At 37.2% G+C, this 57,621-nt stretch overlaps 1 protein-coding gene and 1 pseudogene across 2 annotated transcripts; one reads left to right on the forward strand and one right to left on the reverse strand.

Annotated features, from left to right (window-relative positions):
* The first annotated feature begins 15,349 nt into the window (after nucleotides 1-15,349).
* On the forward strand, nucleotides 15,350-18,931 carry LOC149815413 (uncharacterized). Its single transcript, XM_089988821.1, has 6 exons — nucleotides 15,350-15,623; nucleotides 16,728-16,967; nucleotides 17,338-17,449; nucleotides 17,534-17,708; nucleotides 17,807-18,047; nucleotides 18,438-18,931. Exons 1-6 carry the CDS (start codon nucleotides 15,440-15,442, stop codon nucleotides 18,728-18,730), a joined length of 1,245 nt encoding a protein of 414 aa, XP_089844947.1. The 5' UTR covers nucleotides 15,350-15,439; the 3' UTR covers nucleotides 18,731-18,931.
* An 803-nt stretch (nucleotides 18,932-19,734) lies between these two features.
* LOC149815414 (protein PALE CRESS, chloroplastic-like) lies at nucleotides 19,735-38,622 on the reverse strand (annotated as a pseudogene). Its single transcript, XR_016428128.1, has 7 exons — nucleotides 38,502-38,622; nucleotides 38,279-38,370; nucleotides 29,786-29,980; nucleotides 27,631-27,717; nucleotides 26,309-26,372; nucleotides 24,411-24,580; nucleotides 19,735-20,170 (listed from the first exon to the last, which is right to left on the reverse strand). The product of XR_016428128.1 is annotated as a protein PALE CRESS, chloroplastic-like (transcript).
* Nucleotides 38,623-57,621: the final 18,999 nt, after the last annotated feature.

Below are 57,621 nucleotides of genomic sequence, written 5' to 3' on the forward strand. Positions count from 1 at the left end.
TTACAAATACGCCACAATCAACGCCATTATTTTGTAAAGGAGCATAATGTGCCGTGTGATAGATCTACTCGCTAACGTCGACTCCCAAAATGCCTTTGACGAAACCGATCTAAGAATAATGCGGACGAAAGTAAATTCATGACCCCAATACATGACACAATACTCCTATAGATGGAATCTTACGAGATGGAAAATGTCAAGCCGTAAACCACTCTCAACATCCAACGAATTGTAACACCACAATTGTTTTTCATGTAAATCCATCACGTATAAGACCCAATGCTTTTCAGATTGCCAAAGTATAGGAATCAATATTTGTAAATAGATCGTAAAAATGTTGTTAGCACTGTTATGTTGTAACCTTGCACTCTAGGTTTGTTTACTTACTTTTTCACTTGACAAAAGGTCTTTGTAATGATTACCGTTAATCCAGTAAGGTAGGCCATCTTTAAATCCACTGGAGTATGGCAAACGACGTATGATAGTCTGTAAACCGAAACATTATTAACAACAATGTTAAAATATGAATCAACTGGACTAAATCAATAACAAAAAAAAACATAAAATAGAACCGATATACCATGAAATAAAGGCTGACGATGCTTGTAGTTTGTAAATCGAAACATTATTAACAACAATGTTAAAATACAAATCAACTGGACTAAATCAATAAAAAAAAACATAAAATAGAACCGATATACCATGAAATAAAGGCTGACGATGCTTATAGTTTTGCTTGTTGCGTTGCTTTTAATATAACTGACGAAATCGGATATAGTCTGTTTGCAGCAAATATGATGTTGTTAACGTACATACACATGACTTATGTATATAGATAACTCCTACTAGTTTCATACGAACAAAATTACTGATCATGTTGCATTGTGCGAATTCATCGTGCATCCGTTTGATGTCCTCCAGGAGTGATTGATTGAGTTTTCCCCCAACTTCTTCGGTGGATGTTGTACTGAAATGAGCAAAATTTGCAATGAACGATATTGAAATTACAATATATAATACACAACACAAATCCCAAAAATGGCATAAAAGAGACGGATTTTGATGAAAATGGAGACCATGTGTAGACAATATACGTCTGATTTGTCATTGTTGGTTGTGTAACTATCTTCATCTGCCTCATCGACCACAATTTGCTATATAGCTGGTTACATGTTCGAGTGACGGACTCGAGGTTTATAAAGGAACCGTTGGTTTGACTGTTGCTCGTTCATGAAGCAGAAGATAATCACACCATCCAGTACTTGTGCGACTATTTATGAGCTAAAAGATCTATTGCTCAACCACCATGATCAATGAATAATATACGATTAATGAAAAATTTATCAATACATCATTTGCTGTCCGTATGAATCACATATGTGTCCTGCAATTTACATTCAATGACGATGAGAAAAATTGCGATTTCTGAACGACAAACGTACCTTATCGCTGCTAATGTCAATCATTTCTTATCGATCTTTACTTTTATCATTTCCGAACGTCGATTACATGCCTGTGTTGACCGAATAAATCACAAATGTGTTTTGCGCTGTTCATTCAGTTTAGGGTATAGGGTTTATGTTATAGGGAATCAGGTTGAGGCTTCATGTTCAATTTTCGTCTCAATTTGTACTATATTATGCTATATGTACATCAATTTCTATATTGAAATCGTTACTTTGTTATAAATTTCTCATAAAATCGATGCACAATATTTGAACTACGAATCGTTCTAAATATGTATTAAGCGTATACAAATGACTGTTATAGATTTCTCATACAAATCGCAGTCGGATGACTGCACAAATCGCTATACAATGAATACGAAATCGATTTACGCACCACCAAGCACGGACCACAAATCGTCACCGACAAATCAAAATCCAACGAATATGAAAGACATCCTCGACAAGATCAGTGGACGTCCTAGGAGTTCTATTGCGGTCCGAATAAGATGGGAAACCCAACAATTTCTCAGTAAACGAGCTCTGCTGTAAACCCTAAACTCTTAATTCGACAATGTGGAAAACGGGTCATGCAAAGATGCATGACAACTTAATTAATAGCCCAAACGAGATTCCTGTGTCCCAGTTTTCTCTTTCGAATTCATCAGAGCCTGTCATGAAACAAAAAATATAAGACACTGCCTTAAGTTTCACAAGAAATGCAAACCTCATCCCAACATTGATTACATACCAAAAGACTTATAAAACTGAAGCTATCGTTGCCGAAAATCTGGTCGGGAGGAATGAAGGTTAGCACGTTGGGTATTACGTCTTTAGGGTATTGTTGCATGTTGGACATTACACGAGTTAGATATTGACAAGCTTCACGTAAAGGGAAGCAATATAATGTCTTACATACCTGCTCATGTGAAGGGCTTTGTTATTTTTTATTACAGGTTGGTTGTTTCTTAGAACTTTTCTTGCCAACCAATTTTAGTGCACCCTTTGTCCTCCGGCGACTGCGATCAGAGGCATGTTTTCTTTTGATACCCTTCGCTTCATGAATATATCCATCATAATCAACAACGTTCACTACTGACTTGTTGAAGATGATGTTTAGGCTACGATGCAACTTCTCAGGAGTGTCAAGTGAAACATGATTTTCACTTACGTTGTTCGATCCCATTATCTTTGACTGGTATTCATTCGCTGCAACGGACTGAAGGTTAATTAACTGCACGTTTTCAAGTAACTCCCTTGACGCTTTTCTCATACATACATTGCCTTCTTCACTTCTCGATGCCAAATCAGCAACATGCATAAATGACCTACACAGTTGTTGGTAAGGGAAGGCTATGTGACACTTCTCGTCAACACCAGATTTACTCACATTGTCCATATCAAGCATTTCAATCTTTGCTTGTCTTCTCCATCTTTGCATTACATAAGACTTCGGTATTACTTGTATCTTCTCTTGATTAAGTGCCTTTAATGCATGACAACATAAAATACCTTTGAATTCATACATTTTGCATGAACATTCAACTCTTCCATTGTCAACATTGTACGTGACATGTGCTTCTTGCCTTTTGTGATGCTTTTCACCCTCTCATAAAATACGGTATTTGTACATATTCTCGGTTTGCACGGGTCCTTTTATATTGCAATTCATGACATGAAATACCTCTTTCTTGATCCATTCAAATACAGTTAGTGTATACAGATCTGCAAGTCTCATCAATATTTTCATGCCAAAAGTTAGAGGTCGTGTATTGAAGCATTTCACGTCTTGTTCAAGCTCATTCTGTCTTATACCGTCTACAAATAATTCATATTGTTTCATGAAGTGAAACATTGTTAAACATGAATACAAGATTTTCTTCAGCGTGACATGCATAGATTCAGCTCTTTGTGTGCTTATCATACCTGCACAAAAATATTGTCTTCCATATGCCAATGCCCACTTCTCTTTTTCTGCATATAAATTTTGTAACCATAAACAATCTTCAAGGTTGTATATCTGAATCATTTCCTCCCAATCAGACATAAAGGTGATCTCGTCTACGCTCTCAAGTGCACACCTAGTAAACTTTTTATCAAACCCAGTCTTCTGATTAAATATGTGTCCTATGTTCTTTGCTGCATTTTGAAAGATTTGCCACAAACATAGGCGATGATGTGCATCTGGCCACACATGAAGCACTGCAACTGCAATTGCATGATCACCATCTGTAAGTACAACTTCAGGTTGCTTCTTGTTCATTGCCTGTGTAAATACTCTGAACAACCACTCAAAGATTTCCTTGGTCTGGTCATACAAAAACGCGTCGCCTAATATACAACTCTGTGAGTGATGGTTCACTTCGACAAACTGTACAAATGGCCACTGTTCAGTATTAATCTTTACTGTAGTATCAAATACAAGCACATCATTGAAGCATTCATAATCTATTATTGACTTTGAATCTGCCTAAAACATATTCACAACATATCCATCTTCATTCAGTTGTATTGCACTAAAGAAACCAGGGTCATTGCTTGATTTCTTCTATAAGTAATCAACCAAAGAACATGTTTCTCCATTCTTCATGTTATTTGTCATCTTCTTTCTCAAGTGGTTTCTTAGATCCAAAGGTGTGAATGACACATTATCGCGACCACCATCTATGTGGGCAAACAAATTGTATGTCTTCCTTGGTGCAATGCCGACGCTATCGGCTATTTCAGCCATTGGAGCATGCGCTATAATTACTTTACGATGTGACCTTAACATAGGAGTCATAAATGATGCAGATAAATCATGATTATGATTACTGATTAAAGTATGAACTAGAAATTTCCCATTCAGATGTCTTCTCAAAACCATTCTCGCTTGACATCCACATCTTGATTCTGGCATGCTCCTTGTTGGATTTCCCATTGATTTCTTCTAACCTTGCTTGGAACAAACATATGTCTTTCTCACCACGACACCCTGTGCATTTTTTGACCAAGAAAACCTTCTCACACTGAAGCCAACTTTTAAGCCATAATCATTGTAAAATTTATATGCAGCTTCCTCATTATTAAACTGCATTCCTTCTACTAGAACATAGTCAAGTGTACTTCGATGTTGCTTCTCAGTACCTACACTATTATTATGTGTACTGTCATGATAATCTACCTCATTATTGAATTGCATTTCTTCTAGTGAAACATTCAAGTCAAGAGTGGGTCTAATGCCTGCACCCTTCTTATCATGTGCATCATTAGTGCAAATGTTCAATTCTTCAGTTGCGTCATTAGTATAGATGTTCAATTCTCCATATCTTTCAATTGATTGAGCTAGATCATCTTCATTAGAACCTGATGATAAGATCAACAATGTTATAAACAATATATCAGTTTGTGTTGTCAACAAAATAGCAAACAAATCAATATTAACTAACAAAACAATATCTCACAAATCGGTAGTATGTTACTAATACAACAGTTTGAGATACAATGCATATAATGAGTGAATGTAAGATACGTGATGGGGTAGAGGCCCTTCCTAGCATTTGTAAACAAGCATTCTTGTCAACAGGTCCCAGGGTCTTACAAATATCGATAAGTTTCCAACCATCGTAAGAACAAGATCTACCTGCAGTAACAAAGCAATGCCTTAATGGCACACAAGATGACATGTGTTCTTCATCGATAGCATGATGAGATGGAAAGCTACTCACGACGCTTTAATGGCACTGGTCGGAATGTTTGTGCGTCATTGCTTTCTTCCATAATGCCTAACAACAACAAAAATGAAGAGAAGACACCGGAATGTTTTGTAACACAAGGCATGCACGAGAATGTGACAATGTGTTGTAAAACATAATGACAGCGTGCAACCAATTAGCCAACACCTTAGATATAATGCGATACAGAGCACTCATCACCGAAATCGGCCTAAAGTTGGATATGTTTGATGCCCCTTGCCTCTTAGGAATCAAAGAGATGACTGTCACATGATATGGTTTAGGTGGCCTCGCATTACGATAGAATTCATCAAACAAGTGGAGCAGGTCAGTTTTTACAGTTGACCAAAATGCTTTAAAGAAGTCGATGTGAAAACCATCAAGGCCTGGTGCCTTCCATCCTGATAGTTCGCTAATAGCATTCGAAATCTCCACTTTAGTGAATCTAACCTGCAAAGAAACATATTGGTTTGCCGCCAACCGCTTATAGCCCCTATCACCGATGACCCACCCGACGCCTAAGTCGGCCGAATACAACCTGGAGAAATAAGAAGTAATAGCTGGTAGGCAATTGTGCGGACCAAACTGGCATCCATCGATCTCAATCGAGAGTATACGACTCTTACTGTATTTATTTGATGCGTTCATATGAAAAAATCGTGTATTATCATCGCCATTAGCCAACCATGCAACTCTAGCCCTCAACTTCCATCTAAGCTCATCTCGTGCTCTTCATTCTGCAACGAGAGCAAATAGTACGACGATATGCTCTTGCAACTGAAGTACCTGACCCTCCGGTACACCAACAAGATCGACCTGACGTTGGGTCAAATCGGAGAGCTCGGCTTCCCACTGGCCGATGAACTTAAACTTGTTCAGGTTATTAAAACTTAGTCATTCCTTAATACATTTCTGAAGACGAAGAAGCTTAGCATGGATGCAGATGGCCACCCAAGATCCCGTAGCAGGTTGAGCCTACGATTGACCTACCAACTGCTGAAAGTCTAGCACCCGAAGCCACAATTCCTTAAAGAAGAACCTACGACACGCCTTAAAGCCTGCGCCCCACGAAACAGTCATTTGTCCATGATCGGACATTGTCCGTGGCAGCAGACAAGCATTGACATCCGGAACTGCGTGAAATAGTTCTGGGGAGAGAAAAACGCGATCAAGTATCCGCAAGCAAGGGCGAGACCTCATATTTAACCACGAGAATTGCTCCCCCACATGAGGTACTGAGTAAAGTTGGTTTCGCCGAACAAACTTCTGAAACTCCCTAATGGAGGGGTTGAGAAGAACCGGTAAACTAGAATCTTGCGTGGACAACAGACAATTGAAATCCCCTCCTGAACACTGAAGAGCTCCAAATGTAACCAGAACTCGATCCAAATCAGCCCAGAACATTGGTCGCGAAGCAAACACGACAGGACCATACACAAAGGTGAGAACAACATCTTGTAGCGACGACAACAAGTTTGCAGAAAGGGAGATTGAATAAAGACCAATATCTACTATCGCCACCTTAAGAGAAGCTTTCCAAAGAACCAGGATTCCCCCAGCAAACCCAACGGACGGCTTAAAAGCCTATGTCGCACCTCTCTATAAGAAAGATACCACTGTTAATGGAATATCCTCCATTTTGGTTTCACAAATTGCAACGACATTCGAACCTTCATACCTATTCCAATTAGCTAAAAATAACCACTTACGGGGGCAATTCATATCTCTAATATTCCAAATACACATCTTCATGATAAATAATCAGACAACACCCTAGTACGCCTTTGCCTGGCTGAGCGTCGAACTGAGCTGGAGCCATCTGCTTGAATTTAGGCTTGCAAACGGGCCAATGATTTAGCTCTACGAAGACTATTTGTGACCCTGACCTTCGATCGTGCTTGAGGAACAATCTGTTATTGGATCGAAGAAAGCTGCCCGATTGAAATCTGCACTCCTAGTGCCTGCACAGCCTCGATGAATGACATACCCCATATGTCAAACAAGTCATCGACCCCCTGCAACTCACCCCCCGAACTTGACGAATCTGGGCAATATTGTGGATGCACTGGTTGCAAGCAGGAGGCCCCCTGAACTGATGCTCCGATACCCTCCATGGGACAACCCCCGTCTTGATCGGGCAAGCAGTCCGCCGAACTCAGAAAGTGAGTTGGGTGCAGCATGCAAGGTGACAACGAGACCATGCAGGTAAAACCCAAAACACACGTTGGGGCGGACCCCATGCACACCAGGATGCCTTTGCACGATAGGAATATCGTCAGAATACGAATTATAGAATCGACTGAACATAAGCTCCCATGATGATTGAAAAACGAAAGGGCCCAGGATCCATCATGGGCGACATATGTAGCACAACTTCTAGAATCAAGATCGTGCTGGCGACCCAATAGTTGAAGAGGCAAACTGGATGAACATATAGAGCCCGAAGAATTCTCAACGCAAGTGGACCCACACTCCATCTCGAAAGCAGTTATACTCATTAATTCATCAGGGCGGATGAGACAGTTTGTCGGCTTGGAAGGACGCTTCTCGATGGACGCTTTAGGATACGAGCGGTATCACTTTGACGAACGACCGACATCATGGGATGAACAGACGGCACTGGATGCCTTCAATGGTACCCAAAGCGATCCTATCTTAATCGCCAAAAATGAAGAGGTACCTGCCTCCATGGTACACACCTGTGTGTGTGAGAGAAAGAGAGAGAGAGAGAGAGAGAGAGAGAGAGAGAGAGAGAGAGAGAGAGAGATTTTGTCTTGATGAAATTTTTCTGGTATTATTGTCGGCATTGGATGCATATTTGTCAATTATGACTGTGACAGGCAGAGGCAGTACTTTCGCAAAACTGGTGGCAAGTGCTTGATTTGGGGAAAACCACCCTCAAAGGTTTTAGTGCATCAGACGACTCATTTTTATCAGTCATAATTTTCTATAGTTGGCGCATAGCTGGATATGTTATCTTATTTTCAGTTTACGTGCATGTGTTGATTTCACTTCTCAACTTGTCGCAGATAGAAGCCTTTTATCATACCATAGAGGGGAGAAAGAAATCCAGTCTCCTTTTGACTTCTGGCTGGTAAACTACCATAAATCTGGTGTTGGTATTATGACAATTGAAATGAAATTTCCACCAAGTGGTCTTTGAATGGCGTTTGTTTTAAATTTCTGTTATTGCTTTTTTTGAATGAGGGATCACCTCTTGACTGCACTCCTTTTGTTGATCTGTTTCTATGTATCTATAATGTAAAGTCATTTGTCTTATATTGTCATGAAAAAGTATGTTACTGCACAAAATTGTAATAATTAGAGAAATGATTGCTAACTAGAAATACTTCTCTCAAATTCCAATTTTATGCTATTTTCTGTTACCTGACTGATCTAGCATTAGAAAGAGTATAAGGATTACTCCAGCTACTATTTCTGGATAGTGCCAGCAGCCACTGTAGTATTAAACTATCTGGAGGAAAAGCATGTGCATCATTAAACTCTAAATTTGTGTTGTATCATTGAAAATGATCGATCCAACTGGAAGGTTGTAATGTTTGTTGAGCCTTGTACAAATTGCAATGCAATTAGCACTTGCTAACAGCAAGTGATGACACATTATTAACTTCAAACTTCCAAACCTTTTGGAGAAATTTTGGACCTTAATGGAATAATAGATTATAGATTAATTAAATAAATATTGCTTGAAGCAATAAGATTGAACCTTCTGAAATTTGATACTGCAGCATCTTGTTATTTACCGAACTGCAGGGATTCTGGCTTCCTATTTCTTGCAGGTGGGGCTTGTCTAGACACTTCCATTATGTGCCAGAGATTTTATCTGCCTTCTTCTGGACTGTGCATGCTCTTTTCAATCACGTATGTCCATTTTTCCCACTTAAGAATTAGATAACCAATTAACATCGTCAAGTGGCCTGGTATGACACTTGAGTGGATCTCTTGACATTGTCCAATCAATTGAATCTTGGCCTGGATTTGAACTGGACTTTGGTCATTTTTTTCTGGACTTATGCTTGGGTATGGTTGGGGCATCTTATAACCGGATCTGGATTCAACCAAGATAATATTTGTAGATTAAAGGCGTGTTCGATACACGGGACATGCCTGGGCGAGGCCCGACAGGTCCCTGCCTGGGCTGGGTCCCGAGTTTGATTATGTCAGGACAACGCAAGCTGCACAGGATGCAGTGGCTCTGTGTAGTGGTTTTTGGCCTGTTCAGGACAAAAGCCATCGTGCGACTTTTGTCCTGAGAGTCAAACACGCCCTAAAAGGAACACAATTGGCTTGTTTTGTTAACACTTGGTCGTTATAGGTCTTTTTCGATTTTGGACCCAGGTATAGTTGCAGAGTCTCTGCCCTACTAAAGGTTGGATCTGACTCTGGATCCATCTCGATTCAAATTGGATCGAAGATGCTCACAGCTTTATTGCTGGTATCATGCACTGAATAGTTGTACCCATACCGACTGGAAAATATCATCAATCACCATGGTTGCAGACCAGGTTGGAATAACAACTCTTAATATTCTTAGAGTTCGTGCATATTGCATGTTAGCTAGCTGATTCCTTATCCTGCTAAGTGTGAAAATCCAATAGGTGTTCAGTTCTAATCGAACACTTCATGTTTTTCTACTTTTAGAGAGAAAGAAAAAAGAATTTATACAAGGCAAGGGTGACAGCCTTAAACCTAAACAAATCGTGTCTGATCCATAAGACACCGGGTCTCAAATATAAGCTAAAAAAAAAAATCTTCGGGGGGGGGGGGGGGGAGGGCTGCCCCCCTAAGAGCCCCCTTACTGCAAGGGCAAAAACTCTGAATCATGCTTCACAACTCATAATTCTTATGCTGCACACCCATTTTCATCACAATAAAATATATACAATGCTCATGTTGGTGAAACACAAGAAAAATAAACAAAAATAAAAGTAAACTACACTGAATGATGGTTAAGCTGAAAAAACCTTCTCTTAAATGTACTTTTAAGAATAAAAGCAGCAAACTTTTACAAGCTTATCCCTTAGATAACAAATTGTGACATTTTCAATTAAAAAAAACCACTTAATGTAAATTCCTCAGAAAAGCCTTTACCATTACTTTCGGAAAACTGATATTAGTAACTGTGAATTATCCAAATAATAAATTAATACAACACCATGAATAAGAACACATCAAAAAATACATAATCACAACGGCATGCAAAATAACTTGTTAAGGTGTCAGCAACCACTGCCACTTAATTAATTTTACACCTAGGCACTCCCAATTAGCTAACTCGTAAAAATTCCCATTCAATCTTTATCGTTTCTTAAAAAAGAAATGAACAATTTGATGTCTCTTATGGTAGATTAGTGAGCGGGACAAGTAGAAAGGGATTAAGATAACTTATAAACATCAATGATCAGTCTGCCAACTAAAAGGAAATAAGCTCATGAACATTAAAAAAGTGTGCATATAGTTTGAACAAATGTTTATTTAGGCACAAAATAATTAAAACATGCAATTAAATGCGCATCAGTAAAACCAAAAAGACAAATGAGCAACCAGAAACTCACCCAATAGAAATCAATTATTATGTTGTTTGATGAACCATAATCAATTGAAGATGGTGCCAAGTGTCCCTTTTTGAGCAAAAGTTTTGCTATTAAACCAGGAAGAAGTTTATGAAAGCAATAATAGAGTTGTGAATCACTAATTTGATTAATCAACTTACTTTTATATATAAGAAAATGCAGAAGAAAAAGTTGCCGACTATCAGCGCAGAGAAGATCTCTCCCAAATGATCATACACAACAACAGAGTTAAATATTCCCAACCTAGAAGACAAAATACATCACATTAGTGCAAAAAAAAAATGAGTTTTTCCCATGTGACTTAGTAGAAGAGGAACATTACAATATGAAATACATGTTATGAAAAAATCAATAATGTATTTAAGGTATCAAAATAAGCAACAGACCACATCTCACATTGAAAATCATGATGGAAACAATTTACCTTCTGTCAGTCAATGTTACTCATTTCCAATAACTTACAACCAATTTATGGAGCTAGACATGAACAAATTAAAGAGGGCCTTTTGCAACCTACGTTATCATTCAAAGAATTACTCCTATGTTAGTCATTTAGTTTTCAACGCCTTTACAATTCAGATCTTCAAAATCAGAACATTCCTTGTCGTAGCTTTCAAATCTCAAGTAACTTGGGAGTTCTCAGCAACCTATGTGGAATGCTTAAAATTTCCTGGAAGACAAAGAACCACAGGGTTCCACTTCCACATCAAGATATGTGCCCTTTCCCAAGATTAAATTCTTAATTAATTATTTACAGGAGGAAACATCCTTGAAGACAAAGTAGAATAATCATATATAATATGTAGTTTACCAAATCAGATAAAAACTAAACCATTCTCGCTCCAACTTCACATTGTGTTGGAGCTTAGACTTGGGAGATTCATCAATTCGATAAAATCCAATTACTTCAAGTCAATAAACTAACACTTGATGCTTCATAATTGAATAGTTACACTATTCTTTGCTGGGTTTATCTGTGTGGAACTTCCACCATGTGGCCATACAAGAAATACCAATGTTGAACTTGCACTCTACCTAGTATACATACCTAAGATGATCAATTAAGAAGTGTTTCCATTGTTGAGATGTTAAGAAAGTGTATAATATGTGCTTTACAGTTTGTGTGCTACCCCTCTTTATGTATATATCATTGTTTATATGGGTATTCTTGTACATTTTCATAAGATGTTATAAAGTCAATGTATTTTATCTTTTAGTGTGAAAGGCGGGATGTCTCCCATATAGAGTTGTAGCATTCTCTTTTTTTTAGTTAATGAAGCTTTTATTCTTCCATTCTCTTAGCTTCTCCTTCTTTGCTTCTTATTTGATTGTGCCATGTATTTTTTATTTTATACATGGTATCAGAGCAATTTTCATATCAGGAAGGAGCATCTGATCTGATCAGAGAGGGGAAGGTGTTTCACCAATGCATTGAGATTCAAGCCTGCTGACATTGCAGAGGAAGGTTTGACACCAATGAATATGAGTTGGGGTTTTGGTAGTGGTAAATTTTATAAGTTCATCGAATAAAAAATCGTGAGATTTGGTTGAGTTTTTGATTTTCTAGGATTTTCCCAATATTTTTTGAATTTGGCATGAAACTGTGACCAGATTTGAAAAACATCGTTAATTTTGATTTCATCGACAGTTTTTGAAGGGTTGAATAGCATGCATTCAGGTTGTTTTTTATATAAAAAATGTTTGGAATCAGTTATGTGCCCATCTGTGATTCATTATGTGAGATTTATTGAAGTTTTGATAAGACTCTAAGGGGTGGTAACCAGTTTTTTGCATTTTTGACCTTATCAAATGTAGTTGGGCAGATAATATGGCATTTTGGGCATGTTTGGAAATAGGAAACGTCTAGAAAAAGTGAACAAAGGTCGAAAAACCATACAGTTTTCTGACATTTTCAAACGAAAAAGGTACACATTTTGATAGAAAAGACTCCTCCAAGGGGGGTGGGTGGGGGTAGAGGAGTCTTTCCTATCAGGTCTTGCATCCCTCCTCTTTCGTTTGACTCTGTCCCTCTTCCATTTTTATTTTCGACCTCTCTCTTCCTTCTCTCAACATCCCTCCGCATCTATTATCCATCAAGCCCTTCATTTTCAACAGTGAGGTTGTCCCCCTCTCTTTCCCTTCCTCTTTCATTTGCAACAGGGAGGCCGCCCCCTCTCGCCCTTCCTCTTTCGTTTGCAATAGGGAGGCCACCCCCTCTCTTGTCCCTTCCTCAAGTACGTTGATGTGTAGATCTTATCTCTCTTTTAGGTGGAATTTTGGTGGATCTCAATTCCTTTTTCATGATCAGTCAAGGTGTTACATATATGTAGACAAAATTGTTAGGCATTTTTGTGCTTGAGTATGAAGAAAATATAGAGGAACTAAAAAAAGGCACAACAATTTTGTATGGTTGTCATACATTGCCAGTGACATATATACCAAGGTGGTCTACGGTGAAGAGATGAGAAACAATACCAAAGGATGTTATGCCATATAAGTGCAATATATGTGGTGAGATTAACCACAATAGGCAAAAGCATGCAAACAATATGTTTGAGTACTTCTTTATGTCAAATGTCTGTATTTATGTGTGCTTGTGTTTGTGTGTTTTTGTTAATAATTGTTGAATGAATTGCTTCTACAAAAAAAAAAGAGTTTTTTAATAAACTACTCATTTATCTTTATTGAGAGTTGATAAATTTACTGCTTATATGTGTTTTATGTATATCTTAGTTTTTTTGCGATAGAAGACGTCGAGTGGACAAGGAATGTATAAGGCACATAGAGGGAAACATGACAACCAAAATGTTATAGGCAAACAACCATTTATAGGCATGAAACCAATTTTGGTAAGATGTATAATAAAATAAGTTGTGTGTTTATACATTTATTTATAGTACATATAATGTGTTTATATTCAATTACAAGTTGCCATGAAAATAAGTGGATAAGAACCATTTATCGCAACAACCAGAATAATTGGAGCATGAGTAGGCATTTAGCATAGAGACAATGATCAACAATGTAAGTGTTAAGTTTGCACATTTGTTTGTTTTTATACAATGATTTAAATATAACTTGAATGTATCACAAATGTTATTTATATAGCTTCTAGAAAGGTTCAAACCAAAATTGAACACATCCTCAAGCAAGAGCGGTTACGAGAAAAGGTATTACCGAAGATCATTTACCTTAACTCGTAGTTCTCAGTGAGTCTCAAAAGTGATAGACCTATTTTTCTCCCGTGTCACAAAAACTAACTGCTTAATGTTATTATTTATAATAAATGATTAGTAAACTCGATAACAGGTAATTCTTCTTTATTCCTCTATGTGTTTTAGGATACCCCACATAATCTGACATTGCGTCAAATTAGATTTAGGGCTAGAGTTATGTTCATTAGGGTTCCTCTTTCGATCATAATGAATCAGTGATGGTGGTTAGGGGATGTTGCTCTTGTGAAGATCAGAAAGGGACCTCCTTTTCTTCTCCATCACCTTCCTACCACAATACAGAACTCCTACACTCACCCAATGTTAAAACTTTGTCTGGAATATACGTTTTAACTACTTCAGAACTCCTATGTGTCAGGTGCAATCAGAACGTTGAAGTTGTAGAGTTAGGTCAGGCTGCTTAGTTCACCTGAATTTTGCCCAACTGGAGAATCTGTGGGCTGAAACCCAATGCTTATATCTTGTGAGACTGAACCCAGTTTTTGATGCAACGAGAGCCCATGCCATTATGCTTGTGGATGGTTGCTTTTCCCAAGTCCAGCTTGACAGTCGTTGCAATCAGGTCATGTGGTCATATTTTCTGGTTTATGATGGTTAGTATTTTTTCATCTAGAGAATGTTTGGGTTGCTCTGGTTCTAACTGCTTTCATGATGTTGTGAATAATGTTGTTTCTGGAAACCATATCAAGAAGATGAACTGTTGTTACTTGTTGATCTGTATAACGACGTCGTTGGCTAACAAAGAACAAGAATATTTTAAATGATGAGATGATGTATGATAATCATCCCTCAAGTTTTTGGGGTCCTGCGCTCCCACCAAACAATTTGTTGGCTTATGTTCATATCACCAGTTGCATTTCTTGAATGTTCCCTCGTAGGCAAATCTTGACAAGGTCATGGTGATATCATCTTTGCTCAAAATAAGATAGAATCATTTTTTTTTATATCCTACTTGTTTCCAACGTTACCCCAAGTAGGGTTGCCAATGGGTTGGGTTTGATCTAGACCCGTCTTGTACCAGAGAAAGTCTGATAATAATCCAGATCCGACTAATAGAGTCTAATTAATATTGTTGTGATATCATTTTATGAAAAGTGACAATATATCTATCCTAGTGTAGCATAGGAATGATGAGTTTGGTTATCAACAACTGACTCTCATTAGGGTTATATGCCTCAACCCATATCAAATTGCCCAATTGACCCTATCCAGTACCCTGAACCGGTTTTTCGAGATATATTTCACACAATTTTCATGGTCACAGTGTCACCTCTCTCTCTCTCTTTTCATCAACCTTGTTTGGCTCGTTGACCAAGAACGGTAGGTTTGATTTTGATATAATTGTAACATTCGGATCCGTCATACTGGAACATAGGAGAGAGAGAGATTGAGAGAGTTGGGTATGCTGAGTTGATGATCTTGGGGGTGTTGGGGATCAGGCAGCGTGTGTGAAGATGTGGGCAGCCTCGTGCTTGGGTTCTTGCTGTGCCTCTTGCACCTGCTGTCTCTGTACCTCGGTGGCCTCTGGCATCTCTAAGAGGTCTGCAAGGCTAGCTTACTGTGGCCTCTTCGCCCTCTTCCTCATCGTCTCATGGATCCTAGGAGAAGTTGCTGCTCCCCTTCTCGAGAAAATTCCATGTGAGTTTTCTTCTCTGTCTCTCTGATGGGTTTCCTTAAAAATTCTTGTTATCATCACTGGATTTTCACCGACCCACTTTTTCTTTTTTCCCGTTTCTTTCTTAATCCTGTTTAATTTAATGTGAAGATTATTGACTATTTACTCTGGTTATAGTTTTGGTTTTCTTCGATTGTTCTTTTTGTGTGTTTTTCCTTGCATCTCCTAGGACCCGTAGGAATAGGAACACCAGTTTCTGTACTGCTTTGAAATATGTTTATTTTTGGCAAAATATGTCATGCTAATGGAATTCAGGGGTAATGGTTTTCTTGTTCTGTTGATGAAACATTTCTAGTAGTCTAGCCCATGTTTGTATAGTGGGAGATCTTCATGAGGATAGAGTTGTGCCTATACAAGTGGCCACAAAAGGCTTGAGAATGGGTATTGATGAGTTTTTATTAATCATTCTTAGCAATGGTTTCTGAACTATCGATTCATACGGAAACTACCAAAACACATAGCATGGTGCTGTAATTGAACATGGTCATCGTAGGGGAACAGGTTGGTATTGAGGTTGAATGCGATGACTCACACTATCTTTAACTGCAACGACTTGGTTTGTAGTCCTGCCCCAGGATGTACCCTATCTTGGCTATAAAAAAGATTAACAAAAAAAAGAAGAATATGTCAAAGAGTAGAATATGCTGACTATTTGTCGACTTGTTGTACCATACGTGATTGAGAGATTAGGCGTATCCTTAATTTAGCAGGTTTTTTTTTCTCGATTTCCATTCAACTTTGGTGTGGTGACTTAATTGTGCTTTTCTGTAAAATGTTTGGTTCTAAATTAACTGCATATTTTCCTTTTCTGTTTTTTAAAAAAATTACATGTTACTTATTTCCGATTTCTTTGAATAATCTGTAACTAATTATTGTCGAAGCACAAGAATTTTCATTGTCGAAAGGGAAAAGATGCTTTGGTACCAGTCAAAGCACGAAATCTTCAACATCTTTTTTTATTCAAGTACACTCTGAAACAAGCTGCTATTTGCCAATAAACGATATCCTTTGCAGAAAGATTTTACTCTCTACAAAAATAACTTGGACAAACCTTCAAATGTTTGCAGGGATCAATAATTTTGCCCATACACCAAGCAAAGAATGGTTCCAAACAGATGCTGTTCTTCGTGTAAGCTTAGGGAATTTCTTGTTTTTCACGATATCTGCGCTCGTCATGATTGGCATCAAGGACCAGAATGATAAACGAGATTCATGGCACCATGGTTGCTGGATCGCAAAGCTGGTCATATGGGCATTGCTCGTTCTTCTTATGTTCTTTGTTCCCAACATTGTCGTTAGTATCTATGGTATGTTCAGCTGCCCAACTAATGCATAACAAGTCTGCGAGGAGAATGTCATGTTGAAGCATGGGATTCTGTTATTAAGCGCTTTTGAACTTTGCAACTTGAGTTTAGAACCCATATTGTTGAATCATGTGAATTTTCATATCAACAACCTTTTTTTTTATTTACATGGAGAAACCGCCACCAGGATCAGAGACCTAGCCGCGCTGGCTCTGCCTGCCGTATTTACTATCACTGTCCTCTCAGCGTAAAACTCCGTGGGCTTACCCCTTGCTCCCAAGGAGTTATCAGCAACTGGTTAAATTCATATTTTTTTCAATGAAAGGTTAAATTTATGTTTAACAGTATATATTTGTGTTCTATTTGGTTGCAGAAACTCTATCTAAATTTGGATCAGGGCTGTTTTTACTGGTTCAAGCGATCATACTTCTTGATTTTTTGCACTCATGGAATGATGCTTGGGTCGAGAAAGATGAACAGAAATGGTTCTGTGGAGTTCTTTTGTGGAATTCTTTGAGTAGGATTTTAAACTTCATGCTGAATTAATGAATTCTATTGATGTCTTTCAGGTATATAGCTTTGCTTTCAATATCAGTTGTTTGCTACCTAGCAGCGTTTTCGTTCTCTGGGCTGCTCTTCCACTGGTTCAATCCCTCAGGCAATGACTGCAGCCTCAACATTTTCTTCATCACCATGACAATGATTCTTGCATTTGCTTTCACAGTTCTGGCTTTACATCCCAAGGTAACAAAACAAAGTCCATAGCTGTTATCTTGGCAGTTGTAGGACGGTGGAGCGTAGTGTTTGTTTTCCTTATTATTTTTATCTTTGGCATGTTAAAGGTGAATGGAAGCCTCTTGCCAGCTTCTGTCATTTCTGTGTACTGTGCATACGTGTGCTACACTGGTCTCTCAAGTGAGCCTCGAGATTATGCCTGCAACGGTCTCCACAAAAATTCCAAAGCAGTTTCCACGAGCACACTTATTCTGGGATTGATCACAACAATCCTTTCTGTTGTGTACTCCGCTGTTCGTGCTGGATCATCGACTACCTTCCTCTCACCCCCATCCTCCCCAAAGTTTGGTAATCCAGTTCATTCTTTCATCTTCTTTGGATTTTGAAGATTTTGGCAGATTCACCTTGACTCAGCTGGAATCTAAGTTGAGCTTCTTCAGTGGACTGAGAGTTTGTGCCTGGTCCATTAAATTGAATTCAACCCTCCAGCTTTTGACAAGTTGGCCAAGTAAACTGAATCAGCTTGATATCTGAATTGAGCTAAACCTTGAATTGACTTGGTTGTTGATCTGGGAAATTTGTTGAGAGTCCTTTCACAATTCAAACCTCAAACAGTTTAGCAAGTTATTACCTTTTGTTTGGCCAGAGCTACGAGTGCCGGAGTTCATTAGCCACTCCAGCATGCATGCACTTGTTTTTGCTTTTGATGCTAACTGTTCCTCCATGTTTGTGCGTCAGAGAAAACACCTTTTCTTTCATCAAAAGATGTCGAAGGGGGTGCAGAAGAGAAGGATAAAGAAGCAAGGCCTGTTACATATAATTACACATTCTTTCACCTTATTTTTGCACTTGCTAGCATGTACTCTGCAATGCTCCTTACAGGATGGACCAGCTCGACCTCAGATAGCAGCAAGCTCATTGATGTTGGGTGGACGTCGGTCTGGGTTCGCATCTGCACCGAGTGGTTAACTGCTGCACTTTATGTTTGGGCTCTAATTGCTCCCCTGGTGCTGCCTGATCGTGAATTCTGATAGGAATGTGCCAAGTCATTCATACTGTAGTAAGGATTCCAGTCAGTTGGGGGTCACTTGAGAGGCCTAAATAAGCCTATGTTAAGTTGGTACTTTCTTTGTACATAGATAGATAACCGAGGGCCCTGTACCAAAACCTTCACTGTTCGTCTTTCTTTGAGTTAAAAATCTAATGAATTGCCAAACGAAATTACACAGCAAGATGTAAGTACCTGTTTTCTTCATTTATGTGATTATTATTGATTGATTCCGCTGATTGTGATGGTCAAGTGGTCCGATTTGTGGCATTCTAATCAATGAATTAAGGACCTTGGATTCAAATTGGATACCTGGAAATCGCTAGAACAAAAGGGACCGGGTCTTGCCTCCACCGAGACTGGCAAAGCCAAGATCGAAATAGGTAGAGGTGGCACCTTGCTGCCATGAAACACCAGTCCCTCACCATTGAAACCACAAAGAAGACCTAACCAATAAACTTCAAAATTTCAGCAAGAGTGATGGAGGCAATTCAAGTTGATCTTCTCTACCCCCATTTTCCTTAGGTCCAACATTTTAGTCTCCCATGCATTTACGATTTCCCTACTAAGTGGGCTGTTTGTCCTCGATAAAAAATTAACTTGGATGTAAAGGGGCCGGATTCGGCCCGGGTGTAGGCTAAATCCAGCACATCAAGATATTGTCCAACTCGATTCATTCAGAGATTTATATGGGAAGAAACTAATACTGAATCTGGAAGCAACTGCCTAAAATAGCTAACCACATATACCTTTTATATGTAACAAGATTCAGATCTCGTTTGTTTACTCTACTGAGTCCATGTAGCTGGATTCGGACATGGTCAGATATCCGACCCAAGTTTGAACTGTTGACATTCCCACTTACACTGAGATAACTAACTAGTACGACATAAATAATTAATAAACCACACTAATATTTACAAACAAAATCCAACAAATTGTTTCTTTTTTAACTGCTACAGCCTGCGCCCAAAATTTGTTCTCTCCTTTTCAGATAAAAAAATATATGAAATAAGTTGATGCATAGACAGAAAAATAAAATGTGCAACAAAATTCTTTTGATGCCTATCGCAAGAAAACCTCCACGATCAAATGTTAAAAAAGGTAATAGGATCTAAATACCACCGAATCATCTTCACATAGAGAACAGCACAACAATGTTGGCAAAACATGTGCCAAGCTTTCTGTGTCACCATTGTAGTGTTATGGTCAGATCTAAGATTGCTTCTATCTGGTGTATGGTTCTTTGCTTCTCCTGTTGCTTCAACCTGGTGGCAACAGATTCTGCATCAAATCCCTGTACTGTCTGTGCTTCGCTCAGCTCCTGCCAAACTTCTTTTAACAATGCATCAACTTCCCTCACAAAGTCGACCTTCAAGAGTATGTCGTCGCCCTCTGATGGCAGCTGTATACGACCTTGATGCTAGGAAGAAAAACAGTTGAGATGGCAACATTGTTACTGGAAATAGAGTGAAAAAACATGATATTTATATACATCAAAGTACTCGATAAGCAACATAGCTTATTGACAGTGTCAGAAGCAGAGTTACCGGAAGCGCCATAGGGAGTGGGGAAGCGTGCTTCCCCGAAGTGCATTTTGGAAGCGCAAAACATCGCACTTCCGAAATGTGCTGAGAAGCGCAATTTTTTTTTTGAAAAGCGCGCTTCCCATTTATGGAAAGCTCACTTCCCCCCCTTTTATATTTTTTTTGTATTTTTATTTTATTTTCTTTTTTTTCACTTCCCCCTCGCTTCTTAGGTCGCTTCCGAGATGATTCCTAGTTCGCTTATAAGTCATCTTATGCTTCTCGCTTCTTAAAATTTTGAAAGTGCCTCCTCTTCTTCAACTGGCAACTTTGGTAAGAAGCCAATCTAATTAAGTAAATGCTAAAGTGTGGTACCGTAAACATATGTTGGGATTATAATGTATGCAAGCAGACACTAATTCTCTCTTTTTAATAGTCAAAAAGGGAAAAAACATGTATTACGTACATGTTAAGGCTTAAAGTAACATTTACTGTTAGAGTCATGGTTCCTGACAAAAAACTCAAGAAAGGACAACTAAACTGGCACAATGATAATGAAGCGAGGGATTGCCAGCATGATGATGCCATGGTTATGCAAAACTACACCATGGCTTAGATGCTAGACGACACAAAACAACTCATCTAATAATACAACTTATTTGGTCTATGGCTTAGATGCTAGATGACACAAAACAGCTCATCTGATAATACAACTTATTTGGTCTAAATATGTAATTCCTCATTTGCATTATACAATAACATTGGATTATGTTTCAACAAACAACAACAACAACAACAACTACGCCTTCATCTCAAAACAATTGGGGTCGGCGATATGAACCAAAAAAGAAAATCATTCTGGGTCTTCCACATGAATCCTTCTCCTCCAATCATTTCTATCCAATGCCATGTCCTCGGTGAGGTTCAAAGCATTCAGATTCTTTCCTATCATCTCCATCCAAGTCTTCCTAGGCCTACCCCGACCTCTTTTAACTAATATATTTTCCCATTTTTCCATCCTTCTAACTGAAGCATCATTAGGCCTTCACCGAATATGTCCAAACCATCGTAAACGATTATCTCTCATCTTATTTTCAATGGGTGCAACACCTACCTTCTTACGTATCTCCACGTTCCGAATCTTATCTTTTATTGTATTTCCACACATCCATCTAAGCATACGCATCTCAGCTACACTCATTTTTTGAATATGATGTCTTTTGGCAGCCCAACATTTCGTACCATATAGCAAAGCGGGCCTAAAAGTCGTCCTATAAAACTTTCTCTTCAACCGCAATGACATTCTACGATCGCACAACACTCCAGTTGCACTTTTCCATTTCATCCACCCAACCTTTATCCTATGATTTACATCTCCATCAATTTCTCCATACTTTTGAATGATAGATCCCAAATATTTGAAACAATCATCCACTGGTATTTCTTGCTCACCAAGCTTCACTACACTCCCATCACTACTTCGTTGCTTACTAAACCGACATTCCATATATTCTGTCATACTCTTACTCAACTTAAAATCTCTTGCTTCCAATGTATGTCTCCATGATTCTAACTTAGCATTAACCCCAACTCTAGACTCATCAATCAAAACAATATCATCAGCAAACAACATACACCACAACACATTTTCTTGAATTGATCTCGTAAGCTCATCCATCACTATAGCAAATAGGAAAGGGCTTAAAGCAGATCCTTGATGTAACCCAACCGTTATAGGAAAATTGGTTGTCACCCCTCCACAAGTGCGGACATTGGTTACTACTCCTTCATACATATATTTAATTATACTAATGTACTTGAGAGAAACACATTTCTTCATCATTGTCCACCAGAGAACGTCCCTAGGTACTCTATCATATGCCTTCTCCAAATCAATAAAAACCATATGCAAATCTTTGTTCCTCTCTTTATTTCTCTCAATAAGTTGTCTAAGAAGATGTATAGCTTCCATAGTTGATCTTCTAGGCATAAAACCAAATTGATTCTCCAATATCATGACAACCTTCCTCAACCTAGACTCAATCACCCTCTCCCAAAGTTTCATAGTATGATTCATGAGTTTTATACCACGATAGTTTGTGTAATCTTATATATCACCCTTATTCTTATATAGAGGCACCAAAGTACTCTTCCTCCACTCATTAGGCATCTTATTTGTCCGCCAAATCTTGTTTAAAAGATTTGTCAACCATTCTAAACCTTTCTCTCCCAAGCATTTCCAAGCCTCGATAGGTATACCATCTGGGCCAACTGCCCTTCTTGATTTCATTTTCTTCAAAGCCTCTGCAATTTCTTTCTTTTGAATCTTGCACATGAAGTCACGATTCATCTCATGAAACGGAATAGAGAAGTCTCCAAGATCCTGAGCATGACTTTCATTAAATAGCTTATCAAAATAATCTTTTCATCTCTCATTAATCTCCTCATCTTTGACTAAAACCCTTTGCGTTTCATCTTTGATACATCTAACCATACCCAGATCCCTCGATTTCCTATCTCTCATCTTTGCAAGCCTATAAATATCCTTCTCGCCCTCTTTGGTATCCAACTTGTCATAAACCTCCTTATATACCTTATCCCTCGCGTTTCAAACTACTTTTTTAGCTTCCTTCTTTGCTATCATATATTTCTCCAAATTCTAATTATCATGACTCTTACTTAGATTTCTATAACACTTTCTTTTAACCTTAATAGCTAATCTGACATCCTCGTTCCACCATGATGTATCCTTACCTAGCGGTGCACCGCCTTTAGACTCACCCAATACCTCCTTAAGCACCTTTCTCATGCCACCCGCTATCTTATTCCATATTGATTCTGAATCATCCTCGAGACACCAATCAACTTCCTTAACTACCTGCTCTACAAACATTCCTTGTTTAGCTCCTTTCAGTGCCCACCACTTAATTCTAGGATCTATCCTATGTCTATCCCTTTTGCGGCATCGTATAATTCTAAGATCTAAAATTAAGACTCTATGTTGTGTATCTACACTTTCTCCCGGTATAACCTTACAATCGATGCAACAACCCCTATCTCTCTTTCTAAGTAGGAAAAAATTTATCTGACTCGTATTAACCCCACTTTTAAATGTTACTAGGTGAGACTCCCTCTTCAAAAAATATAAATAAAATATAATATATAATAATAAATAAATAAATAATTTAAATACATGTGCAAGTGTGTCAAAATTATCAAATATGTATACTCATTTGCATATGATAAAATAAATACGTAGGTTATGTTAAACCTTACTTATCATGCTTGCTGGTTACGGTAAAAGAGGGTAATATGTACTGGTGACGATAAACTTTCCTTATTGTGCTTGCTAGTTACGATAAAGAAGGGTAATTTGTACTGGTTATGGTAAACCTCACTGTACTTACTGGTTACAGTAAAAGAGGATAACCTGTGCTGGTTATGGTAAGCATCCCTTACCATGCTTACTGGTTATGGTAAAAGAGGGTAACCTATACTGGTTACAGTAAACCTCTCTTACCACTCTTGCTGGTTGGAGTAAAATATGGTAACCTATGATAGTTACGGTAAATCTCTCTTACCACCTTTGTTTGTTATGGTAAAGAAAAGTAACTGGTGCTGGTTGTAGTAAATCAGTCACGTATCATCCTATCATCCTGACTTCCAAGCATCCACCCATAACATAGCCTGTACCCATAAAGTAGAAAGGCAAGAAGCATGGGGGTGGTTACACCTACAAATGACATCTATCCAGCAAAAATAGTATCCATGATGGAATAACTTCAATCATGGGATGCTAAACTTAAGGGAGCAACTCTATAAAAGGGAGAAGCCACTTAAGTTAAAAAAAAAAGGATAGTGAAATAAAAAAAAATAAGTTGCCAAAGTTATAGTGTATTCAAGGGAGCCCAAGAAAATACGAGGATCCGATCGACTCTCAAGCCCTCATCTTCTTCTCCCTTTATCTCTCCTTTTTCTTCTTTTTCTCACTTGTAATCTAAGCTCTGAAAATTAGAGGCCACTGTAAAGGTGAAGAGATCCTGAAATAAAGTTCAAAGTTTTTATATTTCAATTTGCATGTTAAAAAAATCAACACTCCACTTTATAAGGTTGTTAATGTAGTTAAGAGTTACATACCCTATCAATGTCAACTCCCATGGGGACAAGCATGCTGAAAGGGTCTTCCCTTGGGAAAGTACCAATCATGCCCTTCCTTCACTGCTTAAGCCATCCCTCATCCTTGAATCCATCATGCAGAATTAGTAGATCATTGAATAACCTCATGGATGGAGTAGCCTCGTTTGAAGCTATGTCACATGGGTGCGGGTGCGGGGGTGCGGCACTTTCAAAAACCTTGGGTGGGGGTGAAAAATATATATATATATATATATATATATATATATATATATATATATATATATATATATATATATATATATAGAAGGGGGGTCCAAAATTGAAACTTCTAAATAAAATCATTTAAAACTTCAAAATATGGGTTTAATTTACATGTTGGACTTTAGGAAACCTTTCCTATTCTCAATGAAAGCTTTTAATTTCCAAGAATCTAACTAAAATCATTTAAAACTTCAAAATAGGGGTTTAATTTACACGTTGGACTTTAGGAGACCTTTCCTATTCGCAATGAAAGCTTTTAATTTCCAAGATAGATTTTAGGAAACCGTTTTCTATTATCAACACTTTCCAAAGCTGCCTTGTTGAGAAACTTGTTTTATGTTTTTGGTGGATGAGAGGAAGTTTTATTACTATTAAATGAGAGACAGAGAGAGAGAGAGTTTAATCAGAATTTATTCACTTGAAAATAATGTTGTTCAATGCATTTTAAATGAATTTAAAGCTATGTCACACGGACTCGGCTAAGGAGGTGTCGTACCCGAGTCGACACGCCCCGACACGGGTGCGGACTCGGACTCGGCCAACGCCGAGTCAGACTCGGTCAACGAGTCTAGGCCGAGTCCGTCCATATTTTGGACTCGGTCAACTTTGACCGAGTCCAAAAATGTCCCTAAAAAACCATTTTTTTATATTTTTTATTTAAAAATATATATATAAAAAAAGGCATAGTCATACTGTGACTGTGCTGCGTGACTGTGCACAGTCTGTGCAGTGTGCACAGTCACAGTCTGTGCACAGTCAAAGTCTGTGACTGTGCACAGTCAAAGTCTGTGACTGTGCACAGACACACAGACTGTGCTGTCAACTGTGGCATTTTAAAAATAAAATAAAATTATATATATATATATATATATATTTTTTTTGTCGAGTCCCCGTGTCCAAAAATTTTAAAATTGTGCTGCACCCGTGTCGCACCCGCACCCGCACCCATGTGACATAGATTTAAAGCAAGGGTCTCTTTTTTTTATTTTCCAAAGCAGATTTTTTTTTAATCCAAAAAATGGACCAAAATGACCCTGGGTGCATTGACCGCACCCAGGGACGGGTTGACCGCACCGAGTGCTGCACCCGGACCCGCGTCGCTTCGCGTCAATGCGGGTGTGGCACCTGTCTTGGCGAATCCATGTGACATAGGTCTGAAGTAATGAAGTAATTTGCCAGCAGATAATTTCAGTCAGTATCTTCAGGAACAATACAGAAGCATGTACAATATTTCAAATACCAAAAGCAAAGGCCAGATGCTACTTAAACGACTAACTGATACAGTATCTAAGGCTAGTTATCACCAACAATTTTTTTCATTGGCAGCCAGTTGAAGGAGAATAATCATGAAGGCTATGGATTATGCATGTCTTTTGAAGTCCTCAAACAACAAATCTACGGAGGCATTACCAGATAAATGTTGAAGAAACTAGAATGGAAAATCAAAACAGCCCTGGAAGAGGATGTGATAATGGGACAGATAGCAGAATGTGAAGTGACACATTAGGTAAAGACGAGTGTGGCGGTACAGGGATTGCAAAGTTGATCTGTTAGACCAGACTAGACAACAGATGTTATGGTGATATCAAAGAACTAAATAGGACCATCTTAACATGATGGAACATTATCTTTTTAACAAAGCATCCATATCTCCACCCTCCTATACAAGAGGTCAAGACTCCTGATAGCATCCTTTTCTTCCTGATGACACAAAAAGATAAATTTAAATAGTGTAGATACAAAATGGAACCAGCACATGAATAATATGTAAGCTCCCAACTAAATCAAGACATTCGTAAGCAGCTATGTCACAGGGATTCGGCTAGGAGGGTGCCGCACCCGCATCGACGCGACTCGACGCGGGTGCGGGTGCCGCACCCGACTCGACGCGGGTGCGGGTGCCGCACCGGGTGCGGTCAACCCGATCCTGGGTGCGTTGACCTCACCCAGGATCATTATGGTCCATTTTTTAAAAAAAAAAAATTTGCCCAAATGGGCTTCGAAATTTTTTTAAAAAAAAATTATGCAGCTGACAGGATCATTAAGGTCCATTAATGCTGTCAGTAGCTGACAGCAGCTGTCTGTCAGCTGCAGCAGCTGACAGCTGCAAAAAAAAAAAAAAAAACCCGCCTATTCCCCTGACTCCCTTTATATATATATATATATTACATTTTTGCCCCTGCCGCACCCCCGCACCCGGGTTTTTTGGAAGTGCCGAATCCCCGCACCCGCACCCGCACCCGCACCCGCGCCCGCACCCGCACCCATGTGACATAGGTAAGCAGTTATGATCCTAACATTTTCTTACAGAAATATGATTTCCCAAAAAAAGAAGCCCAAATGCATAATCTTGACAATCAATTACTTACACTATAGTCCTAAAGAATTTAAGAACAACAACAAATCAATCTAAAAAAGGGAAAGAAAGATTCAAGTTAATGATCATGCTCATTCATAACTTTACCTCATGTTAACTTAGCACATAGTACTACAGGAGTCAGTTCTTAAGAATTCACACTTATTCATATATTTTTCCTCAGGTTATTCTGTTTTATTTTGGTTATTTGTACATCAGCGAATGGGACAAGGAATACCTTTATTTAACATTTATGCCAATAAGTCTGTTTCAAAGAATGCAAGTGTCTGTGTCTTTCATTGTTTACCAAGTCAATAAGTCTATCTGGATCATCCACCTTTTCACTATTTGGTTTGATTTGCAATTGATCATAAGGATTGAATCAATCCTACTGCAGGTTTACTGATATATAGTTGAGTTGATCTCAACGTACTAGTTTATGGAGGACACAATAATGCCATAGATCAACATATCAGCTTGAGTTATGACAGACTACACTGCAGTTGGTGAATAAAATTACATGATATATTAGACAAAAGTATGTCCTCAAGCAATAAATGATAGCAAGGAAAGATAAAACAAAAGATAAGGCATTCAGCATACATCTCAGCGAGCAAGATCAAGGCGATTCCAGATAACCATCAAAACTAGTTCTGTCAGTTCACCTCTCCCAGCAGCTTCCTCAATTTTCTACCAAAAGCGGAAAAAGGTGAACGATTATGAACAGAAAACTAAGGTACAATAGTACAAAGGCAATGCCTTGAAGTGACAAAATGAAGCATGCACTAGCAAAAATAATATGCCAGATACAAAAAGATTTGAAGGAACACCAGGAATATAGTTTAAGAAGAATCAGATACTGTCAAAGATCCATCTAATAGATGTGCATGGTTATTGAATCCACTGGCTAAATTCTATTTCATTTTTCTGTGTCTAAACAATATATAATAACCACTGCCTGCAAAGAGTTGACAATAGAGTCTGTCCAAATTCATCAACATTTAAATTAGACAACAAGCAAGGGGTTCTACTAGATATATGCTTCATTTACACATTAGAACAACTTGCAAGTGTTTAAAACTACATGTTAGTTATGGATGCTCATCAATTACACAATAACTAGTGCTCTTTACAAACATAATTTTAATCAGTGTTGTAAGTATAGTTACTTTTGAGTTTTGCGATACGGTACACACTCATATCACAATACGAGTGTGTATCGTACCTGTATAGGGTGTATCGTACAATGCCTTTTGTGCACTTTAAAAAGGTTGAAAGTTACTTTTTTCATTTTGGGTTTTAAATACCTTTTGAGGGCCGACTTTTCCATTTGTCTAAAGGCCATTAGAAGTGCATTTTCACCCCAAAAGTGGGTTAAGTTAAAAAAAATGCATTCCAACCATTTTTTCACTCAAGAAAATGGGTTAAGATAAAATTCTTTTATTATGAGTAAAATTACAAAGCTACTCTCCAAAAAATTTCGCTTCAGAGGGCGCTGCCCTCTGCCAACAAAGATGACATAAGATGATTCAACATGACAATAAGGCTCTCAAGTAATGAGTGAAAACCAATTGAAAATTGAGTGCAACTATTGCCATAATATTTGTGTTTATGTAGTATGAAAGTATGAGTCTTGTGGCAAGTTCTTAATTGCAAGATATTTAATATTTTGCATTGTTTTTGTGAGATATGCATGCAATATTATCTATGATTCAATATTAGTTGATGTTTGATGATGTCATATGTGACTCATAGAGACATAAATGCTTCATATGTGTTTTTATAATTGTATTTTGTGTAATTCATCATTGTTTCATGTGATATGATGTTTTTAAATTTTTTCTGATTTTTCTTGATTTTTTTAAAAAATTTACGATACGTTTACCAAACAATACGATGTTACTTTGAGCCCGACCGATGTGGTAACGATACGATACTTACAACCTTGATTTTAATAATACCACTTGAGCTAAATGTCTAAGTGAAAAAGATTATATCATTCCCCTTTGTACCCAAGTTCCCCTTCCTTTTCTCATGATGGCACACTTGAACTGAGTTTAGAGAATTTAGGCATCTCTAAGGCCAAATTATCTTTGAAAAGGAGAAAAAAAGAAACTGATATAAATTACTAGAACAAAGGCCATTAAAAAATGGATACAACATCTCTACAATTGTAGAGGATTGCAGGTCCACATGCAACGACTAAACAGAATTTACTGATTTTCAAGCAAAGAAAAGGAAAAAAAAAGCTTCTTTCATTTGTCATGCACTTGCTCATCTCATCTTCTATCGAAAACTGGATAAACAATGGAGAAGTCTGCTGCATTGTTCATTGGACTAAAAAAGAATATTACATGAGATTTTTTCCCTCTACCTCATTATAGTGATTCACAAACCATCTTCACTGTTTTTTGTCTGGCACATGTTTCTAATTTTGTGGGCCAAGACATGAAGCCTTGACAAGCCTTTCTACATTCTATCCAAAGAATCTTTCTGAAGTTGACATGACAAGCATGTCGTGTTGATAGTAAATAATTCTATTCTCAACCCAAGTTCGAAAACTAAACCACGAATACAATTTAGACCTCCATACGGTCATCTACGATAAAAGACTCTTTTCCTTGAAGTGCAATATTTACCTAAATTATTAAGCGAGTCTATTCTACTTTTATAGAATTCAAATAATTGGAATTATACAGGTGCAGGTTTTTTAGGATCAACCGACAAATAATGCAACATACAAACTAAAACACTTTACCTGTTCAATCTCTTCGCCAGCTCTGATAAAGCTTGAAACCAATATTCTTGCTTTTCGGACTTCTTCCTCAGGGTAACCCTTCAATCTGGAGCCAATCTCTCGATATTCAGTCTCCTTTAAGCGTTCTTCTTCTTCCTCCTCTTCACGTTTTTTCTCGAACTCCTTTGTTTTCTCCAGCTGGCGTGCTTGCCATTCCTAGTCTAGAAAAAATAAGGTCAAGTTTTCATGATGCAAGCAACAAAAGAACGCCACATATCTTTCCATAACCATGAACAACAATTATAAACCAACCAACAGAAAGAATGAGTAGTACTTCAATCCCCACAACAATGAAAAGCTAGTGTATTGATACCCACAATCCAGTCAAGTAATCAAACTTTATGGAAAAGAAAAAAAGAATAAACAATCAAGGAAGATCTTATCTCAATCAATACTAGAACAGTTAGAGCTCCCTCCTCCAACCAAAACCAAGTAAAAGATAGTAACGCGCCTTACCAAACTTGCACAGAATGTGATATAACAAAAACAGGAAATTTAGAACTAGTCTGAAACATTTGAGCACATATGTGCCCTTTCAACAAGTGAACGGTAGAACACTCATAATCACTTGAGGAAATGTAAAATCATAAATTCATAAGCTCATGACTTTTCATTAAGCATATTAGATACCAGGAGAGAGTAACAACATAGAACGCTCCTAAAATATTCAAAGAAAGGAAAAACCTCTTACATAGGAAAGAAACAAATGAACAACCCCACCAACAACTAGTTTATGAATTCAAACACGTTGGTGATTGAGGAAACAGATGAGAAAACTCATTCCATCAATTGTGGGAATAAATAAATCTCTATAAGAAACTGATAATCCAAAAATTGGGACTCGTAAGGAACGGCCGCTTCTTTTTCAAGTATAACACCAATGGAGGTATCCATGTGTCAACGAACACCACAAAAACAGCAAAACAGAGTATCATTTTTCGTCAATATTACAAAGAAAGAAACAAAAGAGCATGTACTGTTGGACATTTGGTTCCCGGTCCAACCCATCGAGGGTAGTGGGCTGTATAGTGGAGGAGGTTAAGTGAATGCTGAGTGTCCACCTCCCTTACCTCCAATGTATAAAGAGGTGGCAATGTATAATGAGAAACTATTGCCATACAGCCTCGGCCTGACCTATGTTTAGTTTAGTGGGTTCAGGGTCCTGCTCACCGTCGACCTTAGGCCTGGTCTCATCGTGGGCGTCGACCAGTTGGGGAGAACGCCAAATACTCAGCATGCGCTCTATGGTGAATACAGATACACTTTCTGTGTTTGTTTTACAGAAATCACCAACAATGGGTTATGGGCCCACCACGCTTCCGCTGCGCGTGCGGGCGCGTAGGGCCTTTTGGCATTTTTTGAATCCTGGCCTCACTCCAGTATTGCTGACCGCATGTTGTCGTGAGGCGACATGGGTTATCGATCATTCCAGCAGTTTGTCGCAAACAACGCCAGATGATGGCGATGTTGTATTCCCCAAAGACTGTTGCCATGGTGCGACAACCTTCACTGGCGACAAGCCCATTTTATGAGGTGATTGCAACCGGTCGATGGCAACTGTCGTCGTGGGGTGACTGCCATTCCCGACAGTCATACGCTAGTGGCGACGAATGTCCCGACGTCCCTCTGATTAAAAAAAAATGCAAAGGATAGAGGGTTTTACCTATGGTCGTAGGGTTGCAAGGGAAAATGCTTGCGCTGGGGTCGCTATGGATCGTCGTTGGGGGCAGTTTTTTTTTCTTGCTGGATTGTCGGATTACCGATGATGTATGATGAAACCCTTCTCTGCTCTTTCTCCAGTCGCCAGAATGTTTACCTCTGTCGTTGGGCAATGGGGTACTTCATCGTTGGTGAACGACGACGACGAAGTCGCCATGGGGCGACAATCATCTAGAGGTGGCGATGGACTCCATAAGGCGTCAAACATCCCGACGACAGATCAGATAAAAAAAAATAAAGGTTTACCTTCAGCTATGGGTTGCAGTGAAGTCTGCCATCGTTGGTGAATCAGGTTGATCGCCATGGGGCGATATGCCGGAAGTGGCGGTCGTCAGTGGCTTTGCCGACGCCACTGGGGTGTCGCCAGGAGCATTAGGGCGCCTCTAAGCACCGGTTGTCGTCGCCATCAAGAACTGTAGGGGGATTAGACGGTGCCAGGGTTATCGTCAGGTGTGCATCGCCAAAAGAGGTGATCGTCGTCGATCATGCATCAATGTCGGTCACTGCACGACGACGTGGGTCACTGTGGGGTGACGAAGAAGAAACCCTTTCGGTTTCTCAGAAAAATGCAAACAGAAACCCACAGGTTTCTGTTTCTTTTTATGGAGGAACTAAACCAGGTCCTGCTATATGACCCAGTAACATGCCCGATCCAAACCCATTTAGGGTGGATCGGGTCTGCCATTTTTTATTGGATCGGACCCAAACCCATAATGGTTCGGGGTCTGTAGACCCAGGTCCATTTCGGACGAGGTCAGCTTCAGGTATAGTTTGGACCGGGTCAGCCCTGGGTCCATTTCGGACTGGGTCAGACTCGGGTTCCATTTGGTACAATTATGGATCGGGTCCAGTTCAGACTGGGTCAAACCCGAGTCCACTTTGGATCGGGTCCAGTTCAGATCGGGTTTGACCCAGATCCTATTTGAACCAGATTGGATCCATGCTACTGCAGGATCCAAGCACTATTTGGCCTGAACCGGATCAGAAAATGATTCAGTCTTTTCTGAAACCGATTCAGAGACATTTTTTACCGATCCCTTCTAATTTTTTACCGGTTTCGAGATGTTAAGACCCTATTTTCATAAATATAAGAAGATACAGGGATTTTGACATACGGTTATAAGGTTTTATGAACTTTTGTTCATATTTGGTATCAGTTCATAAGGTTCAGAATCAATTCAGACCCTTAGATAACCGGTTTGAGGCTGTTTCAGACCAGTTTGGGGTGTTTTCAGACTTGTTCCTACTTGAGGACCCTGAGTTTTATCCATATGAGTATGCTTTTGTTATTTTTCATGCTTTATAGAATATTTATTCTAAATAATGTGTGACTTATGCATGTTAATTCATGTGTTTTGTGTTGGTTAAGTTGTGCATAATGATTTTAAGCATGAATTATGATTAAATTCATGAGAGTTAGTTTATGTATATTAGTTGAAGCATGAACTTGTATTATGTCATGAATATACATGCATTAAAATGTGTGCATGGGCATGCTTTATAATAAAAAAAGTTTTTTCGGTAAAAGATATTGATTAAATGATTCATGTAATCACCAAAGTGATCTGAGTCATGTTGATTAAGGATTCTTTGGACCGTATTAAGATTCGTTATTATGATTGTGTGTGAATTTATGAAACATCAATTCTACCCAAAGATACAAATGTTGAATTGCCTCTGGATACATGATCTGTTAGTTTTACCAACTGAAGTCAATTCCTTGAGAATTGAAGAAACGAGGCAACTATAAGTATTATCGTTTTCACCAAAGTGGAACGATAATGGCTCAACTATGCTTGTCTCAAAAAATGTGAAAATAAAGGGTCTCACTTTTACCTTTTTAATATGAGTCTCGTCTGAGCAATAATAGTATTATCTTTCTGTTTTCGTTTCTTATTGTATCAGGTTCCTTCCTTATTGGCGGTTCTAGTAATATCCCCCTTTTAGACGGATCTAACTTTTCAGATTGGAAAAAAAATCATCTTATTCACTTTGGACTATATGGATTTAGATCTGACCCTTAGAATTGATGAACCTTCTGCTCTTACAGAATAGAGTACAACCGATCAGAAGGTTGCCTCTGAGAAGTAGGAGCGCTCGAATAGACTTAGCATGTTCCTTTTGTAATCTCGGGTGTATAAGAATATTCGAGGTATCATTCCTCACTGCAGGACAGTAAAGAAATTTTTGAGAGCCATTGAGGCTCAATTTATCACTTCTAATAAGGCAAGGGCCAGTACGCTCATGTCAAAATTAGTGTCTATAAAATATTCTGGCGACAGTCACATTCGACAAAATATTTTGAAAATAAGGAATATTGTGACTCAATTGAATGACATGAAGTTTGTCATATCTGACTCCTTCTTGGTCCATCTAATCTTAACCTCATTACCTACTGAGTATGAACCCTTCAAAATCTTCTACAATACACATAATGACGAGTGGTCTTTTAATGACCTTTTGACCAAGTGTGTTGAAGAAGATGAGAGATTAAAGGGTGAGAGGGTGCCAAGTGCATATATGGCCTCTCATAAAAATAAATAAAGGTCGATGCCAAAGAAAAGCTCTTTCAAAAAGAAGAATCAGAAGAAAGCCACTGAGGAGAGTTCAAACTCTTAGGCGAAAGCTAAATCTCAGTCAAGAGATTCTTCTATAAAGTGTTTCTTCTGCAAGAAGAAGGGGCATAAGAAGGTGGATTGTTTAAAGCATAAGAAGTGACTCAAAAATAAAGGTAATGAGTCATTTATTTTTCATGAGTGCAATTTAATTCATGTTTTATTGCATAGTCGGTGGATTGATTATGGTGCCATGGTATACATTGTCAACTCTTTACAGGTATTTTTGAACAAGAGAGAACCAACAGAGCATGAGAGAAGCACCTTTTATGAAAATAGGACGTGTCCGCATGTCAAGAATGTTGGGACCTGCAGAATTGTGTTGGAGTCGGGATTCATATTGGATTTGGTTGATACATTCTATATTCCATCCTATAGTCGAAACCTAATTTCAATTTCAAAACTTGATAAGTTTGGCTTTATATTTAAATCTGAAAATTCTAAACTTATTATTATAAAAAATTCAATGAATATAGGTTCTGCATATATATATATATGTGATGGTTTGTATCGATTAAGAACCAAATTCTAAATTCGAGAATCTCACTCCATTGAGAACACAATAATTGGCAATAAACGTGGCCTAAAGGATGATCAATCCTATATGCTTTGGCATCAAAGGTTAGGACATATCTCGAAAGAGAGAGTTCAAAGACTCGTGAAAGAGGAAATCCTTGGATCTTTGATTTTACGAATATAGAGCCATGTATTGACTGCATAAAGGCTAAGCAATGTAACATGTATAAGAAAGATGTCAAATACAATAATGAAAAGTTAGAAATAGTGCATATGGATGTGTGTAGTCCTTTTTCCCCGTGTTATGCGAGTGAAAAGTATTTTGTCACCTTTATAGATCTCACGGTATACATATCTCTACTTATTATTTGAAAAATCATAAGCCTTTCAGTTTTTTAAGGACTTCAAGAAAGAAGTAGAGAAACAAACCAATGAAGTTATTAAGGTTGTCAGGTCTGATAAAGGTGGCGAATATTATAGTCATTTCATTGAGATGAGATAAAAGGAAGGGCCATTAGCGCGGTTTATAAAAGAGGAAGACATTATAACTCAGTATACCATGTCTGATAGTGCTTAGTAGAATGGTGTAGCTCAAAAGAGAAATCGTACGCTTAAAGAAATGGTTCGAGCAATATTGAATCACTCAAACTTTCTTTGATCTTGTGGGATGAAGCTCTTAGGACAATAGTGCATATTTTGAATAAGATTCTTATGAAGGTTGTTCAAAAGACTCCTTACGAGTTATGAACAGGTAGGAAACCTTCTTTGTCATATATGCTCATATGAAAATGTCTGACATAAGCTAAATTATATAACCCACATATAAAAGCTTTTGATCGTAAGACAACTAGTGGTTTCTTCATTGGTTATCCAGAAAGGTCAAAGGGCTTTAGGTTTTATTGTCCATCTCATACGCCACAGATAGTAGAAATAGATAAAGCAAGATTTCTTGAAAATGGTTATGTTGAGATAGATGCATATCAAAATATTAATTTTGAGAAAATACAAGATTCAGGTTTCACACGTGCTAAGAATAAATGCCTGATTTTTCCTATAATTGTCCTTTTGAATAATGTAAGAGAAAGTTTAGTCAATAAACATCAATCTCAACTAGATCTGATTGTTGATGAGGATATACAACAACAACAACTGGATACATAAGCTCATTTTGAACCACCTGTAGCAGCTACATGAAGGTCCACCAGAATCAAAAAATCTGCTATCCATTTGGACTATGTGGTATATTTACAAGAGTCGATTGATTTCATAGACATTGATGAAGATCCCTTCACATTTGCAGAAGCCATTAAAAGTGAAAGATCAACACATTGGATCAATGCCATGAAAGAAGAGCTTGACTCTATGACAAAGAACCAAGTGTGGAATCTTGTACCTCGACCTGACGGAGTTAGACCTGTTGGTTATAAATGGGTCTATAAGACCAAAACAGACTCTAAAGGTCATGTGAAGATGTACAAGGCTAGGCTTGTTGTAAAAGGTTTTACACAGATAAAGGACATTGATTATAATAAGACTTTTTCTCCTGTCTCAACTAAGGAATCATTGATGATAATTATGGCCCTCGTAGCTCATTTTGATTTAAAGCTACATCAGACGGATGCGAAAACTGCCTTCTTAAATGAGGATCTCGATGAGAAGATATACATGCAACAACCTCCTGGTTTCAGTATAGATGACTTGAATAACTTAGTTTATAAATTGAATAAGTCAATTTATGGACTTAAACATGCCTCCCGCCAGTGATATAAGAAGTTCAATAAGGTAATTATGAACTTTGAATTCACTGAAAATATTATTGATCAGTGTATTTACATTAAGACTAGTGGGAGTAAGTTCATAATTTTGTTTTATATGTTGACGATATTCTTCTTTCAACTAATGATTTGAGTCTATTATATGAAACAAAAGATTTTTTTTCTCTCATTTCGATATGAAGGACATGGGTGAGACCACTTATGTCCTTGGAATCGAAATCCATCGTAATAGAACTAAGGGTGTCCTTGACCTCTCTCAGAAATCCTATATCATTAAGGTTCTTAAAAGATATGGGATGGAGAATTGTTCTCCCAGTTCGGCACCTATAGTGAAAGGGGATAAATTAAGATTAAAAGATTGTCCTCAGGATGATATTGCGAAGGCTCAAATGGATGTTGTTCTATATGCTTCGGCAGTTCGGAGTTTGCAGTACGCATAGACCTGCACTCGACCTGATATAGCATTTACTGTGGGAATGCTTGGTAGATATCATTCAAATCCAGGCATTGCGCACTAGAAGGCAACAAAGAAGGTCATGGGCTATTTACAAGGAACAAAAGACTATATTTTGACCTACAGGAAAGTTGACCACCTAGAGGTCATTGAATACTCTGATGCAGACTTAGAAGGGTGTATTGATAGTAGAAAATTTACTACTGGATACATTTTCTTACTAGCAGGTGGTGTTGTCTCATAGAGAAGTGAAAAGCAGTCTACCACTACTGTTCATACCATGGAGGCAGAATTTATTGCTTTGTACGAGACTTTGTCACAGACCATTTGGATAAGAAACTTTATTATAGGTCTTGGTATTGTGGACTCTATTGAGAGAACAGTAAAGATCTTTTGTGATAATAAAGCAGTCGTGTCCTTTTCAAATAACAACAAGAGCTCAACATCGTGTCGACACATGGAGTTGAAATATTTTATTATTAAAGAAATGACTGAGAATCATCTAGTATGTATTGATACAATTGGGATAAAAAAAATGACTGCAAATCTCCTTACTAAAGGGCTAGCACCGGGATTGTATTCCTAATATGTAAAGGGGATGGATCTTTTTTATTCCTTCTGATGTATGACAATACATTAAGTGATCACATTTGTATATATAAATTTAATTCTCTATGGCTTTGCATATTATTGATTTTGCATAAAGGATCCCTCATATGGGTTAAAGCGAATAACAAAATAATAATATTAAATGAACAATAGAATAGGTAAGAGACCAACTTATTCATAAAGATAATTTCAACATGCTTAAGCACTGAAGGTGAATTGTAGTGTAGTACATGAGAATATAACATTTCATAAAGAAGTGTTCATCTCCGTGATTCATTTAATTCATCCTTGTGATAAAGGGTAGCATGTGAACCCACATGAATAATTAAATCGAGATAACAGTTTAAACCTCGATTTAATATATTTTTAGTGTCAATGGGTCAAGTGAAAGAATGTTGGACATTTAGATCAGAGTCCAACCCATTGGGTGACCTGGTTTGACATTAAAATCATAGTGAGGTAGTGGGATGCATAGTGGAGGACGGTTACGTGAATATGGAGTGTCCACATTCACTGAACCACCTCCCTTACCTCCACTATATAAAGAGGTGGTTGGGCAATGTATGATGAGAAACTATTGCCATATAGCCTCAGCCTAGCCTTCGTTCAGTTCAGTGGGTTCAATGTCCTGCTCACTGTCGACCTTAGGCTTGGGCTCATCGTGGGCGTCGAACGGCTGAGGAGAACATTGAATACCCTGCACGTGCTTTTTGGCAAATACAAGTATGCTTTCTGTGTTTGTTTTACAGAAATTGCCAACATGTACATCATCATAGTACTCTTTGGGTAGCTCATACCCATCGTCCTCTTCCCCGATTTTCAACAAGGACACTTCACTCGATTTGGGTACTCTTGCAACTATTCACAGAGCTGAAAATGCAACACAGAAACAAATGAATGACGAAAGAGAGGAAGGAGGAGGCCGAGAATAATTTTTAAGATACCCAACCAAATAAATGGAGAAAAGAAGCAATAGAGAAAGAACCCACCTGGTAGTAATAATGGTGATGATATCTTTGAATTGACGGTGCGTTTGTAGAAGTGAAAATTTGTGGGTATGAAGATGGCGGGTGGAGAATGGCTGAATCTTGCAAAAAACACGGTTGACATCATTAGAGACGTCCAAGGAGCTTCATGGTGAAGAGTTCTCATTGAATGGAGGAGGGCCAATATCAACTATCAAGTGCTCTCTCTCTCTCTCTCTCTCTCTCTCTCTCTCTTTGTGTGTGTGTGTGTGTGTGTCAATGTACAACTGGACTCAAGATTGGAAGTTTGGATCCTCACAAATCCATTGGTGATCAGTTTGTATAGTCGAGCCAAGTCATGAGCAACTAAAGTCGAGCAATAAGACAGGGTGCTGGGCTCTAGAGCTCACATAGATAAAAATATATATGTAGTATAATATATTAAGTGTAAGGTATAAAAAAAAGTATGCAGTAAATATATACAAAGAGAAAGATGCATAAAAAAATATATACATAAAATATGAATTGTTAAGTATAATATATCTGTACAACAAATCAGAGATGAGCCAAGCTCGACTTAGGACTCGACTAAACACAAGCACGAGCTGAGTCATGAACTCAATCCACTACTAAACTAGTCAAGCTTGAACATGTCCTATTATGTTCGTTCGACTTGTTTACCAGCCCTAGTCAAACAACCTTTGCAGTGAGAAACTGTGTTGTGTGGCTTCCCAAGAAACAATCACCATTTTTTTCCTCGGACTTGAAAACGGGTTTTAATGGGCACCAAATTGTTTTTTTTAAGAGGTAATAAACTCCAACAAAAAATATTATTGCAAAATAGGCATTAGAATGCTTTTATTACATTTTTAGGGTGTGTTTGGTTACACAGGTGAGAATTGGAGTTGTCATTGGACCTCACAATTCTTTTTGTTGGGGAGTCCTTTCCATGAGAATTCCACTTCCTTGAATTTTTGGTTTCACTTCTCCCGACTAAGTACACTTTTGTGAGGATAGAGGTGTTGGGTAGGGATGCAAATGGGTCAGATCTAGGAAGGAGGTTTTGCAACTTTTAGTTGTTCTGGATTGGACTCTTTATGTATTTAGTTGTTTCGGATCCAATCCATTTGCATCCCTAGTGTTGGGACATCGAGAGGGTTGGATGGTAAGTCCTTTCCTGTACATGTGGAGTCGAAAGAGATGGTTGGATGGTCAGGTCGCACTATCATAACTAGGGCTGTTAACGAGTCTGGTTTACCCGGACTCGAACCAAACCAAACCTTTATAGGGTTGGGTATGGTGACAAATAGGAAGACCCAATTAAGAACCAGATCCAAACCTGAAAGTCCAATTAATACATGGATCCTGGTATAGTTTGTGAAATTTTATACCAGACCCTAGCCCAACCCGAGTTTCTATTAAAACCTGTAAATTTTTAATCTAAAAATGATAAAAATTATTATTTTTCCAGGTATGGTTTGGGTTTGGTTTATGTAGTTCTTATCAGGTCCAAGTATGGTTTCTCTTATAGTATACCCCACTAGACTCAGGTCTGGACTCAATACCATATCCGAAAATCTGGTCCAAGTTTGATTCAACCTGGGTCTAAACCAAACCCGACCCATTGACACCCCTAATTATAACCATAGTGACAAATGTTTTGAACAACAATTTTTCATTTTTCAAAAACTCGCGAGAAATTGAAATTTTTTCAGAAATCTTGCATTTTTTGGCAAAATCTCGCTAATAAAAAATAAATTTAAAAATATAAAATATATTTTTATAAGAAAATATTAATAAAAATTATTTAAAAATAAAAGTACATATTTTTTAATGATAAATAGCCATTTAAAACATAAATATTGCATTCAAATCACAATATTTATGTTTTTTCATAAATCTGGTGATATTTTGAAAATCTTGCAAGAAATTGTCGTTTTAAACTTTCATGCAATTTCTTGCGATATTATCGCAAGATTTTCATAAATCTCACGGTATTTGTCACTATGATTATAATCGAGGACCTTGGGTTCAAATGATGTCATAGTTAATCCACAACTTATCTTTAAAAAAAAGTCTTTTCTGCATGACAATCAAAACCAATTTGTCAATCAGTATCGGTGCATGTACCGGCCGACATGATGGTAGCCTTGAATTGGCTATTTTTAAATAAATGTAAATAAATACATAAATTTACTTTTTAATAATATTTTAATGGCTTTAACACATTTCACGTTTTGATTGACATATAATATTTTTTAATTATTTTTATTGTTGATTCAGAACGATTCACTTGAGTATCGGTGCCGATTCACCTGAATCCTTGGCCAAACAATACAGGGCTGATACCGAAAACATTGGTCTAAACCAAGCTAAACCAAAATAGATGATCATGGAGACATCATTCATGGAAATCAGTTTCAACAGAAAATTATACTATCCATATGTAAGTTCAGTCTAAAAGATCAAGTCCATATGGTCAAGTTGGTTATTTATACTTTGATCTAATCATCATCTGCAACATTGTAATCATCGTCATCTTATCATCTTGGTGGTTAATAAATAAGAGATTCATGTTGCATGTAGATAGCTGCCATTGCTGCCATGTGAGTACAACCAAAAGTAGATTAATGTCCCCAAATAAGAGATGCAGTGCCTCATGCCTCTTATTAAACGTCGGTATTGCTCAAACCCCATACTCCACCATCCAAACCATCACCCTTAGGTACTTATCTATGTTGGACATTTTTGTTTGAGTCCAACCTTAAGTATGATCTTGTTTGACACTAACAAAGAGGTAAGTAGGCCCATAACCCAATGTAGGCATATTTTAAAATAGAACCGAAATGTAAAAATGATACATATCGGTAGATGCCATAGATGAAACGAAGTGCAGGTGCTCGGCGTTCTCCTCAGCCTATCAACACCTACGATGAACCCAAGCTTTTAAGTCGATGGTAAGTAGGACCCTGAACCTAATGAGAAAAACAAGGACACCTTGACTACACTCATCAATCGGCCATGCCTCTATTTATAGTGAGAGAAAAGTAGGGGGTTATAGAATGTGAACCCTTTTACATTCAAACAATCTCTTTCCCACTAATTCTCATTAATTGCCCACTAACTCCTTCATTAATGTCAAATCAAATTATACTTTAAGGTTGAACTCAAACCGAAATATTCAATATTATTCCACTTGACCCATTGACACGAAAAGGCACAAAATCGAGGTTCATACTGTTATCTCGACTTAGTTCTTCATGTGGGTTCACATGTTATCCAGTATCACAAGAATGAATCATATAAGTCATGAAGATGAACACCTATTTATGAAATGTTATATTTTCATATACTACAATATAATTCACTTTCAGTGCTTTAGAATGTTAAGATTACTTTTATGAATAGGTTGATCTCTAACCCATTTTATTAGTTCTTTAATATTGTTATTATGTTATTCTCTCTAATCAAATGAGAGATCCTTATAGCTTTATGTATTATTGATTTTGCATAAAAGTTCTCGCATTTGATTAGAGAGAATAACAAAATAATAATATTAAAAGACCAATAGAATGAATTAGAGACCAACTTATTCATAAAGGTAATCTTAACATGCTAAAACACTGTAAATAAATTATATTGTAGTACATAGAAATATAACATTTCATAAAGAGAATCTCCATGACTCATATGATTTATTTTTGTGATACCAGATAGCATATGAACCCACATCAAAAACTAAGTTGAGATAATAGTATGAACCTCGATTTTGTACCTTTTTCGTGTCAATGGGTCAAGTAGGAGAATGTTGTACATTTGATTTTGGGTCCAACTCTAAGTATAACCCATTTTGACATTAATGAAGAGGTTAATGAGAAATTAGTGAGAATTAGTGGGGAAGGGGTTACGTGAATGTAAAAGGATTCACATTCTCTAACCCTCCATTTTTCTTTCACTATAAAATAGAGGCAAGGCTGCTTGATGAGGGTAGCCAAGGTATCCTCATTTTTTTTCTCATTGGCTTCAAGGTCCTGCTCACCATCGACCTGAAGGCCTAAACTCATCGTGGGCATCGATAGACTGAGGAAAATGCAAATCACTTGCACGCGCTTTGTCCATAACATCTACCTATATGTATCATTTTTACATTCTGGTTCTATTTTAAAATATACCTATAATCCATTGATAGTGGGTCTTGTGAAACTGCTAAGGAAATCAACTGAAAGGGCTTAACAGCGTAGAAACTGTTTTTTTTTCTTAGTAGTTCTCATTTTTTGATATAACTTATATGCAAATGTTAGGTGGTAAACTATAAAACCAGAAATGTGAAAGAAGACAACAAAAGAGAGGCAAGGAAAATGATATGAAGCCACATATTTCAGATGCAAGGTCTTAGCTCCAAACTCTTGTTACTCAGGTAAGGGTCATGTGCTGAAACCCACATTTGTATATAGGTGCATGAGCAAGTTACCTATGTCGTATCATAAATCCATCAAAAACTAAAACATGATCGATAACATGTTCTCGCTGAATCATTGAAATCATAAACAGGACAAAACCAAAAGCAGAAGCAATACCTGAATCCATAGCGCTCCAGTTGATCATTGATGGGTATGATCTTCCAGAACTTGTATATTAGCCCTTTTCCCTTCTCTAAACCCGATGAGAGGGACTGAATCTTCTTCTGATAATGGAGAGTCTGAAGATGGAGGGACTTAATATAAGGTTTGGGGACTATAACCTAATGTATTTAGAACTCTGTCTCAACTCAACCCATTATAGAGTTTTAGACAGATCAGGTCTCTCCACGTAGTGTTCCATACCATTTGAGATACCACAGGGCCCATCCGGATTAGACCACATGAACCGGGCTTGAACCTAAGACAAACTTACGATGTGTGGTTCAACGTATGTAGGCCCACACGATTTTCTAACAATCTTCCACTTGGGCCACATACGTAACCTTATAATCACACATTGTAACCTTATGAGCTCAAAAATACTGTCTTATCAATTGATATCTCTACCAATCCGGTCCATTGATCATGTCAACATAGAACCAAAGCGGTCTTCATTACAAATAACATAATTGGACCCATCAATGATCACATGTATTGACATAACCAAATGACATGGATCAAGTATGGATGTGAAACATAGAAATTACATGCAATGCGATCAAACATGCCTATTTCCAACTGGTCCTTCTTGAAGACTTTAGTGAGATCACAACATAATGAGTACAAAATGAAACTGAAACTTTAACTTTATACCAAAGTGGCAAAAGAGAACTTTATTATATCATAGAACGACCAAATACAAACTCCCACTAAACCAGCATATCGTAAAATGATAAAACACCCATGCGAGCAGTATGCTCATGAAAAACCTTGGGTGGCAAACCTTTAGTAAGCAGATCTATAATCATGGAGTTTGTGCCAATATGTTCTATCGATATATGACCATTATGCACTCTTTCTTTAACAACAAGGAACTTAATGTCAATATGCTTTGACTTCGAGGAACTTCTGTTGTTATTGAAATATAACATTGCTGAATTATTGTCAGAAAATAACTTGAGCAGTCTTTTAACATTATCCAAAATCTGCAGCCTAGTGACAAAATTACGTAGCCATATCCCATGATTGGATGCCTCATAACAAGCTACAAATTTTGCTGCCATGGTGGAAGAAGCGACGAGTGTCTACTTGGCACTCAACTAGAAAATAGCTCCCCCGACCAATAGAAAAATATAGCCCAACGTGGATCTTCGACTGTTTTGGCATCCCGCAAAATTAGAATCAGAATACCCAATGATTTTCAACTGATCTAACTTCCTGTATATGAGCATGTAACTTTTTGTTCTTTGCAAATACTGTACAACCCATTTGGCTGCTTTCTAATGATCCATACCTGGGTTACTAAGATATCTGCCTAACATCTTAAAAATGTACGCTAAATCTGGACGCGTACACACCTGAGCATACATGAGACTCCCCATAACATATGCATAAAAATTCCGTTTCATAGCCTTAATTTTAGACTGGTGTTCAGGGCACTGAGCGAGAGTAAACCTGTCTCCTTTAACAATGAGAGTATCCCTTGGTTTGCAATCATTCATGCCATACCTTTCCAGAATCCTTTTGATATAGTTCTTTTGTGATAATCCAAGAATACCTCAAGAACGATATTGATGTATCTGAATCTCTAATACAAAAGAGGCATCCCCAAGATCTTTTATTTCAAATTTTTTTGTCAGAAATCTCTTGGTTTCGTGTAGTATGCCTATATCATTACTCGCAAGCAATATATCATCCATATACAAAACCAAGAAAAAAATTTACTCCCACTGAACTTATGGTATATGTATTCGTCAATCACATTCATCTCAAAACAAAACGAGAGGACAACTTGATGAAACTTATGATACCACTGACAAGAAGCTTGCTTAAGTCCATAGATGGATTTCTTGAGTTTGCAAACCATTTTCTTTGCATCACCTGAGACAAAATATTCTGGCTGGACCATGTATGTTGTCTCATCGATGTCCCCATTAAGAAATGCAGTCTTAACATCCATCTGATGTAGCTTTAAGTCATAATGAGCCACAAGTACCATCATGATCCTAAAAGAGTCTTTCGTAAAAGTCGGAGAGAAAGTCTCTATATTGTCAATGCCTTCTCTTTGAGTAAACCCTTTTGCAACAAGACAAGCTTTATATCTTTCCACATTACCCTTTGAATCTCTTTTGGTTTTAAATATTCATTTGCAACCAATGAGTTTCACACCTTCAGGTAATGGGACAAGATCTGACACATCATTGTCACTCATAGATTTAATCTTCGCATGCATTGCTTCAATCCACTTTTGAGAGTTAGAACTTTGTGTGGCTTGATGAATGTTGATTGGATCATCTTCCATTAGGCCAGTATCACCCTCATGTTCTTGTAGAAAGATAATATAATCATCCAAAATTGCCTTTATTTTTTCTTTAGTGGATTTTCTTAATGACGTTGGTTCTTGAGGTGTTTCTTGAGGTTATTGAGTTTAAACTTTAAGAGTAAAAGCTTGATTTTGGGTAGGGAGATCTGAAACATTACCTTGATCCAAATTTGTGGGAACAATGTCAGGAATGAGAATCTGATCATTGTCATTCACAACTGCAGGAAGAGAAAGAGACTCTTCTTCAAAGGCAATGTCTTTTACTTTATCACTCCCCCCAAACTCAGCACCCTCAAAGAAACAAGCGTTTCCCGTTTCAGAAAAAGACTTGTTTGTAGGGTAATAAAACTTATAGCCTCTGGACCTTTCAGAATACCCAACAAAATAGCTGCTAATTATTTTTTAATCTAATTTATTTTCATATGGCTTGTATAGCCTAGCATCAGCTGAACATCCCCAAATATGAAAATGTTTTAAACTAGACTTTTGGCCTGTCCACAATTCATATGGGGTCTTGGTTACTGCCTTATAGGGTACCCTGTTCAAAACATAGGCTGCAATCTTTAATGCTTCTCCCCAGGACTTTGGTAAGGTATAATGATAAATCATACTCCTTATCATAAACCACCATTCATGCTAGAGGTGCCTGACATGGTATACTGAGGGACAATCCCACATTTCTTTAGGAATTTAGCAAAAGGCCCTGGACGTTGTTCACCTAATCCGTCATATTTGTCATAGTACTCACCACTATGATTAGATCTAATGACCTTAATTCTTTTGCCAAGTTGGTTTTCAACTTCGGCCTTATACGATTTGAACACAACAAGGGACTGAGACTTTTCATGAATTAAATATAGGTACCCATAACGAGAATAATTGTCTATGAACATAATAAAATATTATTGACACAAATATCAGTATGGATTAGTTCTAAGACATTCATTCTCCTTTCGGCACCTAATTTCTTTATGTTTGTTTGTTTCCCTTTTATACACTCAACACAAACCTAAAAGTCAGTGAAATCAAGGGAACCAAGAATCTCATGTGACACAAGCCTTTCAATTTTTGTTTAGAAATATGACCTAAGCATTTATGCCATAACAAAGCAGAATTCTCATTTGTTAATTTTTGTTTTGTACCACGAGAACTTATTTGCAAGGTTTCATTAAACGAGACAATAATATCAAGCATATAAAGGTTGGCAACTGTAGATAAAGAACCGGTCCCTATAAGATTTGAATCAAGAAACAATTTAAATTCATTATTTCCAAATAAACAAGAATAACTGTATTTGTTCAAAATAGAAATAGAGACCAAATTCTGCCTAAAAGATGACACAATAAATGTTTATTTCAAATCTAAAAAAAATTTAGTCTTTAAGGACAACCTAAATGTCCATATTACCTTGACTTCAACTGTTTTGCCATCGACTACATAGATGAATCTTTCAGCATCAATTGGCGGTCGACAACTTAGGCAACCCTGTAAAGACACACTTATGTGAGTGGTAGCACCATAATCCATCCACCAAGTGTGTTTGGGTACATAAGTCAAATTAACTTCATAACAAACCAGAGTAAGGAGCATACCTTTCTTCTCATGCCATGCATGATACTTGGTACAATCCTTCTTCATGTCACCTTCCCCTTTGAAAAAACAACAACTAGACTTTGGGCCTTAATGTCTTTTCTGTTTCTTCTGCGATTGAGGGTCAACTGCAGCTTCCTTAGTCCTTTTCTTTTTCTTAAACTTGTCCTCAGAGGTTATTGCCAGATGAGCACTTTCAGTCTTCTCTTGTTTCATCCTATCCTCTTCTTGCACACACTGTGAAATAAACTCATTAAGAGTCTATTTTTCCTTTTAGCAGTTATAACTGACCTTAAAATGACTATACTGTGCAGGAAGGGATATCAAAACCAAGTGCACGAGTAAGTCCTCAGACAACTTTAACTTTAGTGCCTTGAGTTTTGAAGCAAGATGAGACATCTCCATGATGTACTCCTAAATGTTTCTTTTGCCCTTATACCTCATTGAGATAAGACTCGAAAGAAGAGTACTAGTCTCAGCCTTTTCATTTTTTGTAAAACATTTTTTAATTTCTTCAAGGAAACATTTGGCATTGGCCTCTTCAGACATGGTGCCCTTGAAGGATTCTAGAATCGCACATTTCATAATCATGAGACTCATGTGATTAGATTGATCCCATCGGTCATAGTTCTTTTTGTCCTCATCAGAACTCTTATCCGTAAGAGCAGGTGGTTGATCTTCTCGTAGTGCAAGATCCAGATCCATACAACCAAGCATAATCATAATATTTTCTTTTCAGTTCTTGAAATTTGAATCGCTCAAAACAGAGATGGAATTAATGTTTGCAGATATCATAAAAGCAGAGGTATTAACTGAATAAAGAACAAACAAGCTCATGATTAACATTCATTTTCACATGCAATGACATAAAATGACATATTAATCAGTGGTTAACCCCATTATAAGATACCCAGCACAACATTGACACTTAGTCTTTGGACAGAAATGTCAACTTGTAAGTGGTACTCACAATACAGTAATCAAAATATGGACAGTCAGTCCTATCAAACAATGAGCCTTTCTTTGGACTGACTCATTATTCACATGGAAAACCAAACGATTGTCCCATATTTATTACTGAAAGTATACATTTGGGCTCAGCCAAATAGTAATCTTACTTTGGACCGATTACTATCTGCATAAACCGCAAATATATAGCCATCACGATATTCTAAAATGAACTAACCTACACAATAGAAGTTACTTTGGCAACATATAGATTTAACTAATTTAATTTAAAATATTGGATCCAGAATCAGAAACAATACCAGTGTTCAAATATGTCAACAAGTGCACATAAAAATAAGATAATAATAACATACATGGGTCGAAAAGCAACCGAATATTGACCCACCAAGGTGACCTAAAGTATGCTCCAAAATAGCCTTACAAAATCCTTATTATTTTTTTTATAAGGCTCAATGCACAGGTCCAACCAATTAGGCCTGGTTGGACCCACTAGCAGATCCCAAAACAAATCTGACCCAATCCATAACATTTGAGTGTTTGTCCATGCAGCGGATTGGGCCTTACCATGTCTGACTCGCTCAAAGGAAACCTAATATGACTCGGTTCAATCCCTCAACCAGATGGGGTTGAACCAAGCTAAAAGCCTTTCAGCCCCCTTAATGCGACCTCAGCCGATCCGGTCCATGATTGGTACCAAACCGGCCTGAGTCACTAGTGGGACCAAAGAAAGCAAACATAGAGTTGAATCGGCCATGCACAAAGGAAATGACACCCAAACCGGTTCCTGGCCCGATGGAGCTGAGTCATCCCTTACCTCATGGTCGTACCAGCCTGAAACAATCATATTGAAATTCCACTAGAGGGGGGGTGAATAGTGAAATTTGATAATGATCGATAAAATAAAATAATTAAGCAATAAGGCACAACACATAAAACACAGAAGTTATACTGGTTCGGTCAATATCCAGACCTACATCCAGTCCCCAAGCAAACCACTTGAGATTCCACTATAACATCCGAGTTACCGGATAAATAGTACAACACCCTCTTCCCAAGAGGTCTTCTTCTCTCAACAGAGAAGGGCAACACCCTCTTCCCAAGAGGTCTTCTTCTCTCAACAGAGAAGGGCAACACCCTCTTTCACAGAGGTCTACTTCTTTAAACAAAGAAGGAGTACAGTGAATAAACAGAGTTACAATACTTCCTATAGAACCTTCAGAATGATATGAATGCACGAATGAAGGATTCTAAGAATGTTCTGTTTGTCACTCAGAGGATACTCTTTGTCAAAGAGCTGGACTTGACTTTTTTCTCTTTTCTTTCTTTTTCTTTTTCTCTTTCTTTTTCAAGGCTCTCTTTTCAAATCACGAATAGAATATTTTTCTCTTTGTAAGCTCACACGTCTATTTCATTCCTCTTGTTTGAATAGTTTATGTGTGTGTATTTATATAGCTTATAAAAAGTAGTCGTTACATTTTGGAATTGTAACTTTTTGAAATATGAAATGTTATGTCTTTTCAAAAATATCTTTTAGAGAAGATCGAGAATGCCTTTTTCCAGAAGAGTAAGATAGAGGGTACACTAGTCGTTGTAGTGTTTTAGGTAATACATATTTTATGTAAAAATTCTATTTCTTACAATAGTACATTTGAACGTTGGGTTGTAGTTTTGTCTTTATTCTAATTAATGATTTGAGGTACATTAGTACTTCTTTACTTTAAATGAGTGTAAGTACTATGAGTGCTTTGAGATATCTATTTGTACATAGTCATGTCAAGTGTATTCTTTATGTAGTGTATTTCAAAGTCTCCAGAGAGAATGAGGACCAAAAAGAAGGTCGACATTCTTTGGGAAGGATATTTAGAAAGGATTTGTTACAGAAGGCATTTAATGCTTTGTAGAGAGAATGATGACTTCAAGTAAGTCGACATTCCATGATTATGAGAAAAAGTAACTATAGTTCTTTTAAAACCATATTTTATTTGTTTTTCTTATGTGTAGCCGATTTATGTTTTTGTCTTCTTTTTGTATTTAAGAAACATTTCATTAGAGAAGATAACTAAAGTCTTTTCAAAAACATATTTTATTTGTTTTTCTTATGTAGTCGATTTTATTTGTTTTCTCCATGTAGTCGATGTTATGTTTTTGTCTTTTTCCTACATTCCTTTTTTTTTTCATGTTGTCTTGTATATAGTGTAAGGTACAATGATTATATGACAAAAAGTCTTTTTCATAAAAGGTTGTAAGAAGCTATAATTATTATATGACAAAATATCTTTTTCATAAAAGGTTGTAAGAAGGTACACTTATTGGTTTTAAAAAAAAAGAAGCTTTTTGAAACTATCGTATACTTTTATGATATAGTATGTATGAATGAGTATGTAATATGCAAAATGCAAGTTCCTGAAGGTTCTGTTACATATGACTTTAAAGAGAAAAAAAATCTTCATCTTGAGGTAGCCGATTTCTTCATTTGAGCTTTAGGAAAGCATGGCTCATCAAGCTTTTTCTTCAAGGAGTATGATTGCACCATAGTTGTACTTGAACAGGAAGTCTTCATCCTTATTGGGTGAGATATCCTTGCATCAAATACTCGTTAGATTTAAGGCAAAACATATTCAGTCATAAGATAACATTATTTCAAGAGAACATATTATCATATCATACAAAATCAAATAAGACAGTGTATCATATTATGTGACATCAAAACCGAATTTCTCAACATTCTCCCCCTTTTTGATGATGACAAAATATGCTCCCCCTGTCAAAAAGACATTATGCATAGAAATAATAATATGATAAAAATGTGAGATAATGTTTAAAGAGAGAATGTTTCTCCAATAATGGAGACAGGTTTTCTCCCCCTTTGTCATGGACAAAAAGGAGGGATCAGAGTAAAAAAGTTATTTCAGTCCAAAAAATAATTTAAAAGTTATTACAGACTAAAAAAAATGCGTCTATCTCGAAGGTGGAGAAGGTGAAGGCGTCCGGGTGGCACGATTCCGCTTGCGAGTCTGCTGCAACAGGGCTTGATTACGAAGGATTCGATCTTGAGTTTGCTCGATATCCATCATAGCAGAAAAGTAATTGAAGGAGGATATTGGATCTGCTTCATCAGAGCCGGGCATGTGCAGGGACCTTAGATTGAAGGTGGTAGCATCGAGGACGTGAGAGGGTCGGAGGATGACTTCGTTGTGAAGTGGTACTTGGAAGTAGTTGAAAATGGGAGTTATGAAACACCCAAAAAGAAGAGGCTCAAATTTCTAATAACGAATAAAGAGATTGAAAATAATGGATGACCAATTTATCGGAAGAGAAGAAAGGATGGCGTAGATAAGAAGAGAGATTTTTCGAGGAACTAATCCTTGGCGGGGATGCTTGGGATAGAGGTTGTGGAAAAGAATCTGGGCAAGTAGCTGAGCTTGAGGTTGGAGATTCCTCATGTGCCACGGAAGATGGTAGCAGTTGGTGCAGAGAAGTATTTTTCGAAGTACCGATCGATCGATTGGTACTATGGCGTTAAGGTCAGTACCGGTGGAAGGTAGATTTAGAATTCTACCTAGGTCGGAAGCATTGAAAATCATCAGCTGTCCTCGGACTTTGCTGGTGATTGAGGTTTGTTCATGATCAGAAGAGAAGTTGGTATAAAACAGTCGAACTAGTTCAGGATAATAGGCGGCTGGGGATGAAGATCCTATGAGAGGTTTGAGTTCGGGGAGATAGGTGTCTAAGTCGAAGAACATGAAGTCGTCAAAGTTGATCAATTTTCCTTCATGAATGGGGCGAGAGCAGAGTGAGGTGTAGGTGTGAAACAAATCAGGATACCTTAGATCGGCGGAGGTGATCACATTGGTAGAAGAAGAAGCCATTTTCGAGTGTCTTGAAAATAAAGCACTAGGAGAGAAAGGAGCTAGAACCGAGAGAAAATTTGTATAAGGATAGAAAAGATCGAATGGAATGGTAAGAGATGAACCAATTGATTAAATAGAAGGAAGAAAATAATTGTTGATATGAAATGAGGAAATGCGTGAGTTATAAAATAAGAGACTTGTGAATGACAAATCAAATCAATTTTGGAAGAAAGTGTATTATATTAGCATAGATATTAAGAAGGACATAGTTTCGAAATAATTTTTCTATATATGTAACAAATTTACTATGGGCAATCTTGTTGGATAGTGAGAAGAGTCATGAATTGAGTATGGAGTGTCATATTAAACGTAAGAGAAAGAATGATTCAAGAGTTTTTAAAGTTTTTCGTGAAGATCATGAAGAATAGAGAGTGAATAATGGCCTAATAAGAACAAACAACTTTTTCAAGAATTTACTTTATGTGAAAGCATTCCAAAATCGTGAAGAGGGAGTTTGGAATAGGACAAACATGAGAGTATGAGGAAATGCAATAATTTCTTATTTAAGAAGTGTATATTTTGATATACGTGAAAGGAGTGTGAATAGATATAAAGGAGGGTGATACGGATATGTAAAAGAAATGAGAGTGGTCATAAAGGACACCAATCACTTGAAGTTGGATAGAAATTGTATGACATAAAGTGGAGTGAAGGACAAGGTTTTAATGAATCTCGATTGGAGAGAGATATAAAATATATGAGAGAGTCATGGTCACGGATGAAAAGGAACTTCGTATAATGTAGAGAGAGAGATAAAATGGTGATACAAAACGTACTAATGAGTGGAGTACAAGTTTTTGAAAAGAGAATTTTACAGTACTTTTTCGTAAAAGATGTAAACCATGAAGAGATGATAATAGATTGTTCTTAGGCTATGATATAATAGATGATATAGTAAAAATTTATGTGAAATATAATAACTTAAAAGGTGGTACGAGAGGATAATCATTTGAATTTTTCATGAAGGGCATTAATGTCTTAGTGAAGTGTCGATAGGAGGAAAGGAAGATATGATAAAAATAGAGTGTACATACTATATGATATAACAAATGATATAGTAAAATTTATACGTAAAAAGATAGCAACTAGATCTTTAGAAGAAGAAGGTAAAAAGAACAAAAAAAACATCATTCGATTTTGACTAAAATTTGAAAAGTAAGATTTCTCATAAAATAATATGTTATCATGTTGAAGGTGAATCAACTTATCGTAAGAGAAGTTTTCACAAAAGGACAATAAATAATAAAGGAGATATGAGATGAGTGATGTGAACAATGTCATGATAGCTTTTAATATAATTAGTTCTTATGGATATGAGTGAAAGGAGATAGGACAAGGAGTCATTATGGATGTGTACTTGAAAGATGACAAGTTGAAAGACATAAAGAATGTGTCTTATAAGAGTTTAGAGTATACGTGAATATGGAAACCTAGTTTGACTAACAAAAATCGATAAGAAGAAAAAGACTTTTAAAATAAGATTTTAACAAAACTTATAAGAAGTATTATATTAAGTGTGATTAATTTATAAGTCACTTAGTTTACATATTCCTAGTTCTCTTCTAATTCGTGTGAAGTCTTCATGTCTTAATGGTTTAGTGAATATGTCTGCTAACTGTTGATTAGTGGGTATGAATTCTAGTTTAATTATGTTGTTTAAGACTTGTTCTCTTAAGAAGTGGTGTCTTATTTGAATGTGCTTAGTTCGTGAGTGTAAAATAGGATTCTTAGATAGGTTTATAGCACTTGTATTATCACAAAAAATAGTTGTATTTTCAAAATTTAAACCAAAATCTTTTAATGTTTGTTTCATCCAGATAACTTGAGTACAAGCTAGGCTAGCAGCAATGTATTCGGCTTCAGTAGTTGATAATGATACACAATTCTGTTTCTTACTGAACCATGATACCAGTGAGTGCCCTAGCATGTGACATGTTCCACTTGTGCTTTTTCTGTCAGATTTACTTCCAGCAAAGTCAGCATCACTGTATGAGATTAGATCAAATGTAGAGGATTTTGAATAGAATAATCCAAAATCAACTGTGTCTTTTAAATATCTCATTATTCTTTTTACAGCTTTAAGATGTGATTCTTTTGGGTTTGACTGGAATCTAGCACACAAGCAAACACTAAACATTATATCTGGACGGCTAGCAGTTAAATAAAGAAGTGATCCTATCATACCTCGGTATACCTTTGTATCAACAGTCTTACCATCTTCATCTTTGTCCAACACAGTAGTAGTGCTCATAGGAGTGGATTTTGAAGCAGTTGAGTTCATGTTGAACCTCTTCAGAAGTTCATGAGCATACTTAGATTGGTTGATGAAAACTCCATCCTTGGTTTGCTTAATATGCAGTCCAAGAAAGTAGGTGAGTTCTCCCATCATACTCATTTCGAATTCCTTCTGCATGGACTTAGAAAAATCTTCACAGAGAGTGCTGTTAGAAGATCCAAAGATGATGTCGTCGACATAGATTTGAACAATTAGGGTATGATTATCCACTACTTTGACAAATAGTGTAGAATCTGCTTTGCCAACAGAAAAACCAGTTTTTAATAAAAAGGTTTTAAGTCTTTCGTACCAAGCATGAGGTGCTTGTTTTAAACCATACAAAGCACGTTTGAGTTTAAAAACATGATCTGGGTACTGTTCATTTTCAAATCCTGGAGGTTGTTTTACATAGACTTTTTCATTTATAAAACCATTTAAGAAAGCACTTTTAACATCCATTTGAAATAATTTGAAATCCATATAGCTTGCATATGCTAAGAGCATTCTAATAGATTCAAGTCTAGCAACAGGAGCAAATGTTTCATCAAAGTCAATACCTTCCTCCTGGTTGTATCCTTGAGCTACTAGTCTGGCCTTGTTTCTTATAACATTACCTGTTTCGTCTAGCTTGTTTCTGAAGATCCATCTTGTCCCAATGATTGGATGATCCTTTGGTCTCGGCACAAGATCCCAAACGTCATTTCTTTGGAATTGATTTAGTTCTTCAGTCATGGCTAGCATCCAGAACTCATCAATGATGGCTTCATCAATCTTCTTTGGTTCAAGTTGAGAAATGAATGCCATGTTTGCAATCCGTTCTAGCTGAGCTCTAGTTTGAACCCCCTTTGTTAGTTCTCCCAAAATCTGCTTTTGAGGATGATCTTTGATATCGACAAAGGTTCTTTGGTGATCATCTTCATTAGACTTAGCTGTGTTATCTAAAAATAAATTTGTACTTTCAACATCATCATTAGTTTGTATATGAACAGATTGATCAATAGATTCACAAAAACTAACATGCATAGATTCTTCAATAGTATTATGACACTTATTGAAAACTCTGTATGTTTTACTATGACTTGAATATCCTAAGAATATGCCTTCAACAGATTTAGCATCAAACTTATCTAGGCTATCTTTTGTGTTTAGGATAAAGCATTTACATCCAAAGACTTTGAAGTAGTCTATTCTTGGAGTTCTGTCATAGAATAGTTCATAGGGAGTTTTATTTAATAAGGGTCTAATGAGAACTCTATTTGTTATGTAGCATGCAGTATTAACAGCTTCTGCCCAAAAAGATTTTACAAGATTATTGTGTTGGAGCATAGTCCTGGCAGATTCCTGAAGGGTTCTATTCTTTCTTTCTACTACACCATTTTGAGGTGCAGCTCTAGGGAAGGCAAAGTTATGAGAAATACCATGCAAGTTACAAAAATTTTCAAAGAGTTCATTTTCAAATTCTCCTCCATGGTCACTACGGATTTTAACAATAGAACATGATTTTTCGTTTTGTAATTTTTTACATAAGATTTCAAACTGACAAAACGTGTCACTTTTGTTTTTCAAAAATATTACCCAAGTAAATCTTGAGTAATCATCTACAATGACAAAAACATATCTATTATGATTAAGGCTAGCTACCCTAGAAGGACCAAAAAGGTCCAGGTGGAGAAGCTCTAAAGGTCTTTTACTTGAGATGACATTTTTTGATTTGAAAGGAGATTTTGACAATTTTCCTAATTGACATGCATCACAAAAATAATCCTTTTTAAAAGATATGTTGGGTAACCCACGTACTAATTTATTTTTAGCTAGTTTGGACATGTATTTTGAATTGACATGGCCCATTCTCATGTGCCATAGATGTTGAGTGTCATTATTAGCTATAAGACAATGTTCTGTGATGTTTTCTAGGTATAGTTCGTATATATTATTCTTTCTTATACCTTTTAAGATGATGTTTTCATTTGTGTCAGCTATGAGGCATGCATCATGATTAAAGCTAACATTATAACCTGTGTCACACATTTGACTGATACTTAGTAGGTTATGTTTTAATCCTTTAACAAGGAGAACGTCTTTGATAAGAGGTTTGTCTATGTTACCAATATTTCCAATACCAATTATCAAACCTTTGTTGTTATCTCCAAAGGTGACGGTTCCTCCTTCTTTATGATGAAGAACAGCAAAAAGGTCTGGATGTCCTGTCATGTGCTTTGAACATCCACTATCTAGTATCCATCTGTTCTTCTTTGGAGCCTGCAAAACATTAAGTAAATCTTCTTTTTGGTACCCAATCAGGTTCTTTTTTGTTAGACTTTGGAACCCATATCCATTTGGATTTGGGTTTGTCTATCTCTTTAGAGGAGTTAAAAAGATTATTAATATAATACTCCTTATTTGGTTCAGATGAACTTTTCACAAATGTGGTCTTTTGATTTATACAAGAAGGTTTTTTGAAATGAGAATAGCCAATCCCATTCTTGTAAAAGGAGACCTTCTGAGAGGATAAGAGTTTATCCAAGTTCTCTTTACCTTTAGTAAACTTGAAAACCGTTTTCATAAGGTTCTCAGTTTTACTTTTTAGCTCTGAAATTTCTACTTGCATATCTTTAGTTTTGGAGCTAGTAGAAGAAATTTCAGATATAAGCAAAAGATTTTTCTTTTTCAACTCAGAATTTTCACTGCTGAGTTTTTCATTCTCTTGAGAAAGCTCTAAATTTTCAGATTTTAAAGCTTTATTTTTGAAACTCAATTTTCTAGATTCTTCAAATAGTTCTTGAAAAGCATCTAGAAGTTCTTCAAAGGAAAAATCAGAGATTTCACTTACCGAGCTTTCGTTTGCCATGAAGCACATATTTGCAGTTTCGGCTTCATCATCACTTGACTCTTCACTAGTGGATGGTTCTGAATCATCCCATTGAGCATGCAGAGCCTTTTTCTTGAAGAACCTCTTCTTTGGTTCCTCAGTCTTGGACTTTCTTTTGAGAAGGGGACAGTCACGTTTTAAGTGCCCTGGCTTATTACACTGAAAGCACATGGGATCTTCTTTAAGATCTTTTCTTTCCTTGTGCCTGTTTGGAAGCCGGTTCCTTCTCATGAAGCGCTGGAATTTTCTGGTAAGTAGCGCAATTTCTGATTCTTTATCTGAGTCTTCATTCTCAGATAGGGCTGAGAAAGCTAGAGTTTTCTTTACTGGTTGCTCTTCTTCCCTTCTTTCTTTCATGTGGACTTCATAGGCCATAAGATTTCCTATTAAGTCGTCCAATGTAAGCTTAGACAAATCTTGAGCTTCTTCAATAGCAGTGGTCTTTCTCTCCCAATCAGTTGTGAGAGATCTCAAGATTTTCTTCACCTTTTCAGTCTGGGAATATGTTACACCCAGAGATTTCAGATCGTTGGTGATGTTGGTGAATCTGGTAAACATCTCTGTGATGGGTTCATCTTTGTTCATTTT

This window comes from Nuphar pumila, chromosome 15, assembly GCF_984573655.1.
Source record: "Nuphar pumila chromosome 15, dmNupPumi1.hap1.1, whole genome shotgun sequence".
Classification (NCBI taxonomy): Eukaryota; Viridiplantae; Streptophyta; class Magnoliopsida; order Nymphaeales; family Nymphaeaceae; genus Nuphar; species Nuphar pumila.

What these genes read in the sequence shown, in the direction of transcription:
- LOC149815413 (XM_089988821.1), top strand. Translation starts at nt 15,440, where the DNA reads ATGTGGGCAGCCTCGTGCTTGGGTTCTTGCTGTGCCTCTTGCACCTGC. An exon ending in TTCTGGCTTTACATCCCAAG is followed by an intron (nt 17,709 to 17,806) that starts GTAACAAAACAA and finishes GGCATGTTAAAG; the next exon opens with GTGAATGGAAGCCTCTTGCC. An exon ending in CCCATCCTCCCCAAAGTTTG is followed by an intron (nt 18,048 to 18,437) that starts GTAATCCAGTTC and finishes TTTGTGCGTCAG; the next exon opens with AGAAAACACCTTTTCTTTCA.